Genomic DNA, 72,089 nt, shown 5'->3' on the forward strand with positions numbered 1-72,089 from the left:
GAAAGCCTGTACAAAGATTTATAACAAAACACACATAAGATAATTTCGACGGCTCGGTAACTGGACCCTTAGCTCAGTTGGTAAAGGTGCTGAAGAAATGAACGGTGCAGCATAGATGTGGGTTCATGTCCCACCGGGTTGACGATATTTTTATGTGTGTTAGATCTTCCTATTCAACTTCCACGTTATTCACTTTTGTTTTGACAGTAATATATCAAATTTAACGTAAAGGGAAAAAAGCGTGATCATTACGTTTATAGCATAACAAGTCTTCAAGATTCTATGAAAAATCATTCGACGAAAAGTAATTGCACATAAAGGGAACAATTAATTTTAGTAGTGAGCACGTCTAGGAGCTATGAGGTCAGCGGCGTACGGTAAGACACATTAAATTTACCATGTACATTGTATACTGACCTTGGAGTACAAAGATCTAAGGGGCACTGCGCCCGTCACCCTGAGACATAAGTGACAAGTCACATGTGCCTGTAATTTCACCAGAACCCTTGCCCTTCGAAACCGGAACGCTGTAATGTTGACGTTAATGCTTGGCGGCAGAAATAGGTAAACTGGCAGTACTTCCTTATCATGTCTTCTACTTTCCTATCTACCGGTTTGCACTGGCCCATATTGTGCAGCGTCTAATGTTGACATAGCGTCTATTTACGTTAAAGTAGTAAAACCGCACTGTATCCCAGAACTGGATAGGGACTCGAGCGTATCAGGCCCTGTTCTCTCGTTCTCCGTCTAACATCAACTAAGTCAAAGAAGTAATACTCAATACACGATATTAAGAGGGGGCAGAGGAAAAATTCCTAATCTTCGATTTGATTTTAGACGGGTATATCTACTTTAAAGTTAAAAATAAAATATTGTATGAGTAACTACACGATATATTCAAGCATAGACATTAATCAGAAACATAAAACAATAAAGTTTTCGTCGATGGATAAAAATCACGAAATGACGTCTAATTTTCACATTTTTTCGATTTATCCTCGAAATGCTACAGGTTATTAGGACAAAAATTAGATAATTAATTATATTTATGCATGATCGACAACTGTCACTTCAGATTTTTTAAATCCCTTTAGTTTTAGAGTTATTCCGCTAAAACGAATTTGGTACTTTTAATGCGCAAAATTCAACATCTCCTGTCGCATGTCACGAGAACTTCAAGCACATATTTGTTTCACAAATTTGGGCGGAGCCAACGTCAAAACTTTTTTGGCATAAGAGCTCTTAAAAATCGCTTGATGCGAATGAAGCTTCGTACTTGGCATTGTCTATTTCCTCGAGTATTATTTATTTGAAAGTAATTTTGTTTCGGATGTCGAACGAAGAACGAGAATAGACCCATGAGTCTGTAGTGGATGTAGTTAATAATGCAAATATAGGAAATATCACACTCCTAATAAAAATAAAAAACTTCGTCTACAAACTTCTAAATATTAGAAATATGTAAAATTTCAACTTCATTGAGAAGATCTATTGACAGCTGTTTACACCAAGTGTCACCTCAAATTGGCGGTATTAAATCGAGTAAACTTTATCTCCAACAAGATAAGGTTAAATTTCATTAAACAAAAAAAAAAGAAAGATCGCGTCGCTGCTCCAATTTTGAGGCAATTCATGGATGGCTTAGATCATCCATGGATGGCCACTTTTCGCAAGAAATACTTTTTCAGAATCGGAAGGTGATCTAATAATGTTAATGTTATGTTGTGTCTAAGATATTTTGATCAGATATCATTTATGAGAAATGGCCGGGAAAAGGTGTTTCCAATGAGTAGATAAATATCTACAAATAAAATATCTAAATATATTTTATAACCAATAAATATTAATTAATTCGACTCATCCGTAGAACAAAGACCTATGTGCAAGATGCTGCATATTCTCGGAACATTGTACATTTCGTTCGTTGTTTTTGACTGCGGATATCCACAGTCAAGATCGACTGTTGTTCGATTTTATATTTCCGAAACGAAATAAATAATAAATGCATAAAATCTGAAAACACCCTTAGATTGGCCTTTTGAATAACGAGATTATGTTTTAACCTCTTTTCGCTGTACAATCACATCGGACTTTGTTCTTCGGATGAGTCGAGTTAGTTTTTCAGATTTCGGATTTCCGGAAACACTTTTACTAGATCGTAAAATAAAATTACTCATTTAGGAAACTGAAGTTGGATTTTATACTAATTCTACTGGTGTCATGTAAAAAAAATGCATTATACAACTGGAGTTTCACCAAAGTAAATATTTTTTAATGACCTACAAGCAATAGCTTGTTTTATATAATAACCTCACATTTGGACTACCATTTTTCAAATACGATTTTACGATGCTATTATATATATATTACGATGAATATTTTTGGAAAAAATGATGAGGTATCAAGTCGCAATCTTGGAAATATACGTGAAAGTGTTACTTATTAGATGAATTGAGTGATTGCTTTAAAATTTAATCAGTTTTGTTTAATATTTGTTCAAAGTGGATTAGAACTAAGTATAGATACTTTACAGCAAATCGAAAAGTATTCGAAAAAATTAACATTTGGTAGTATTAACCATTCCATGTAACTACTTTTTGTGTCTCTTTTGCAACACCCTTTTAACCATTGTTTATGAGATAACTAAACGAGATATTTGGAAAACGAGTGACCACTGATAGAACGAGCATAAACAAGCGTGTTACATATTTTCAAATCGTCCGTCCTTGTCAAGCAAGAGTATGTTTGGATTTTCCTTCTCGAACTCCGTCGGCTTACGATCTCTTTGCTGGTCGGTCCACTCCCCCTCCCCCGCCCCCCACTCGCCGACCTTCTCCCCTATGACGTCGACTTCTTCTTTAGCTCGCTGCTTCTCCAACTGTAAGATAGCACGCACGTTAGTCATGGTGATGGGAGGAAAGGTATGAGATAAACAATGTAGAAAATGATAACAATGAATCCTAGTTAATTTGAAAAAGTACTTTTTTAATGATCTTTGTTTTTATCATATGACTTAACAGTGAAAGTTGTAACAACTGTTGAAACAACTGAGTAAATTTCTTGTATACCAATTATTACTTCTCTTTGCGACCGCTAGGGGTGCTGTACCATAGCATATTTTGTATAGTCTTCCTTTTTTAAAGATGGAGTAAATGACATTCTTCTCGTAAAATTTTAAAAAGTCATGTAGTTGTTATCGACAATAAATTGTGAATGTTACGGCGTTCTAATGATTACTAATTATAGCATCGGGAACAATAAGGGCGTTGGGCACCGCCCGGGCAAAGCCCGTTTTGATGTTATTGCATCAAAACATGTAAAACACTATCTGGTATCTTGTGACAAAAAGTCATTTCGATCTCCCTTCAAGATGGCGTAAAAAAAAGTCTGATACGAGCGACTTCATCCTCAACATGGAGCCTCTCGGAGGTCAGGGAGACCTGCTGAAGATGATACTCTCGATTCATTTTAATCCAGCGAATTTAATGAATGCTTAAAATTACGTTTAAATTTGTTTCAATGTAACTTTTAAATAAGACTGACTCACAATTTATTTCTTTAAAAACCAATGATAAAACGAACGCCCCATTCAATTACCGGTTTGGTGCAACAAGGGCGGATCTGACAACGAAAAAAAATTTTTCCAAATGTTTCTAATTGTTTTAAAATAATAATAATAACATCTGAATCTTTTAGCTAAATCATAGGACAGTTAGTAATAAAGTACTTAAGAGTCATGTTATAAATATACATATATATAATTTGAATTTTTGAATTTAAAATATCGGAGAAAACTTTTCCTTCGATGCTAACTATATTTTTATATAAAATATTATTTGGGAGAAAAATGCAAGGTGGCTCGAATTGTGTGTCCGGGTCTGTATTCACTCACTTTTTATTTTTATGGCTCCATCAATATGAGAACTGATGATTTTGCCAATGTCACAGTTGAAAGAAAAAAAAACGAAACAAAAAAAAATTTTCGCTAAGCTCTAATAGGACATTAACCGGTGTCGGTAAGTTGGACTACGGGAGTACTCAGTTGAGAATGTAAAACAAAACAGCAAAACAATATTTATAAAAAAAAGATATAAGACATTACAAATTTATTTTCAATTTTCTCGAATCTCACTTTTACGTGATACGCCCTTGTTACACCCAATGCTTCAACTGCGTTATTGTATTCTTTATTCTTAATTTGAAAGTTGGTCTAAGTATCAAATTCAATATTTAGTCATACACATTTTAATAACGACAAATGAATTTGATTATGCTAAATTAAAGCAACGTCATGAAATGAGACTTAGCAGGGTTCAGAGTGTGCACACGCGCACCTCTAATAAAGAATGCAATGAGTGGAGTACAGTAATGTACGCCGACCTGTTACCTCCGAGTCCTTCTTAGCGAACTTGTCGAACATGTTCGCGTACATAGCCTTCTCTTTCTGTTTTTGCTTCTGGATCGTAGTACGACATACTATAATCTGGTTCGCTGCTGCCTGTGGACATTGAAATCGTAACCTAAGGTCCAAATGCCATTTATAAATTTAGAATGTCACAAAAAAGGGTTCAAATTTAACTGATTAACGTTTACGTTATATAATAATATAATGTTAAAATTATAAAGTTACAGATGATAACATAAAAAACAAAAGCATATAAATTATTTATCTAGTTCTTACAATTGTTGCGATCTGAAACTATTGTTTTGGATCTAAATCGGTTTTTTTTTTCCAACATTCTCAACCGTAACTATGGAACATGTGGATCTACGCTCGTTCGACATTCCGTCAAAAAAAATACTGTTAAATAAATAATACGTGATAAATCAAAAGGCAATGTCAATTGTGAAGCTTCATTTGCATCATACGGCTTTTAATCAATTTGGTCGAGTATTACTTATTTGACAGTAATGGACGGACTTAGAACGGGTGTAGACCCCCTGTAAAGTCCGAAACGTACTATCAGAGAACAAAAAGTAAAGACAACGGACACTCTCCGTCCCTCCCTAGCTTTAGATACCGCACCACGCCCCACACATTGCCGGTCACATTGACTGAACGACAACAAGGCTGCCGGCGAGCCGTTTTCACGCGAAGACGGCTTTGATATTTGAATATAGTTTTCATTTATTCATTACGAAACTTGTACGTTAATATAAAACCATTTTACGTTACTATTTATAATGGTCGTGAATTGTGCTGGTCACGGCTGTTTATCATCATTTTCCGAAAGATGAAACGAAGTAGGCAAGTTAAAAAACTTTTGTTTGAGACTCATTCAGTTATTGTTTTCTTCATTTATTTACTGCAGAGTAATATATGTATGTACAGATTTTTTTTTTAAATTCAAATTCAAATTCAAAGTAATCTTTATTTCATAGGTAAGCATTATTACACTTGAAATCGTCACAATATTAAACTCTACCGCTCATTCGTAAGGCAGATTCCCCTGAGAAGAATGAGCAAGAAACTCTAGGGGTTGCTCTTTGTAAATAACATTTACAATATTTTTTTTTATTATTTGAAACATCAGAGATCGAGACTACCTCCATGAGCTAAACGGGTTACTACCACGGATTTTTGTCATCCAAGTACGCAGAAGTTGTATAATAACCTTTAGTATAAAGTTTTTGTTTCACTATAGTTTTAAACCTCGTGTAAGGCAAATTTTGTATATCAACCGGAATCTTGTTATAGAAGCGTATACATTGCCCCTTAAATGATTTTTTGACTTTGTGAAGACGACTATCAAGAAAAGCTAGTTTATTTCTATTCCTCGTATTAATAAAATAAATAACGCACACACTCTACATAGGCCCGCACTAGGCAAACCCTGTGTCGCGGGTGCCATGGACACACACATAGACAACCACAAATTACAGCCAAACTCACGAGAGATATAAATGTAGGCCATACAAACATTTCTCCCGGCCCGGGAATCGAACCTGGGACCTCTGCGTGGCAGTAACCGTTCGGCCACCGAGGCAGTTAAATCAATGTAATGAGGCGCCATGACTGAACAATTCCGAGTAGTCCCGGGATTTGTAGAAGGGAATGTCCACATTATTCTTTAGTTCAGCTAACTTAACTCTCTCGATTCCGATCACTGCTTATTACAAAATATAATAAATTATATAGATTTTAAGACTTTCGTGGTTATTCACTAAATGATTGTCACTAGTAACAGGTTTCTTACCACGGTATAACTTCTTTTTATTTTTATTTTCCCGATATTTCGGAACGGTTGCACGCTCCATGGTCACGGGTTGACTGGGTATAATAAATTTTCCAAAAATAAATTATGAGGTTTTTGTTGTACTCAAAGTCAAACAATCATTTATTCCTTAAGTAAAATAAATGTACACTTGAAAACTTCACATTTAAGCTATCTGCCACTTTTTAGATCTGTGTTTAATAGTAAGGTTGCAAATTTTATTCACGCTCCTGTGTTTTGCAACGAACCGCACAGAATTATGACTGTTTATAGTATAGTTTCCCAAAGTGCTCCCTACCGCATTTGAAAATTATTATAATTAAACTATACTACATATTTATTTTTATTGTGATTTTTTTGTGTTAAATTAATATAAAAATACGTATGTCAATTATTTTTCGTAGTGATGGTGGGCAGGTCAATGTGGTGGGCGAAGAAATTTTTTAAATTGCTATAAAGTTTGGGAACCCATTGGGAGCGATACATTTAAATATTGTTATTTAAAAAGTATTATTAAAAGTCATGGAACAAATTTTCTTGCTTATGTCAGTAATACAGTCCTGTTTCTTAGTGGTAACCTATCACAAAGTCGAATTTCTTTTTTCCGAAATAACGTATGTTCGAATTTTCATTACACCGAAAAACGAATTATAACGGAACCGTTGTCCTTTCAGGATATGTTGGATGTTTATTGCAATAACACGATTAAGTTCGCTTAGGTTAGCTGAAGTTAGGGTTAAAAGAAAAAAACATTTTCCTCTCAAAATTACTTTCGAAGTTATGAAAATTCGAGCAAATCTTATTTCTGGAAAATGTCATTTCGGACTTCCTAACCCTTCTTAGTATTTTATAAATAACCGCATATACGCGACTGAGATCCGAAATAGTAATTTCATTTCCGAAACTTATTTAGTAGAATATTTTGATTTCATATACACCCTATACATACGTATTCGCCATGGTCCTCACACTAAGCAAGCCTGCTTTGTTTGGTCCCAGACATGCAATTTGCATACAAAAGCTTTAGCCTGTTATTGTGAAGTGGGTTTTTGCTTAATATAACAATATCAATGAACTGTCTGACCATCACGATATTCAATTATTTTTGTAAAATTTCTCCACTATTTTATTATAATTATTAATACAAAGATCGAACAATAAGTAAAAATTCCTTCAATGCGGCTGGATTCGAACCAGCGTCTTCCAGCAAACCGTGCCAGACACTATGCCAACTAAGCCACAGAACGAACTAGCGGACCTTACGAATTTTTCTAAGTGCTTGTTGCACGTCCTTGTTTATGGTTTTAAACGACTTTTTGGTCCATGAATAAGAATAAACATTATACGAATCCAATTCATACCTTATTGCCAGGCTCGAGATCTACGATTTTCTGAAAGTCTTTGATAGCTTCATGTGCTTCTCCCAATCCTAAAAGCGCCTGTCCTCTTCTAAACAATCCTTTTACGTTATTATCATCGTGTTTAAGGGCTTTGTTTGCATGCTCTCTAGCTTCGAAGTGGTGGGGAGGTGTCACTTTTAAGTATACTAGAGCAAGATTCAAATGAGTGGATACAAGGTACTCCTTTGCTTGGTTTTTGTTCTCGTCGCTCTCACTGTTGTCTGCTGGCATATCTGGAACGTTATTTAGTCTTCAGGCTTTCCGATGTAAAACAAAACATTATGTATACAGGTCGTGATATTACCAGAAATGGGCAGTGGGTTAAAACCAAATTAAAACACGCGGGTTTTAGTCCATTTCTGTCCAAAATCGTGGGCGGAAACGGCGAATACGGCATTTGGTATAATTCCACACTTATTGCAAATTTCGATGTAAAAATAATTTTTTTAGACGAAAAAGAGGCAACTCCACTTTGCAATTCTGTGGATTGTCACTACTAAGAATGCTTATTACAATTTAATTTTTATGAAAATAGATCCAAGTGCATATGATCTAACGATTTTTTGTATCGATTTATTTCAATGCGATTTTCAATTTTCGCAAATCGACAGACGAATGTTACAAAGACATATAAGTGCGACTTGACAAGCAACGTCGTGCTACCGGCTCACGACATACCAATCTCGCTATTCTATATCGTTTTTCGCGCAAGTCGCGCCCTGTCGTGCTAACCTTATTGATGTACTGCACTTGCACTGCAGTTTTAAATCGCAAAAATCTATGGGGCACTGCCACTGCCCCTTTCGTCCTGAGATCTTAGTTTGATACATCGAGTATAATAAACCAGAAATAGAGAAATGTCATTTAATTTGTTTGAAAACTATTCTGCCAAATCATTACTGCGCTCCAATTGGCCAGCCCGACTTCGAAACAATTGACAGGGGTCATAATCGACTAGTTTAACTTCGAGCTTAGCTATAATGGACGAAAATTTAAAAATTACGTATTTAATATTTAATTACCTATGAAATGTGATTCAGTTTGTATTGTAATTAGATGTTTTTCTGTTTTACCCCACACCACCGACTGGAACAGCCCCCCATTGTTAGAGATATTATCTTCAATACAATAAATACAGAATATTTTTGGAATATATGGAGACGTACACATAGGTCAGTTGTTGGCGCTGTACTATTTCAGTTTTCTAATTTGTGATTTTAACGCAAACGAGAGTTGATATTTAAAAGTGATATAAGGCACATTTGCCTAATGAGTGGCCAGTGGTGGATGGCCCTTATTTCGTCTCTATTTCTGATTATATAAGGTCAAGCGTTGATTTATCGATTGGTAACAAGTCATATAATTGTAAAAAATCATTGTGCTATGTTATGCTATGTATGTATTCCGTTCCGCCGCAATATAAGTTGAGTCTGGTAGTACTGCCTTCGAAGAACTTTTTTACAAGGAGCTCTACTGCTGTTCTACTCAACTATCAAGTATTTGGTGTGGTTGTTGCATGGCGCCTTATTATCCTGATAATTATAAATGTAGACTTACCATCAACTAACGAAACGACCCGTTTGTACATTTTAATCGCCAGCTGGTTTTTACCACCTTTGAAGTAGTTTGTTCCTTTCTCCTTAAATAACTTCGCCTGTTCCAGTTTTTCTGAACCATCCATTGACCAGATTTCTTTTGCTTTCTCGAAGTTTTTGAGAGTTACAACATATTCAACCGCTGAATTTGGTGGCACTCCTAATTCAGCGTTACCTTCAGACTTGAAGGCGTATTTAGGTTGGATGGTTAGTCGACTTTTTTCACCTTTTTGGAACTTTTCTAAAGCGCGTTCAACGCCTTCGCAAATATTGTTTTCGCTACCTTCTCCAATGGTAAATGTTACTGTTCTTGTATCGAAGACTTTGCCGTCTGACAGAAGTTTTCCCTCAAGCTCCACTGCAAAAAAAAGTTAATTAGCATGGAAAAAATTTGAAATTCAGTGTAGCAGATAATCAAATTACCATGAATTACTCTGAATTCGCATAAACTCCGACCAAGTTATTTGCAGGGCTGGGCAAAATACATGCTATGTATTTATTCAAATATAAATTACAAAATACTTTCTTACATGTGTTTAAAATACGAAATACAAAATACTTTCATGAGGTGTATTTAAAATAAAAAATACAAAATACGTAATTTTGATTAGATTTAAAAAAAATACACATTACAAAATACTTTACACTTAAAATAATAGGGCAAGATCATTGACTTACAAATAAATGGACGACGGGTCTAATACAAAAACCACGAAAAAAATGTCCCAAGTCAACCTATTTAAACGTAGTGACATGTAAAGGAATATGAAAAAGCTAAAACGTTGAATTTAAATTGTAATGTCATCGCAGTACTGTCTAATTTTGCTTGCTTCGCTGTCAGAAGAAACAAACGAAGACTGAAGCGTGAATGACGCTCTGTATACGATTTTAACGCCCTATAAGTTCGGACACTTTTTAGCGCGGACCCGACGTCCATATAATTGTAAGTCAATGGGCAAGATAATAGGACGGGGCAGGGAAATTCGGTTCGATACGTCAATAGCGCTGTGCCGTCCGCGTAGTAGAATTGTCACATAACATAATACATGTCAGTACATTAAAAAAAACGTATTTTGTTGAAATGTATTTTACAACGAAAGTATTTAAAAAAGCCATGCATTTTTATGATGCTGATCCAAAGGGCCAATGATAAGTATTTAAATTAAAGGAATATTATGGAATTTTACAAACAATGCGTTTTACTGTCGACATTCGTACTTCTAGATATTTTTTATAATATCTAGTGACTGGACGAACAAACCGCACGCCTGATGGTAAGCCACACGCCTATCCATAACAGTTGCTGTGCCACTGCGCCCGTCACCCGCTTATTTTACCAAATAATAATTTTCGGCTTTCCCTTTTAAAGTGTTACCTGACCTACTCCGTAACATACCATAAGGAATATACTACTTTCACATTTCTCATATCCTATTACATCCCATTGTATTAATTCCATACAAACGCTACGATCGCGTAGCAGTGCTGCTACGTGAAAGTGCGGTTTCACATTACATTTATAACGTATTATTCTATCAGAACAGTGAATAAGGCTCTAAGAATTAAAACAGTATGAGTTGAAATTACAACAATTATAATATTGACAAGTTTGTAGGTCAGCGCATTATCTACCAAAAAGACTTAGAGAAAAGTTTTTAGTAGAAGTATGGAACAATAAATCAAGATAACTACTAACTAACAATATGTTTTCTACTTTTTAACACTGTTTTTGCCTTGTCCATAGTAAAGTTCATTTTTCCATTTCGGATGTAGAACCAAACAGAGAAGCAAGTATTGTTATAATTATTAATACAAAGATCGAACACTCAGAAAAATCACTCAGAAAAAATTCCTTCGATCCGGTCGGATTCTAACCGACGTCTTCTTGCATACCGTGCCAGACGCTATACCAACTAAGCCACGGAACGAACCAACGGACCTCACGAATTTCTCTATGTGCTTGCGTCGTGTCTTTGTACTTGGTCTTTCAACGACTTTTTAGTCGTAGCGCCATCTATGAGAAATCTATTACAGATTTATCACCCAGTTAGTACCTTTACAGCTACCAGTCCTTGTCCTTTCGTTACGTGGCTTAGTTGGTATAGCGTCTGGCACGGTATGCAAGAAGACGTCGGTTCGAATCCGACCGGATCGAGGGAATTTTTTCTGAGTGTTTTTTCTGAGTGTTCGATCTTTGTATTAATAATTATAACAAACTAGTGGAGTAATTTCACAAAAAATAATTGAATATCAATTCAATAAAAATTTAATTAACACAGAGAAGCAAGTAGCTGTTGAAAAAACTTCTCGAGAAGAAAGTATTTCATCTGTTGTCCTGGCACTTGTTCTTTCCTTTAGTCTATACTTTGTACTCTTGTCAACTATTTTTACTTCACACTGTTTTGCAGTATGTATCTAAAAAGTAGATTGGATACTTCTTAATGCAACCAACAAGATTTTTGTTATAAGAATGGTTCATAGCACAAGAATTATACAACTAAATAAACTTTACAAGTAATGTGCAAGTCGGAGACGTATGGACTACACAAACTCTCCATGTTTTCTTTTTTTGCTGTTATGCTGGTACTAGGTTGGAATAGCAGTTTTTGTAATTCACTGTCTTTTGATTCACTTGGATGCTGGAAACATATTATTAGCTTTATATAGTATAGAATAGGTAAATTTACAATTATACAAATCAAACTGTTGAATTCATACTTCATTTAATATACTGATATTGCGCAGCTTGACTGAGCGTTTGAGATTTGCTCATATTTCATAATTTTCACTTTGAAACAGTTCACCAAATCTCCGGTCGGCTACAAAACTAATAGAATAATATTACCTCGGAAATTTCACAGTAGTACTAACAGTGAAAAGAAAGACAGTGTTGTTTTATAGAGGTTTATCAACTTACTTCAAAGTAATCTTCACAACAATAAATAGTGAACTTTGAAGTATTGCAATTTTTCTCTAATATGAACAAAGGATCTTGTTTGGGTTATTTATTGAACCATTCTCGTAGGTATGAATAAACCACTTTCTGTATTCCATAGCTGTGTTATATTAGATATTTTGTTGTATTCCATGGCTGTGTTATATTTGATATTTTGTCTCCCGGCAGCGAAATTAAAAGTTCAACTTCAACTTTTGTATCTATGGCTCCGTCGTTTTGCGCGACGATTGCAAAGATAGTAAGGTTATGTTTACAAGCGTGAAGTGACATTAAAATTTTTTGCGTTTTTGCTTTGCATTACGCCCGGACAAAACATTATAGAGCCACTGACGACGTCATTGAAAGTCAAATAAAGATCAATACTATTTTTTTTTTAATATCAAAAATCTCAACGTAATATTAACAAATACATAGAAAATATTAATCAGCAACCTTATTCCTCGAAATGGATTTTCAAATAGAGAGTTTGAAAAAACAAAACAATGCCCATTAGCTCTTTCAACCTAGTTATGAATTAATACGAAACTTGTAGAGTGGACAAACGTCAAAACGGCCATCATAGCGTGCCGGTACTTTAAGAGTTTTAAATCGCAAAGATCCGAAAGGCATTGCCACTGCGCCCATCACCCTGAGACACAAGTTGACAAGTCCCATGTGCCTGTAATTTCACCAGCACCCTTACCCTTCTAACCGGAACGCAGTAATGCTCACATTACTACTTGGCGGCGGAAACGTTGAACGAACTCTTGCACAAGGAGCTCTACTGCTACAAATTATAAACTACTTCCACACTATTCAGATTCATTCTAGATCAGCACTATCTAGATTTAGCCGGAATTTTGACCTTTTTCAAAGTTACGATATAATAATTACAGAGATTAGCAGTCTTCTTGAGTTACTGGTTCATGGTATAAGTAATTTTATTTCGTACATAAAATAAAATACAGTGCAATTTCAGATAAGAAGAGATAAAGAAGTGAAATATATTATTTTAAATATTATAGCATATTACGTAAGTTGTGAACAGGCGGGAGTCAGTGTAACCAGTCCCAAAAAATGCTTAAAAGTACAGTCAAGAGCACGTCAAGCTTGACACTTTATACTTTGGACCGTTCTTATCATAAGCGGCAAAGAGTTGGATTCAAGTCTTAAGTGGCACGTCAAGTTTTACAACTTGACGTGCACTTGACCTTGTACATATACTTTTAAGCTTTTTTTGATACTGCTTAGGGCGCGTTCCCATTATGTCGTAACGACAAAATAGTCGTGCAGTTTAAATGTCGTGACTTGTATATTTAACTGAAGTTGTTCACACATAAAACAACACGATTAACTGTCGTTGTAACGTTTAACGACTTTTTTGACGCTACGACAGATTGTCGTGACAATGGGAAGAGCTAAAACGACAGTCGTTCGACGATAAATAAAACTTTACGTGTGTGTGATAATCGCAGCTTCAAACGATTCTGGCATGCAATCAACAGTCAGTTCATTATAGGTTCGTAACGACAAAAAAGCGGGATGATGATATACACTTCATATAGCGCTGTCTCACAACGATTTATTTTAGGTCCCAAACTTAATCGTAATAAGAGTACATGGTAAGGCCCAAGGCTACTGCCGTGAACCGACAAATTGTCGTCACGATCTAGTGGGAACAGCTAAACACGACAGTCGTTCAACAATAAAATAAACGTCTACGACAGTCACGACAGATAGTCGTGGTATGGGAACAGGCTAAGCGTGACAGTCGTCCAACGATAAATAAAACATTACGACATAATGGGAAGGCACACCGAATCCCGCCTGCTCGGCAAGTAAATACCTACACTTCGTTCGGAGTGTAGGGTTGTTACATTATTATTTTAGTTGTATCTATAGTTTGTATTTGAAAAAATTACGTTATTCATCACAGTATTCTCGTACTAAATCGAAATAACCTCTGTTATCGCGGGTTGGTATCTTCATGATGGAGTGTGATTATGAAAATAGAAATGGGATGTTGAACAATTCTGAATTTGAGGCACTCTTGGTCAAACTACCACAAAAAATACAATAAACTCGTCTCTTATTTCTTTAATTTATTGACGCTTCGGATGATCCGCGCTATGCAACCCTAGTGCACCGCGAGATTATGCGAATATGTGCGTCTGCGCGCGGTAGGCGTGTACACTTACAAGGCACGCTGTCATATTCGTCTTATTATAATAAGGTATAGAGGACTTTCATCCACTTCATGGCAGAATCTACAGTACCTATCTGCTCTCCTAAAATTGGACATGCGGTTGTTTAAACCACAAAAACCCGTGAGAACCTTGGATAGCAGTTAAAAAACTAACGTGAAAGGAAGAAGCAAAAAAGGTTCAGCAATTGTAGGTCTTCAATGAATAATAATAATAACGCACGCCCTCACAACCCTGTGTTAGGGAAACCCTGTGTCGCGGGTGCCATGGACACACACATAGAACACCACAAATTACACCCAAACTCACGAGAGATATAAACGTATAGTCTGTCTTTTTTGAAGATGGAGTAAAATGACAGTTTATTGCGCAAAAGTGTTGCCCGCTTGCAAGCAGCTAGTGATTTGACAGTCGATAAATATTATATCGACCTAACCTAACGACTGAATGTTGGTTACGCTTATGAATAAATCGCCGAACTTTTTAATAGCAGTAGAAAGAATTCGTCCAGAGAAGTACTGCCACCATACCTTTTTCTGCCGCTAAGCAGTAATGGGAACATTACTGCGTTTCGGTTTTGAAGGGTAAGGGTGTTGGTCAAATTACAGGCACATGGGACTTGTCAACTTATGTCTCCGGGTGACGAGCGCAGTGGCAGCGCCCCTCTAATCTTTGCGACTTAAAGCTCTGAGTGGCACTGCAACTGTTACGGACAGACGTGTCGCTTACCAACAGGTGCACGACTTGCCTTGCTTGCTTGCTTCGTCTCGCCACTTGGCATCACATAAAAAAAACGTTTCATCTGAATCATCATCGGCCTATTATTCATACAACTGCTGGGCACAGGTAAGAACCTCATTTCCGAAAATTCCTACATACATATAATATATAATAATAACGCACACACTCAACTTAGCCCCGCACTAGGGAAAGCCTGTGTCGCGGGTGCCACGGACACACACATGTCAATGGCACAGTCTACTTGTCAAAATAAGAATAAAGAATACAATAACGCAATTAGTAATCATTAGAACGCGTCGTAACATTCACAATTCAGATACTTTTGTCAAAATTTTACCTACTTTCACGTCTATCGATAAAATTGTCGACAACAACGTGACTATTTAAAATTTTACAAAAACTGGCAACCCTGCAAATGATTGAGACGAAATTAAACACTGATTGTATTGAGTTTGTCGAATATTTAAGATAAATCGTACCTGTAACAAGTGCACCATCGTTCGGACTGTCAAACCCGGATCCTTGCTCAATGATATGACGCAGAATACCTTTGTTTTTATTCGGGCTTAGGTCCTCCACTTTCCAGTCAATCATTTCAACCTGTGGTCAGATATATTTTGGTCATTATCTATATGGCATGGTTAGTGTATGTAAATTTGTACCACATCCTGTTAGTGATAACAAAGTTGTTTCGAAATTCAGTTTAAATCAGTGTTGATAATTTGGTGGTAAAAAACGATGTGACAGATGGCGAAGTATTGTTCATGCAGTGTTTAGGGATGTCATGGACATAATGAATAGTTTACCATGAATGAAAGTACCTTACAATATTGATTAAATCTCTCATGTTCTATATCACGTGGGACTTGTCAACTTATGTCTCCGGGTGACAGGCGCAGAGGGCAGTGCCTCTCAGATCTTTAAGATTTAAAGCTCTGAGTGGCACTGCAACCGTTACGGAAAAGCGTATGGCTTAGGAGCACGACTTGTTCGTCCCGTCACTTAATATTATTTTAAAAAATCTCTTCTAAGCTGTAAATTAAGTCTACTTGTTGTTGTAAACGTCGATTTATGCAATGCCTTATATTTGAATAACTTGAAATGCTTTTCTATTAAATCGTATAAATGTCCAAGACTCATCCATCACAATTTGCGCTCCAGAGGATGGGTGTCGGAAACGGATAAAATTTTATATTTCACTGCGAACTGAACATCAAGACTGACGATCGAGTTTTTATGTCCACTTGCACTAAACTGTATTTTGATTCAAACTTTCACGATTTTCACAAATTATTTGATTTTTTAATTAAAATATGTTTAATACACGATTAAGTGCCGAACTAAAAATCAAATAAACTTAGTATGTCTTAAACCAATGCTTGCACTGCAAAAGACACTCTTAATGCATTGTGTTAACTGTCTTATCAATTTAAGAATTGGTTTAAGACTTACTTAAATTTAGTGCAAGTGGGCGTTAGAGTTTCGCGAATATTACACATTGGAATATTTTTTTGGATCTAGTCGTCACTCGTGACGTGACCATGGGGCCAATAAAGAGCCCGTATCGATGGTTTGCTTCAAAAAACAAATATACGCGATCAAGACTTGACTTTCAAATGCTTTCAAATTACATGGTGGCCCTATTTCTTTAGGCAGTTGCCATTTTGCCGTATCGAAATTTCGACCAAAATTCAGCCAAGAGTGGCCGAGTGGTATTTTGCTCCTAAGATTGCCATATATATATTTATGCAGGCATACAATACAGACTACAGTCAATTATTTCATAGTATGTAAATTTACATGGGCAGTTCATACAGTAGTTCACAGACATGTATACAAAGTTAGTACTAATTAGTAAATGTTAACATCTAATACACGCTTTCAAATCTTTGAAATAATAATCGAAATTCGTAACACATGCAAATACTTAATATTAATATGACGGTACTAACTTCAAACTGCAGCGTGGAGTTGGGCGGGATTTTGGGTGGACTTCCAGCTGCTCCATATGCGTATTCAGGAGCGCAAGTAAGCACACACACCTCGCCTTTCTTCATTGTCGCCACGCCGATATCCCATGCTTTTATCACTTGCCCTATGGAATTAAAGATCTATGTGTTAGTGAAGCAGTTCAATATGTTTTATTGGTTTTAAGAGTCTTACTGAAAAGTTCTGACATGGCTGCCAAACTATATTACAAAATTTTAAGTTAAGTAACACAACCCAGTTTTGACTTTGGACTTAGTTCTGATCATCTTCGCGTAAATACCAAACTAACAAGTTTACAAGACGGATAAAGAAAACTAATTTATACGTTCTAGTTCATATTTTTCTTTTTTTAGCCAACTTCAAAAAAGGAGGAGGTTCTCAATTCGACTGCATGTTTTTTTTGTATGTTACGCGATAACTCCGGTATTTGTGAACCGATTTTCATGATTCTTTTTTGTTGGAAACAGGGTACCTCCATAGTGATCCCATTTAATTTTGAAGAAAATCATTCACCTCTAAGGGTGGCTGTGCACGCATGAAGATTCATTTTTATAAATAGCGCCTAAATGTAAACGAAGCAATTATTTTAATGGTTGATACTGCTATTCTCCAATTCAAGGCGTTTTTCTCTCGGAAGATACTTTAAACATCGGTATCGAGTTTGAGAACAGATTTTTATTATCTCCTGTGTCAAGTCCCGTATAGGCGAACTAGGGGATGAATCCGGGTTTGCACACTTTCCGGTAACCGATTTCCATAAAACTTGGTAATTATATGTAATTCCATATCAAGTAACGGGACGACCAAGTCGTGTACCTGGTGGTAAGCTACACGCCTATCCATACCAATGGCCATGCCACATGATCTGAGGAGCACTGCCACTGTGCCAGTCACCCTGAGACATAAGTTGGCAAGTCCCAAGTGCCTGTAATTTCACAAGTACCCTTACCCTTCAAAACAGGAATGCAGTAATGCTCACATTGCTGCTTGGCAGCAGAAATAGGTAAGGTGGCAGTGCTTCCCTGGACAAATCTTTCACAAGGAGCTCTACTGCTACCTTTTTGGCGAACAACTAAATTTTGCATGGATAGCCAGGAGGAGCATTTTCATAATTTTTCTTCCACGAAATATACATATTATAACAATTAATAAAAATAGCTACGACCATTTACAACCAAATTGGATTGACTTCATAAGATGGAATTAGACCATTAAGTAGTTAAGGACGTATGGCAGGTAGAGCTGTCAAATATTGTTATGAGAAACATGCTAAAATTCTGTAATCTCATTATGAGTCTGTCATCTCGAAAAGAAATTTTTTACACAGCCAGTCTTTACACGTGTTCCTGGCCTTAATACAAATTAATTTAAAAAATCACTTTAAATGAATCCATTAGAATAAAATTACCAATGACTATGTATGAATTCAAAAGTCAATACCACTACTTCCGGATACAAAATTTACCTATTTGTTTTTAACAGGTAGTGAGAACTTCATTAAACTTAAAATTTAACTTGACTGTAAAGACTGATTTACATTTTGACATACAGACTGCGTATTAAAGCAGTATGTGACCTCCAATACCGGTCAATATCCAATGAATTCCATTTGCATTTGATTTTATACATGCCGTGTGCATTTGCCTCCTATATGCTGTTATTTAAATAACTTCTGTGTCTATTGAAGAACTCGACTAGGCCTTAGCAGGGTTTTGTGGCTTGAACAAGCACATATCAAGTATTGGACAAAGAGAAAACAGAGAATGTAGATTCTGCTACAAGGCAGATGAAACTCCTGTGCATCTCCTCACCCAGTGCTGCCCTCTAATGGGCGTAACATATTTCCATATTGCGTAGGCACAGGCCGCACCCAGAGGACATAAAAACTGTCAGAGCCAGGAATGTCCTTCAGTTCCTTAATGCTGTTGGTCTTAGCTCCAAACTGTAATGAGTGGTGATCACAATAGATCATTTAATAACCATAGGCCCCAAAGGAAGCCACCCTAATAATAATTTTAAAAAAATGTGGGTGGTAAGCCAAAAATTTTTGGAAACCTTTGATTTAAATGAATGATGTTGGTTATTTACTTGGACATAATTATGTAAACAAGAACCAACCCACACCTTGAGTGAAATTGAGTTATTGTATTTAGGTAGAACTCCAAACATGTTTTTTACCCACTCACAAAAGATCCAGGCAATATACCAAGCTAAAACAGAGAAAATAAAAGTCCTTCAGAGTACCTACCCTAAATGAGAAACTTTTTAATAGTTAAAAAAAACCATGCTGCTTAACTTCATATAATGCATTTTTTTAAATATGCTAAATGGATCCATGTCACATGTACTGAAATACTTTTTTTTTAAGGATATTTTGCAGTTGTCCGCTGGTGGCCTTGACTGCGCCACTGGAGAAAAGAGCGAGCTGAAGGCTCATAAGCCCTAAAATAAACTTAAAGCTAAGTAGCGGGCCTGAGGGCGCTCAAGTGGGCATGGACCTCGGCTCAGGGCGCTACTGGAGACTTCCGCCAGAAGGGCGTGCAGTAGGAGAGAATCTACCAGCGTATGTGCTGAAATGAGGGGGCTCTACGACCTCGACGGTTGGTGCGTGAGGGACGGGACTGACTAGCGATCTGGTGGCCTTCAAAGTGGCGAGAGTGATAAGGTCGTCAGGGTCGTTGAGGACTTCCCTTGGCCGACGGGTCCTGTTTACGCGGTGGGGTTGTTCCCTGAGGAGGTCGTAAGAGGATGCAGCCACCACGACGGGGTTGGGGTGGTGAGGAGCAGAGTCGAAGTATTTCCTCGATGCCTGTTTCATGAACTGAAATACTGTAGATCTTTAGCATTTTCATTACAAAAACTAGAACATGTTTCTCGTTAACTAAATAAAAAGATACATAATGTTTTCTATTTATTGCTATATAATATAATAATTTCCCCATATCATTCGCAATGCTACACATAACTCAAGTTATTTGTCTCAAATAAGTTACCTATTTATTTCTTCACACTGTTTTTACAAAAATCTAATTATCTCGAATGTGACATTTTGTGGGTTGGTTCTAGTTTGCATAACTATGTCCGTTTAGTCTTCCTACCAAGCAAATAGACCCGAATCTACATGAAAATAATGTACCGGTAACATTTTAACGGCCCCGTAATTGGAGGTTACAAAAATTATTCCAATAGTTTTGACAACACCAACCTTTGCCAAGTGGGAATTCAAACGGCTCATCCCTGTCCTTACTGGAGTCGAACTTGGTGCCGTCCAGAAGGGTACCGGTGTAGTGCACCGTCACCTGGCATCCAGTGTTAGGAGTATCAGTGCCTTCGCCCTCCTTGATTATTCTCTTCAAAACACCGCGGTCCTGCTCCTTCGTGATATCAACACCTTCATCCACGGTCATTATGGCTCGAAAGTTAATTACTCCGCAAAATGGAACAGAAATTAGCGCTATAAGCACGTTGATTCGTACAGAAAGTATTTACTAGAAATCACGCGGGCTTGCATCGAGTTCACGAGCGAAATGAACTGACTAGTGTTGAGTTACTCATGCACGAGGTAACTCGTTTGTACCACTCGCTTGGTTAGTTTGTCACAACACCTCATGTCATAAAAATATCCCACCTCACACCTCACCTCATGTCGCACTGCTTCGAATTCAACAAATGCAACATTAATTGGTCTTGCACTGCCCGCTTTGTAGCTGATTTTACATCTATGATCATCAGTACTAAATAAAAGTAGTATTTAATTATACTATATCAAAACACTTAAGTTATCCAAATTATTGATATCATAAAGTTATGAAAATGTGCTTAAATATTAAACCTATCCCGTCTGTTGAGTCATTGCCGTAGGTGTAAACATTGTTGCCACTACCTCACCTCATGTGAAGCAGGACACTGTACCGCCTCATTTTTTCAAATGAGTTACTCCCTCAAACTCATTTTAATTTCATGTCCTCCCAACACTAGAATTGACGAACGACACTTAAAAAAAAACGAAACGTATTGCTGTCTCTTTCGTCATTATAGATATAGCGTGCTAGAGCGAAAAAGAAAATACCAGAGTAGAGTAGACCTGTTTCATAGATCATTCCGATAACCCGGGTCAATCATGATCCTGCGGAATGGAATCCTGGTCAAATGATTGAACATTCATGTGCGATCGTTTAGCGGTTTATCGGGTCAGTCGTCACTCACGATACTTCCCTGGCGTTTTAAAATTCTAATTATACAATTAGCTTTTATTCTTTCCTGCTGATGGGTAATGTTTACAAAGTTAAATCACAAGTAACAAACATAACTCCTACAAATCAAAAATACAGACCAAAAAAATTATGAGCATTCAAAATTACTAATCTATTATTAGTTAGTGCACTCTTAAATAATCACAACATACCGAAAAACAGATTAAAAACTTATAAAATTACTATGTAATGGACATTACGCCACGGAGCAATAAGGATCACAAACTATTATGAGATACTAAGATAAAAGGGAGCATTAATTATCCTGAATTGCAGTCTGCTTGCCGTCCGCCACGTAATGCAGGATTATGAATGTAGTCGCAGCGTCCTGCGAGACTCCGTACGAGGGCCATATGCAGAATAGTGTGTGACCAGTCTTTTGCCTGCACGGCGGACTGCCAAGCAGGTAGTGAATGGGCCGTTGATGCATTGATTGCTAAACTCATTGATCCGTTAATCCACTAACTCGTTAACTCGCTGATCGATTGCTTGACTTTTTAGTTCGAACTAACGAAAGGCAAACCGTATAAACGAGACAACAATAATATTGTCCGTTCCAGACTGAGTGTCAGGTGAATTGTTAAATAATCTCTAAAATTATAAGACTAAAGTCGAATATTGCGCCCATGACCCATGAAACTCTAAATGATCCAGGTTATCTAGACGCTCATATTAGACACTAATTGACAACACCAACAACAAGAAGAATAAAGAACTATTCATACACCTCAGTGGGGGTAATCTCGATCTCCGTCCGAAACAATTACTGTCAACTAAGTAATATTCGACAAAATCAAAAGACAAGTATCCAGTATGAAGCTTCATTCGCATCACGCGTCTTTTCATTTGGTCAAGTATTACTTATTAATTGTTTCGGACGGATGTCAGACGGAGATCGAGAGTAGACCCCATATAGACCCCAGGGCCGAGCCCGGGACGTGGACGGGGCGTGCTAGTTTGTATCGGCCCGGACAACGACATGTGTGAACGTGTTCATACAAAATATACGCAACGATATTTTTTTAAGCCCCTGACGAAGCACGGCCCGGGCACATCCCAGATATGTGTGGATAGACCTTAATTGAGTCACAGGTGCTGTTCGAATCATATTGATTCGATCGAGATGTGCTTATATACCAAACCAAGATCGTAAAATAACCGCTATGCTGACATATTGTGACAAGCAGGAACAAAATAATAGTAATTTCTATACAAATTTTTTCCATCTTATATGATACAAACGCAACAACAATGTATTTTTAGGACGTCGTCGCCGATTCCAAGAGTAGGTAATAGTCGCAGAAATTTTAAGCTTTGCGATCTATGATTATCCTCTAAATCTTTTGTAATATTCAATCATTCGATTGCTAGTTGTTCAGTTACATTCTATGGATCCTAAATGATTGTATTCCGTATAACGCAGAAGACGTTTTATAATATACATACCATAGATGAGTATAAGTACTAGCCCCTACGTAATATTCTATATTTGGCCCCTGAAGTGATTGTCATAAAGGTCAAGGCGAAAACGTGGTCAAAACGAAGCTAGAAAAAAAGTATTTCCGAATTTTCTTACCGATTTGATTCTCTTCAATGGGGTCCGGAAATTGACAGTTCAAAAGTTTTACAACAATTTTATTTGATAAATTCAAAATATTCAAAACAACTTCAACTCTTTTTTTATATATAAAACTCGCTAAGTATACCTTCAAAAAGTCGTAATTAAATATTGAAGTAAACATAATACTTACACTTATATGATAAAAGAAATATCTTTTATATCTTCTAATACCTAATAAGGTAAAAGAATTTTCAAGTTATATTTAACCAACACAAAAGAGGAGGAAGTTCTCAATTCCACTGTTTTTTTTATGTATGTTACGCGATAAAATTTGTGAAACCGATTTTGATGATTCTTTTTTTGTTGGAAAGAAGGTACCTCAGTTGTGATCCCATTTAAATTTGAATAAAATATTCCACCTATAAGGGTGGCAAACTAGGGGATGAATGACTTTTTTTACACTTTGTACTGAGATTATAGCATTATGTTTCCGAGAAATGTAGGTTACATACCTCGTTAACAGAATTTTAAAATTATTTACCACCTACTGAACTGAACGACTATCAATCGACAATCGACAATCGCTTCTCCCCTTCAGTTCATTCCCTTAATAGTTAAAGTACCATAGTCTTATTATGTAAAGAATTAACTTAAAAGTTCATTTTCGAAATGTAGTTAATTTTTTTTATATCCTTTGAAAAGTGCTGACTCATTTTATGACAAGGCGCATTCCTCACAAATATGATGTAAAGAGGACTTTAAAAAAAACAAATAGTTGCCAGATCCCAATGAAGAGTCAAATCAATCAGAAATATTTCTTCCAAAAATTTTGATTTGAAATCTCTTCTAAGCTAGCCTGTATGTTTTAAGGAATGTCACCATCAAAAAAGGCACATTAATAGAAAATTGTACAATACATCGATTCTGTGACGATAGTTATTCGGCAGGATCAAGATAAGAATAAAAAACAAAATGTTTTTTATCTTCAATCTTATCAAGGCAAAACTACCTGACATTGAAAAGAGACAAAGTACTTATTCACCATAATTTTATTACATTGCTTATTTTTACGATAACTAATACAATAAAATCAGTCTTCATAAAATATTATTTAAGCATAATTTACAGCACTAAAATTATACAATCATAATAATGATATTAATAACTATGATTTGAATGGCCAAGTTCATCGTAATCCAAAAGCATATGTAAAGTATAAATAGGCTCCTTCAAAAAAAACATAATTTTCACAAAAAAGTTCAAACATGATATATCAAGATGTAATAGAAAAAATAAACATAAGCATTATATACAAACAAAGCTACACAACTATGGATTGTACATCTTACAAATAATTATAAACGTAACTTTAGACATATAAAAAAACTTGACTGAAAAGTATTGAATGCATACTGAATCAAATCAAAATCAAAGTAGAGTTCTGGAATACGCCCCTAAATATCAATATACTTAATGTTTCAGACAATCACACAAATTTTCTGGTCTCAAACTAAAGAATAGACCTATGAGTACCAGAGCAAACAAGTGAATTCTGGGGCACTACTCCAAAGACCCAGATCAGAAGTGATTCAGAAAAGTTAGTTTTCCAAATGCCTTCTACCAGAAATAGAACATGAGACCTCCTCATTTAGCGCTCACAGAGGTCTTCAAATTATAATGACTATGTAAAAAATCATTTACTACAACACTAGTATATGAAAAACAATGATGTTTATTATATAATGTAGATCCATTAACTCCACAACACCTAAGTAAACACTGTCACATAGATATGCCTTGAAATAGCTACAATGAAAACTTCTTAATAATAAAACTATGGAATATAGGATAGGCTAGTACATGTGCTATACTGTGCAAAACTAGCTTATAGTGGATTTTTTTATAAAACGCTGGAATAAAAGTTCAAAAATTACCAGTTATTTTCAATTGAAACAAATATAATTAAACTTTTAAACATTAAAAAAAATAATGAAACAATAAGTAAACTTGTCCATGTACATTCTGAAAAGTCTTTTAAATAAACAATTTACAAAATATCACAACAAAACATGTAATAATTTTAAAAATGCTATATTCAGGACAATACTTTTGAAGCCAATAAAATATTAAAGTAATTTGATCCAGCTGGATTCAAAGCAGCGACCTTGCCATACAGTGGATCACAAGGGGTGTCTTAACAGAGCTATGGAACAATAGATGCAACAAGCATATAGAGAAGTTGGTGGGGCCTGCTTTTTTGTTCCATAGCTCAGTTGGGAGAGCATCAGTCACAGTATGGCAAGGACACTGGCTCAAATCCTGCCAGATAAGGAATTTTTCTTTAAGAACGATCTTTGTATTAGTAATTATTATAACAAACTAGTGGAGTAATTTCACAAAAATAATTTAATACCATGGTAGTAAAATATCATGATACTCAATAAATTTAAGACTACAATAAAATATTGTTCACAATAACGTAATAAATACTTTCTAACATGTATTAAGGCATGAATCTGCATAATGCCTAGAGTTTTTAACAGACTGTGTTAATATCGACTTGTATTGCCTGTCAAACTCATCAGATCCGTCACAGCAGTCACAGATACCATCATTGATTTTACCAGATGGTACCATATTCAATTGCACCGGCTTCTTAAAATACTGGAAATCGCAATAAAAAATGCTATTTGGGCAAGCACCAGTACTTGGTTCATCACTACCATCGTTACAGTCGCAATAATCATCATTTAACTGGCTGTATGGTATGGTCTGTTCCGAATTCAAACATTTAAAAAAGTCATTTTTTCCTGTTCTGTACAAGAATAAGTGCGAGAACAAAACTCCTCGAATAAATCCAAATTCGTTAATGTACTTATCGGCATCAGAATGTAATTGTACTACATCGTATATGTTCAGCTCATTGGGGTCTAGAACTGGTAACACTCTATTCCCGTTCACGTCGTAAGCGGCATAAAGTACCTTCTGGTGGGACACACCCTCGGCGCCGCCGCCGGTCTCCGCCGTAATAGTGAAAAAGAAATACAACTGATACAAAATGAAGCTGGAGATCGTACAAACTGTGATAACTATCATGTTTTTCTTTTTCTGTATACCCATTATAGCTGGTATAGAAGTGTTTATCGACACTTACTTAAAATTGGCTTTAAATTCATTAAAACAATATTTATTTCACCACCGTTCAGTGGAACAAAATATGGTTTCTCTTGTAATTTCTTTTTTCCAATTCCCAAAGAGTAAACCAATTCCTATAGTGACACTCGTGACACTAATGACAACTGTCAACAGGATTAGGTTAATTTTTTTTTAGTGTTAATGGCTTTGCCTTCACATTTGTCCAATGCAACGTGGGTAAGCAGAATTACAGATTATGGAAGAGGTATGAAATTTGCATGAAAAAGGATGGTAGGTTGGGTAGCACATTAAAGCTTGATGTTATTATTTTCGATAAATAAGGCCTGTACCTTAGAATAATAACGCATAGAAACCTAGCCCGCACACGCTAAGTGAGGCAAATTGAAGCGCGCCAAAAGGGCCTACACGAGCGGGCGGGCCTTCAGTGCTGAAGGTCAACTTCCACCGCGAGCAGCTCCAGAATTTTAGCTAATAATGACGAAATGTGCGGTAAATGAGTGTAACAATACGTCAGACAAACATAAAATAGATAACTAACATTACATTCCACAAGGAAGTAACGCGTTTCAACTTGTATTTTTATATAAATATTCACTAAAACCGAAAATTAACCTACTACTAAAACTAGCCTACATGAATTTGATTGTTGCCTCACTTGTGACAGTTCGTTTGATATGAAACTATCATTCTATGCGTTATTATTCTAAGCCAACACGTCTATTTTGGTAACGTGTACGGACTATAGCCTAAAATTGTTTCCTTAAACAAAAACATGTGCGGCCTGTACATATGTATATGCATACATTAAATATAAAAATATAGAATCAAAAGCACGGCAAACTATACACTTAAATTCGATTTTCTCCTGTTTGAGATAAAAACGGTTCAAAGTTTTAAGCTTGATGTGCACTTCCCTGAAGAAGAAAATTAGAATAATATTGATCTCAGATTACAAAACATGTTTTTTAATCTGAGATATTGATATTGATATCGACAATATTCAGTAAAATCAACTCTACATAATACGAACACAAATTACGCTTACTTTTGCTTTGTGCATGAGTTACATACGAGAAAATAATTGAAGAAGTTGTATAGCGTATAGCGCCTACTTACTTGTAATAAATAAATATCACGGAGATTGTACCCTAAAAGCGCAATTTGACAATTCTTGTGTGGATAAAATGTTAGTGGAATATTTTTTATTTATTTGGGGAATTAATTGAAAACAGTTTTTTCCGATGAAAGTTTTAGTAAATTGATTCACCATGAGTTACCTGACGGTGGACCGACAAGTGTCGGGCACGGACAAGTCTGGAGACGATGGGAACAGCGATGATCTTGAGGTACGATAACAGTAATATGCTAATATTTGTTATCAGCAATTATTTTCAGGTGATTTACCAAAGGGAAACCCTTTGCTCAGTCTATTTTTCAAATGAAAATAGTAACAGGTTTTGAAATCATTCATCCTTTATCCTGTTAAACTGTATGGATAAATTTTTAATGACGATATTTTGGTTTACATTTAATTTGTATTATTGCTTTGTCGTTTATGTTTTCATTGCTTCGCACGGTTCTCTTCTATATTACACTCCGTCTTTAGATCAAGGTTTAATAAGCCAGTTCTATATCTGGGGATTTGTAGGTTTTTTTTTTGTTTACATAATTTTGTAAACAGTCCAGTGTGTAGTTTTATGCAAAAGAATAAGCAATTAAGCTCTCTTTTTTGCTTTATAACGTTATTTGCATGAGCTAAACGAAGTAAGAATTAAGTCAACAACTAAGATGGAAAACTAAAGTGGCAGATACATTAAAACATGGCCTAAAATCAAAATGGAAGTGGGCCGGACACATCCTACAATACAGTGACAAGAGATGGACACAACTGGTAACAGCATGGGAAAGTTGTATAGTCAACTTCAACAACCAAAACTAGCCTAGATTTGATGTAGCTTGATGGTGGCCTATAACCAACTAAACTTTAAGGGTTAAGGGTTTTAAGTTTAGGGTTAAGAACCTTGTAGGAAGCTGTTAAGTTATATCTGATTTAATTAGTTATGTAAATTTCTCTTTTAAATTGTTCATCTAACTTGCAGGTAGACAACTCTAAAAGTGTGTTGCTGAAGATAGCTAATCTATATGCGGAGCAATTGATGAGTGACCTTACACTGGAAGTTGGGGGAGTTGGTTACCCTGCACACCGGCTTATACTGTGTGCTAGCAGTGAGGTGTTTCAGGTACGAAAATGAAATGGATTTGACTAATTTACTGCCCTTATACGTAATCTACAGTGGTTACCACTAATTACTAGAAGACTAGGCCTGTAGATTAGAAAAAGAAACTGTAGTATTTAGAAGATAACTCAATAATACTGCGGATGCAGTCATGTGCACTACATCTGCGTTGATGCATATTACTGATGACGTCTTGACTGTTGCTGACTATGGAAAGGGTACTATTCCGGTACTACTGGACTACACCCGAGCTTTGAATTGTGTCCCTACGAAGTTAGAATAGAGTAATAATAAAATTAAATCCATTGGTTTTTCGATCGCAGTATGTAAATGATTCATCAATTTCTTTACCAATTGTAGCCATATGGGTTTGTGTTCTGACAGTAGAGGCAGTCTTAGGAAATCTAGACCACTTAACTTGAGATGAGGTGTGATTCAGGGCTTCGTACTAGGACCTATACTCTTTTCCTTATTTACGAGTAACTTGCCATCTGCTATCACCCATTGCCATTACCATTTGTATGCTGATGATACCCAGTTGGACATGCACATTCCACCAGATCCTAATGACGTTATGGCAACTGTTACCAAAATATGTTCAGATTTGGATTCAGTGGCCGACTGGTCTGATTGTCATGGCCTCATTCTGAATCCAGGGAAGTGTTTTTATCGTTTTTGGTAGGTATAGACAAATCAAATTAATTAAGGATATGGATCCTGTGATAACTATTAAGGGTACTTTAATTCCAAGGCAGGATTGTGTTTGCACTCTCAGTCTTCTCATGGATGAAGAGCTTAGATTCTAACGACATGTTGTCCAGAAAATAGGTTGTTGTTTTGGCGTTCTTAGGTTCCTATATAATTTGGGACGTTGTTTAAGTCCAAAAATACAGTTGCAATTATGTAATGCACTGGCGTTACCTCATGTGCAGTACTGTGACGTCATTGTTGCCCTCGTCTGTATATTAAGACTGGTAAGGCTATTCAAAGAGTGCAAAATTCTTGTATGCATTACAGTTTTAGAACACATAAAAGGGAACATATTTCACCATATCTTGTTGATAACAAACAGCTTAATATGGCTAATTCTAACTGAAATTAGCCGATCCTTACATAAGTTTAAGGTTCCGATTTACCTCTTTGAAAAACTGATACCGAAAAGCAGTCTTTCTTTTTTGCGAGGTCGGGGTCGTATTTATAAGTTACCTGTCTATACTTTGATCGGGACTTCGGGTTGTTTTAAATACGCCGCTTCCAAGGTGTGGAATGGTCTTCCCCCGTCTGTGCAAGACTGTCATATTTAGTCATTACATAGTTTCCATAAGAAATGTTTTAATTGGTTATTGTCCAGGCAAACCATGGAGGTAGGCATTGTAGTGTAGTTGTGTGGGGATAGTGCTCTGTGTGTAATAGTAATGAAAAATGTATATAACAACTCATGTGTGTGGTAAATATCTAATAATCGGCTTGAAATCTTAGAACTAGAATGATAATGTGTGTTAGTTCTTTTTCTTTTCTTTTTATGAACATGGCAGGCTGCAGCAGAATATCAGCGGCGTTGTGAAACACTCCGCCATTGTGCTGAGCTACAGACCTTTTTACCTCACAACACTAGCTTTATATTTTTATATTTACTTATTGATGTGTAGAGATAAATAAACGATTTTATTATTATTTATTTACTCCAAAAATATAAATTAAACGTAACAACAGAAACCTACATCAACTACATGTACGATTTTCTGAATTGAAATTAGTTTGTTCTGGACAGTAAGTTATGGTAACTAAAATTTACAATCACATACCAATTTACATAAAAAATTCAAGAATTACATTTTTTTCCAAACATTTAAAAGAATTCCTCATCAATGAAAGTTATTATAATGTTAACATAAGTTTTTAATGACAAAATATAATTTATTATGTAATTAATTTTAGATATTTCCGATATTCTTCTCAGTTTATCTTATGCATGTATAATTGTAATGATTTATTTAATATGATCACAATTTTATTTTATTACTTTTATAATGAGTAAGTACCATATGGTCATTTCAAGGCACTGTACTTAATATAATATAAGTGTGACAATGCAATAAATGAATAAATATGTGTGCCATTAAATGCTTCAGGTGATGTTGATGAACCGTGAGTGGAGTGAATGGCGCGAGAGCCGCATCGTGCTGCAGGAGACGCCTACAGCTGCGTCTGTGTTCCCACACTTCTTGAAGTGAGTGTTACTCAGGACTTATATTTTATGCCCTGACTTTGAATTTGCTCATTTTCTTGAAAACTGGCCATTGTAATTTACAATTAATTATGGTAATATTTGGCGTTCTGCTAAAACCTAGTAGTTGTAAAGAAAGTTGAATTAATGAATATTCATTTAATAATTAACAATCGATGTTGCCTTACTAATTTTTATCTTGTTTAGTCAGCAACTTACTTTTCAAATTAAAAGTATTTTATAAGCATTAATACAAAGATCGAACACTTAGAAAAAATTCCTTCGATCCGGCCGGATTCGAACCGACGTCTTCTAGCATACGCTGTACCAACTAAGCCACGGAACGAACCAGTGGACTTCACGAATTTTTCTATGTGCTTATTGTCGTATCTTTGTTTTTGGTTTTTCAACGACTTTTTAGCCGTAGCGCTATCTATGAGAATACTATGAAAGTATTTCGTCACCCAGTTAGATACCTTTACAGCTACCAGCCCCGGCTAGAGATGTCACTATTTACTGTATTTAAATTTATATTGAATTGATATTCAATTATTTTATGTGAAATTACTCCACTAGATTGTTATAATTATTAAATATTATTATTATTATTATTGTTATTATTATTACAAAGCGGATAAGACTTCTGTTCATCTACTCACCCAATGCTACCTCTTGATGGGCGTACGAAGTTCCATACTGGGAAGGCACATGCCACAACCAGAGGACATTAAATCTGTCAGAGCCAGGAAAGTCCTTCATTTCTTTAATGCTGTCGGCCTTGGCTCTGCACTGTAATTAGTGGTGATTACAATAGATCAGTCAATGGTCGCAGTGACAAGGGGATGCATAGGCCCTGAATGAAGCAACCCTAATAATAATACAAGGTATATTTTTGTCAACTTAACAAGGACAGCTCCGACTGAGTTTTTCAAATCATTTAAGTTCAAAAGGAATCCACGTACTGCAGAGCATTCCCTTCAGTTCCATAAGTCGTTTTTCAACGTATCTCTAAATGTTTTCACTTCAGGTACTTCTACACAGGCCAGATTCGGATATCGCATCAGACAGTATTGCCAGTTCTATCGCTAGCTGACAAGTACAATGTTAGGGTAAGTTTCAAATTTGATCATATGTGAAATTGTTGAATTGAATTATCTTTAGAATATTTGAAGACAGTTATCGGGTTCTTTTTTTTTTTCATTTTGTTTTTGGCAGTTGCCATACATTGGATATGAAACTGGTTCCCGGCCCGGAGCGGCGTTTGTTTGAAAAAACAAATAAACGCGTTTTTTATCCGAAATAACAGTATCATTTCCTATGTGTAACAATCGCGAAAACTTAAGAACTCGATATCTATACAGGTTAGCGTGAAACACACGGAGACCGGGTGCGGGTGGGGCTTGGGCCGGGTCGGGACGGACGCACACTGAGCGCGGGCGCGTGCATCCGTCTCGCGTCCGCTATGGGTGTATATGTGTTGTCGTCCTATAAATACACGGAATTAGACCTGTCGCGGTCCCGACCCGAAACACGCCCGATCCGCACCCGCTCTCTGTGTGTTTCACGTTTAAGTTTTAAAAACTGAATTTAAAACAGGACGCAAATATTTTAAAACAGTCTTGAAAACCTGAATCGTACTTCTCTGAAAAATTTATCGGTAATCGCCCTTTCTATAAAACACCGACTATATACAGGGTGACTGGTTGAACGAAATAAATATTTAAAGTGGCGAATGAGTAGCTGATACACACCCCGAATATGTAAAAATATCGCCTCAAAACATTATAAAAAAAATATATCGTACCATTTTACAAATGCTAATACTCTGTTCGTTTGAGCTACTCTACGAACAGCTGATTGTTAGGAAAATGAACCGCCCGTCGCCGCGCCGCGCCCCGCGCTACGAGCGCGTGTCAAGCCTCTCTCGCTTAAAATGTTTTAAAAATAATTCCATTTTCCCTTCATACTTTGATTTTGGCTTAGGACAGGCAAAAATACCAATTAAACTACGATAAATTATTTTTTAAAGTACACAATATTTTAGGCAGTTGTAAAACACAAACTAAGCTAGTAGGTATGAGCATGGTTTGGTATTTTTGGCGTATTTAAAAAATGGAATCATACCTGTTTACAATAATTAATTTTGATTAAATTTACAAAGTTACAGCAATCTTAACAATGTACGGGTGAAGACCGTCTCTGTGTAAGAGTTTCCACACTGTCCATTGTGACACTCCGAATCGTCTTGCTGCATTTCGAGTACTCCGGCGTGGGTCATGCTCAAAGTATTCAAAAATCGCTTCTTGTAGGTCCACTGGATACGGATCCCTTCCTCGCCCTTGAGCATGCCAGGGCACAGTGAACTGCCCAAAAGTCCTCAAACGAAAATTGAGTCCTAACATTAAAGTGTAGGATGGAACTCGCCGATTAGGGAACATTTCACGGTACAGGTCCCTAGCACCACTAACTACATCATTTGCCATAACATAACACCGTATCATGTCCCAATACTCCTCATTTGTGTAGTGATAAGGCATCGTTATGTGTCACTGCACTCCACGGAATTACACAGTTGAATAGACCGATGTATCACGGAAAACAAAGATCGGCGCGGCGGCGGCGGCGCGTGCGTTTAATCGCAAAATCACAACGTCCTGACTTACAGAAGGGCGTAAACGAACTAACCCGGCGGACGGCGGGACGCGCGGGCGGGATTGGGGTACCCGGCGCAAGCGGCCTTCAACGAGTAGTGGCGGGGGTGTCTAATGCACATGCGCAGAAGATTTTGTTTTGACGAACGCGGTGTCACGCGCAGAGTAATACAAAATGTTAGAGCCAGTATTTTCTTTAAATAAAAATGTTTAATATTTTTTTTTTACATACTCGTGTTATTTTTACATATTCGGGATGGGTATCAGCTACTCATTCATCTCTTTAAATATTTATTTCGTTCAACCAGTCACCCTGTATAAACAAACATCTTTTTTATTTATTAAAAAAGCTATAATCAGTTATTTGAAATAATACATTCAGGCATTACTCTGAAACTAGAAATAAGAAATAATAATATTAATAGAAATAGAAGTGAATTACTTTGTAACTCCGCGAAGCCAGTGAAGGTTAAGTCGTGCGAAATAATTGCGCTTGTGTGTGCGCATGCAATTAATTGAGAGTAGCAAAGTTACCATCCATCTTTAGTAGTTCTTCGGAATTCCGAAAAAAGAATGTCTGAAAAGCTTTCTCCTTTAATAATGGCCAGAGAAAACCTTGACGTACTACAAAAACCTTTTGTTTACATATATGTCCTTTATTTCTAGGATTTAGTGACACTCTGCCTTAGCTATATGACACAGCATATCGCGCAAGCGGCGAAGCTTGGCCAGCTTATCGCCTGGATGCAGTACACCATGGCGTGTGGACATTACGAAGTCGCCAAAGTGAGTCATAGTTTATTTTCAATTATGTTCATTGACATAATACAATACAATCATTTATTTCATATGACAAATATATACTATTTAAAATACAATGTCAAGTTATAATAATGATCGCTACTAATATAAACAGCAATAATAAATATAAAACAAAATAATACAAGTACCACTTACGGAAAAAAACTTACTATCAGAACGGCTGTGGCCAAAAGTTACACTATCATAATTTTAAATACTATGTAATCTTGATAATTATTGGTCGTAGTTTCTAATTTAAAAAGAGGTGACAACCCTTACCCTGATGGTATATCGGTGAAAGTTCTATAGCTATTATTTGCAAGTAGTAGTAACAGTAGAGCTCCCTGTGATAGAGTTCGTCCAGGGTAGTATGGCCACCTTACCTATTTCTGCCACCAAGCAGTAATGTCAGCATTACTGTGTTCCGGTTTTGAAGGGTAGGGGTACTGGTAAAATTACAGGCACATGGGGCTTGTCAATTTATGTCTCAGGGTGACGGGCGCGGTGGTAGTGCCCCTAAGATCTTTGCAATTTAAAGCTCTGAGTGGCACTGTAACTGTTATGGACAGGCGTGTAGCTTACCATCACGCGCACGACTTGTTCGTCCCGTCACTTGATGTTCTAAAAAAATACTTCCGTTTTGATTTCATATTGAAGTTTTGATCAATGTGCTGTCATCTAGCGGTCAATAGTTGAATGACGACGAATTCAAGATGTCTAGTTAGTTCTCCAAAAAAGATTCGACGTTTCGTAAGGATTACTTTTGTTTCTTATAACAAAAAAATTATTATGATAAACAGAAAAATGAAAATGTATTAAAATGAAATAAAATAACACTTAAATATGGTAGGAAACACCACACTTGGATAATATATATACATATATATCCAAGTGTGTGACTATCATTTTTGCACTCCAAAGTAGCAAAACAAGTAAAAAAACAAAGTATTTTCGAAATACAACGACGGCGACGTCAAATAAATAGTAGATTATTGCAGAAGCCGGGAAGTACGGGTTTGCTGGACGAGTATGAGTTATTTTATTAATACGAGTCAATCAATTCCCTTTCCCGCCAAGGCATATTATAGTGTTTTTCCCAAACAGTGTGAGGAAATAATAAAAGATTAAAAAGAGAAAGATTTATAATAGAAAAAGTAAAAATAATTAAATAATTAAATACTAAAGTATTTTTGTTAGAGCTCTTCTCACTAGAACTCATTTTGACGATGAAAATAAAAAAGAAATGAAAAAATAGGAAAAATTATTTACCGTTTTTTTTTTCTTTTTTGTTTCATTTTTAGTAGTCATAATTATATTAATTAATTTATTAAAATAATAAATTAATTAGTAACGCTGGGCAGTTGGCTAGATATGAGTTTTTGTTTTGTCTGTTTACATAGTTTATTGTTAATAGGCAGATTTAAAAGTTTATAGCAGCGGACGGTAATGGATCTTCATACTTACTTTTCTGGACTTGGACGGGAAGAATTCGCACGGTCCGTAAATGACAAACTTCCGTTTCGTTTTGTGAAAATAATACAAACATTTCCGACCATGTTTGAGAAAAATAAAAACACAATTTCTTCTAATAAAATTCCTCTATAACGTGAAACAAAAAATCCAACAAAACTCGTTCAGTCGGGTATAAAATGTTTCATCACTTAGACCACTCTTTAGATTTGTGGGTATGTGTTCGTAGAATCAGAGACCTTTAACTCGCTGGTTTCTATTTGTGTTGTTGTCGAGAATCCAGCATCAACGTCACCAGGCCACCGAAGAGTGAGGCATCGCCGCCGCGGGAGACGGGCGTCCAATGAGCGCCCCACCACTTTTTATTCAAGTTTAGAAATTCGCTTCAACGATCGCCGATAGTGCGCACACGCATTGCTTTATAATATGTTAAATAATTAAATCTTAGTCAAATATCGTGTTACGTCCTTCATTTTCATCCATCATCCAAGTTCATAACGTCATAGTATTCAGTTGTACTATATCGTAATATTCGCGTTTTATAGCTCTTAATAAATAAATAATTATGATAATCCCACTTAGTGCAAGATGTGTTTTATCTGTTGCTATTTGTACGTCTTGTAAAAATACACTCACCAATGTAAATTTAACTTGTTATTGAAGAATCTTAAATTGAATCTAGTGAATTTTAAAAGGAAATAAGAAATTCGACTAACTTATCTTACAGGCAAGCGTCCTGCCGTTTCTCTATACAGCGAACACACATGTTAGCGTAACGAATACAAATTAGAACTTGTATCGATTATTGTCATACCTTAAGCACGTAATCGATTCGAATTTATTATTATAATTGAAAGGTTTTTCATATTAATTATATTTCTTTAAAAAAGTACGTCTAAATTAATGCCTGCCTGATATCATTTCTTAACTTAGTTTAGCTATAATAACTTTTAAAAGTATCTAAATTCCTTTCTAAAAGAAATGCCAATCAATCAAGCATCGGTCTATCAAAAGCGTTAACCAACGAAATCACAGTCTATTAACCCACCAAAACGGTGGTAGGGCGAAGCTTGGTGGTATGGTCACAATAGAAAATTTATGCAGTCTGTGTTCGAATTTCCTAGCCAGAGGTAATATTGTGGATACTATGGGTGCCGTATATAAAGGTAGTTCATTTATACAGGTATGTACTAACTGTCTTCTTTTATTATGTAATTTAGTAACGAACTATCATGTATATTATTTGATTAAAAGGAAATAAATGATTGAAAGTGAATTGTATTAAGCTGTTTCATTTTATGCCTTAAATGCTACCTTACTTACCCAAGTCTTCACTTGAGAATTTGCTAACACACAGAACAATAAAGTACAACAAAGTACAGTAGAAGTGGATAGTTAGCGTTTAACGCGTGCCAACTATAGGTCTCGAAAGACATATCTCAGCTCAGTTCGCCATTTTCGCTTTGTATGGTATGGTTGTGCCATTCTTGCGTGCAAATTCTCTAAAATCCTAGAAAAATGCCTTATTGTGCTGTTTTGGATTGTGAAAATGATAGCCCCATCAAAAATATTATCCGTGTTGGTATTTCATATCATCAGAAAGCCTTATTTAAAAAAAAATCAATTTTCTGTTTATCGAAATATTTTGTATGTACAAGAAACGAAAGTAAAGCTTATACCCCTGCAATATGGTTGCCTCTTGTTTGGAGAACTAAATTAATAACTCCTATCCGTCGTCGTTCAGCAATTAATCGCTAGATGGCAACACATTGATTGAAATTTCTAAATAGGTATTGATGATATTTATTTATTTATTTATTTATTTATTTATTTATTTATTTATTTATTTATTTATTTATTTATTTATTTATTTATTTATTTATTTATAACTTTACATCTACCCTTACAGCTATGCATAGCCAATGTGATAGAGTACAACTCAAGTGACTTATATACTACTAACTAAGAAAAATGTAATATGTATACAGGAAGATTTTTTAAACACTATCCAAAATTTCATATTATGATCTGCAATGAAAATAATTATATACGTATTTTTTCTTTTAGTATCATTCAGTACTAAAATATTGAGATAAGGCATTACAAAATTATCCAAAAAAATCCTGACGTAAATGGTCACCGCGCATTGCGCTTCCGCCCCCCGCCCCGCCATTTGATTGATAACAAATAATAACATCCATAAGTTGCAAATTTTTCCTTCATACTTTAACGGGCTTAGGACTGTCAGATCGCAAAAGGCATTATTGTACCTACCTAAATTTCATAGTGATAAGGTAGTTTAGGTTACTCGTTAACGTTTAAATTAGCTAGGTAGTAGGTAGGTTTAAATTACTCAGAAGGCAATTTTACAAAGTAGGTAGGTAGGCAGCACCTTTTGCAATAAGGCGTGTTTAAAAAATTTGAATCAACTTAGAATGTACAATAATTAAAATCAATGAAATTCAACTTGCCTACAATAAAACAAAAAAAAAAGATTAAAATCCTAATAACTAAGTGTATTTTAGCAATTGTTCAAAATGCAAACCATTTCTCTCTAAACAGAGTCTAGCACGTTTCTGCACATTGTCTAGGCTTCGTCTAGGCTTTGGGCCTCTTCCACATACACACGTCTTTTAATTTCACCCCACAAAAAAAAGTCACATGGAGTCAGGTCCGGTGAGCGCGCTGGCCACGGGACGGGGCCTCCGCGGCCGATCCAGCGGTCGCCGTGCTCAGCGCCGAGGTATTCGCGCACCGCGGCGGCGTAGTGAGGCGGGGCACCGTCTTGTTGGAAATAAAAGTCGCGCAGGTGCACGAGGGGCACCTCGTCCACAAAGTCCGTGATCACCGTACGCAACATATCCAGATACGTGCCACCGGTCAAGCGTCCCTCGATAAAATACGGCCCAAGTACTTTATTGCCTACGATACCGGCCCACACGTTGGCACTAAAACGCACTTGATGATAGGTTTCCCTTATCATGTGTGGGTTTCGGAATGACCACCAGTGTTCGTTGTGCTGATTGTATAATCCGACACGCGTAAACAAAGCCTCATCGGTCCACATTATAACGGCCGTCGGGTGCGCAATTAGCCACTCGCAGAAGGCTCAGCGGGGCGCAGCATCTGCATCACTTAATGCTTGCACCTTTTGGAAGTGGTAAGGGTGCAACCCTGCGGTGTTGAGCAGCTTCCAGACGGCGTACTGGCTGACCTCGAAGCGTCTCGCTTGCATCTCGAGTACTTGCACGAGGGTTTCTTTCGAAAAAATCGAAGATTTCTTCCTCGATCTCTACTGGCAGTCTTTGCCTTCCACGCCCTTGTGCATGTGAAGGAGAAGTGAACTGGCCATGATCTAACAGCCTTTGATTGGCAGCGAGAATCGTGGCACGGTTCGGTATCGAAGGATTCACTACACCTTGGTTGCGAAGGCGAGGGAGGCTTTCCGCTTCGTACAGTCTTTGAGCTCCGTTCAAACTTTCGCCACTTAATAAATAACATCGCACCATTTCATAATATTCGCGGTTTGAGTACATCGCGGGGGCTGCGCTATGTATCGCAATTCGCACGAGATAACACGCTTTCGCCGGGCGGAAATGCGCGGGCGACTGCGTGACCTTTGTGCGTGACTTGTCGCCGCTCCCGGTACCCCTCCGCCCTCCCCCGCAACTAGCCCTTCCCGTCTCCGCGCCGCGCGCGCAGGTGTGTTCATTGATGTTGCCGCCTTGCGTACTAGAGAAATTTACGCTAGAAATGGTTACCACGCTTTATTGATTATTGGATCGGGAAAATTATTTTATTGTGAAAATATGACCTACATATTTTATTTCAGAAATGGGTTCTATTAACGATACCTAATGCCCAAAAAAAATTTGGATAGTGATAAAAAAATCTTCCTGTATATACATGTAGGTGCTAACCATAAATTCTATAAATTATCCTATATTTACAAATTATATAATATTTGAACATAACAAACAATAAAAAGAGTCATTCTTGTGAATTCACACAGTGTACATGAAAACAAATCAATTCTGTCCGCCACCTCGTTTAAAATTCGTAACGCTCGTGTGAATGGGGCCTTTTGGTTAAGATTAGTCCGAGAGCATGGCACTGCCAATAACTGCGGTTTTCGTCGCCTTCCCACGTAGTCATTGGGTACGCACAAAGACACCCTTTCGAGTATACTAGGATTAAAAATTCTACCTCTAATTATTTTAAAAATCATCAGTGCCAGTGAACAGTCTCGACGTACTTCCAGTCTGTTATACCCAACCATACCAAGAATAAATAGGCTAGGATATCTAAGCGGATAGGCAGGATAAATCCCGTACAACCTCATATATAAATATCTTGTGAATTTGTTTTGTATTCGCTCTAACATAAGATTATATTTAATTTCACTTGGAGCCCAGATGAGTGCATTACATTCAAGTTGGCTTCGAACTAAAGCATTGTACAAAGCTTTTATTGTTTGTGTATTTGTAAAATTATGAACCATACGAAGAACGAACCCCAAATTTCTAAACGCTTTTTTACAAATAGTAATTATGTGGCCCTGGAACTTTAACTCAGACGTAAACCGAACCCCTAAGTCTTTAACTTAATTTACCCGCTGTAATGTTGCAGAGTTTATTTTATAATCGTAACTAACGGGAATATGTTTACGAGTATACGAAATCGTAACGCATTTCGACGTATTAAACTGTAATTTATTTTGCTCACTCCATGAAACTACGTTATTAATATCGTTTTGTAATAATGCACAGTCCGCTGCACTACCGATCGGAAGAAAAATTTTTAGGTCATCTGCAAATAATAAGCATTTTGAATTTCGAATGACCCTCGGCAGGTCATTAACCATTATTACAAACTGGAGAGGACCCAGATTACTGCCCTGGCTTACCCCTGACCTCACAAAATAAGGTTCGGACTGGTGCCCACCATACTCAACGTACTGCTGTCTGTCATTCATGTAACTCGCAAAAAAATGCAATAGATGAGGCGTAAATCCAATGCCAGCTAACTTCCTAAGCAAGATATCATTGTCTACGACATCAAACGCTTTTCGGAAATCAAAATATGCGGCATCTACTTGGCCTCCACTGTCAATTGCTGGTATGAGTTCGGTCATATAGTTCATGAGATTGCTGGTGGTGCTCATACCTGGCCGAAATCCATGTTGCGCCTCAGATAATTGTGAACTAACCTGTTGTAAAATACAGTACTGCAAGGCCGATTCGAACACCTTGGCAGGAGTCGATAAAACTGCTACTGGACGATATCCGTCTACTCTATCTCCAGAGCCCCCCTTCGGAACTGGAATCACCCGAGTTATTTTCCAAATTTCCGGAAAAAGTGTTGATTTTAAACACATGTTATAAATGTGTGCAAGTGGCTCTGCCAGCACAAACCTGCAGTCCCTAAATACAAATGCCGGGATGCCGTCAGGACCAGCTGATCTCTTCGGCTTAAGTTTAGCGAGCGCCCTCAGAACGTCACTCGATGTCAGCTGTTGCACATGCACTCGCGCCGACACATTCGAACCCCCCGCCTGAGCTACAGCAGCGGCAACATTTAGTTGTGCTCGGTCCGCACCGTACACCGAATGATAATATTTTGCAAACTCATTAACACTTTGTTCCCCCGTTAAAACCATCCCATCTTTCAATATTTTTCTTGAACCGTCATGATTCAGTTTTTTAGATTTTACATAGTTCCAAAAGGATCTGGGGTCCTCTGTTAAGTGGGTTTGCACCCTGTCCCTGTACTGCTCATAGGCATGTTTAATCATAACTTTTACTCTTGCCCTGCACTGAGCGAACGTCTCGTAATCTGTCTGTAGCTTACTAGCTTTATATCGCTTGTGAAGCATAGCTTTATATTTTATTTCACTAATCAAGATAGAATTGTACCACTGCGGGTAAACATACCGTGTTTGCCGACCAATTTGAATGTTTTTTAACGGAACACAGTTATCAAAAATTTCTCTAAGACTATTATAAAAAAAATTCAAAATAGATTCCACATTACTTAGATTATATAATTGCCCCCAGTCTATATCGCTAATCGACGAATATAATAATGGGTAGTTACCTTTATTAAAGTTCCACTGTGGCTTTGTGGGACGAGAAACCGGCTCGACATGGGTACGCGGAGCGCCAGCATCACGACCCGACACTAGCACTGATATTTCAAGTGGGGGATGGTACCCGTCCACCAGCGGCACCAGCGACTCGGAGGCTGCCCTCACTTCAACACTTAATCTTTCACCAACCGAACATAAAACCAAATCCAACTGACGATTGTTACAATTGGCTACATTGTTACACTGCGTGAATTCACAATATGTTAAAAAACATTCAAAATAGTTCCGAATATTAACATTACACGAATACAAGTTAAAATCACCCATTACTATGATATTATTATACTTAGTACACAACTGTTCTATTATTCTAAAAAGTATCATATATTCCTCGTCTTCACTTCGCGGCGGAATGTAAACAATACATGATAAAAACAAAAAACGCTCGCGCAGGTATATTGCAGCACACGCGAGTTCAAACTTTCGTTCATTCAAAGTGACGTCAACCGGTATTGGCACATTTCGCAGTTCAAAACGCGGTGTGGCCACGAAACACGCGCCGCCTTGTTTTCGTCCGTCCGCTCGATCGCAACGTAAGATCTGGTACCCCACCGGTGCTAATTCTGCGTCCATTATAGATTCATAACAACCGGTTTCAGTAACTGCGAATAAGTCCGCACTTGAAGACGACAGACTCGTACAAAACTCTTCTAATTTTGTCCTAAGACCTCTTACGTTCTGATAAAAAATTTCAATTGGTTTTCTAATATTACTTCGGTTTGTCGTACGGTTTTCGAAACCACTGCCACTCACTGAATTCGACATTTAGTGGCCACTCTTCCGGATTGCACAATTTTTGATACTCGCTCTCTGGTACTCCTATCATAAATGAAGAATAATCTCTTTCGGTTTTGGGATTCAATTTTTCAATTTTAACTGTAATATCTTTCCCACACACCTTTTTTACGTGACTTTCTAAATTTTGAATGGTGGTATCTTTTTTTAAACGCCAAACATGTAGAAATTTATTTTTTTCTATACCCTGAATTTCCATGCCCGTACTTCCACCTTTGTGTACTTCATTTCTTACGTATCTATTTTTCTTCATCTTAACTTCAGTCCAATCATTTCCATTACCTTTTTCTTTGTCTTTATTTTCATTGGTATCATTTGTATTTGAAGATGGGTTCTTATAATGTACTCTTCCTTCACTGGTTACATCCCGTGTATTCCGAACTTCCTCCACTGGCCGAACCACTGGTTTTGTGGCCCCACCTTGATGCGCAGAAATAACTACCTCCTTTTGATTTTGTGACAGTACTTTCGCGTATGATATTTGTGGTGTGTTATCAGCCCACTTAACGTTCTTCTTTTTCATGTCACGTAACGACTCTTCCAGTTCTACATTCTTTAATTTAAGAACTTGTACCTGGTGTTTCAACAATTTTATTTCCTCCGATTCGTGTTCTACCCTCATGCACTTTTTTAATTCAGTTAATTCATGTTCTGTATTCTGGAATCGATCCTGTAGTTGCTCATACGCTCTAGTTTGATTATCTAGACGATCCATGATTTCGGCCCGAAATAACTGCATTTCTTGTAACAATGTACTCATATCGTTGTCGTTCGTCTTAGGCGACTCCGTCGTTTTGTGACGACTACCGCGTACATTGTTGACAAAGTTATTAGGCGTAAATGTTTTGTTCATTACGCTGCCTCTCACTGGTGTATTATTGTCATTCCTTTTTGGGTTAGTGCACACACATTCAGGACATACCCATTTGTTCTTTGATTCTTCTGTAAAGGTTTCAAATACTTCCGGTGTTATTGCCAGACAGTTCAGGTGATACAATTTCTTGCACTTGTCATTACCACACTTCATAAACGATATATCATATATCGCGGCATCACAAGCATTACATTTAGTCCCCATTTAACCGGGGAACTAAATCTTTAACACTCAATAACTATTTAAAAATGAATTTATTTTATCCGCTCAACGTTAACGCGTCTATTCGATTCGGTAGCGCACTACCCTCTGATATTGAACTTTCAACTATGTGCCATCAGGGTAAAGTTATAATATTGTATAATTATAGGGTGAAATTATAATAACAATCCAGTGCTGATAGTTGTAAAGGTATTTAACTGGGTGACGAAATACTTAGATTTCTCATAGATGGCGCTACGGCTAAAAACTCGCCGAAAAACCAAATACATGACAACAAGTACATAGCAAAATTCGTGAGGTCCACTGGTTCGTTCCGTGGCTTAGTTGGTATAGCGTCTGCCACGGTATGTTAGAAGACGTCGCATCGGCTCGAATGAAGTGAAGGATTTTTTTCTGAGTGTTCGAACTTTGTATTATGACAAAAAAAGTATTATAACAAACTAGTGTAGTAATTTCACACAAAAAATAATTGAATATCAATTGAATAAAAAAAATTAAAATCCAAAATTTATTTCTTTTTAAATTTCAAACTGCGGCCAGTCAATATCAAGATTTTGTGGTGTTTCAAATTAAGTATGTGTGAGTTTTGGCGACATCGATTCTCATAGTAATCGAGGCTTATGGCGCTTCCATTGTTTTTTTTCTTCCGTGCAGCGAACACTTTCGCAGCGCCCTCTATACTTCGCTTTCTCCTAGACTCCCTAGATACAGTCTCTATTCCTTCCTATTATTTTATCAAATCTCTGTAGCTTTTCCACTGTTTTCTCCCTGTCGGTTTTTTTTATAATTCATGAAAGAGTGGAACAAATGCAGCGCGCCCTGATAACGGTACTCTTAGGTAACAGTCTAAGATAGCAGTCTGCAGTCGAATGGAAAGTTTCATAAAGGCTGCTAATAAATGATTTTTTAATTTTTTTTTGTTTTATATTATCAAGTGACGGGACGAACAAGTCGTGCGCCTGATAATAAGCTGCCTGTTCGTAACGGTTGCAGTGCCACTCAGAGCTTTTAATTGCAAAGAACTGAGGGGCACTGCCACTGCGCCCGTCACCCTGAGACATAAGTTTACAAGTCCCATGTGCCTCTAATTTCAACAGCACCTTTACCTTTTTAAACCGGTAAGCAGTAATGCTAACATTACTGCTTGGCGGCAGAAATAGGTAAGGTGGCAGTATTTCCCTGGACGAACTCTTTGACAAAAAGCCATACTGGTACTATAGAGATCCTCAGATCTTTGCGACATAAAGCTCAGAGTGCACTGAACCTGTTATGGACAGACGTGTTTACCGCCAGGTTCACGACGCACAATACAATTTGCTTTTGTATATTTACTACGTATAATATAAAAATACAAAATTTTGATACAGGCGTGTCAGAACTTTGTTAAGTGGAATCTGGAGTGGGTATGGGCGGAGGGCGGAAGTGGGGAGGGCGTGGACGCAGAGCTGGCGGAACTGGAAGGGGAGACTCTGGTGCAGCTGTTGCAGCAGTCTGACGTGGTGCTTCACAACGAGATGACGCTATACCAGTCAGTATATAGTGTTTTTTATTAATCCACTTTGCAGACAGATACGGTCTTACTTATAGTATGCCTTTTTTTTAAAAATGGAGTAAAATGACAGTTCAAAGCGTAAAAGTGTTGCCCGCTTGCGAGCAGCCAATGATTGCAGTCGATAAATATTCTATCGACAATCGACTGAATGTTGGTAACGCTTTTGGAATAAATAGCCGAACTTGTTTCATTTGAATCATCCACGACCTATTTATTATTCATCCAATTATTAAGCATAAGTTCATTTATAATGTTAATTTTTGTGAGTTCATACATACAATACACTGTATTTAGAACTATGTTCATGAAAAATACAAAGAGGAGACATATCGATGCCTTACACTGTTTCAGGAGATTGCAAAACTTTCTATTTATTTTAAATTTTTTATCAAGAGTGTTAATTTGGATGCTTTACTTTTAGAATAAGTTAAAACCAGTATTTGATTATGAAGGAAATATGATGTGAAATCCGCATGCAAAATTGTATACACAATCCGTTTTTTGCATTTCAGTAACTTTGTACTCTAAGATACGAGTTTGAGAAAGTAAAGCTACGATATTTTAAAATTTTTCATTTTAATTCAATATTTCTTGTTAATTAAAATGTATATGATTAAAAATTTATCTCGATACTAGTAGGCCAACTGTCAAAATAAAAATAAAGAAGGTAATAACATAGTAATCATTAGAACGTTCCAACATTGACAATGCAATCATTTTTGGCAAAATGTTATCTTCTATCACAATCTATATATAAAACTATCGACAACAACTACATAACTATTTAAAATTTATAAATTGTTATAATTTTTCTAAGTTTGAAAAGTACTTTTTATTGAAAACTCATATTACAAAATTTGTTTAGATTTTTAAAAGTTAATAATAATAATAATAATATTTATTTCATTCATATACACATACAGCAAAATTAAAAACAATGGGTATGTTACATAAAAAAAAACTTATTTCACTGATTCTAAGTAGGTGCTAATTATATAAAATGTTTAAACTCCCGAATCCCAAACTAAGCAAAAGCTTGCATTTTGGGATTAATTGTTCCTCCACTCACTGGCAATCATTAAAGAAAGAAAGAAAGAAAGAAAAACGTTTATTCATTAAATTGAGTCACTATACGCACTTAAATCTAATACTTAACACTAAAACAACAAATGGCTGCGTGATTTTAAATTAGCAAGTGTGTATAGTGGCGCAAAAGAAGAAAAGGATACGACTCAGCAATATGTCTCTGTATTTATCTCGGGCGAGACAGACGCTGATTTTCAGTCGTTCCTGTTTCAGCGTCGGCTGAGACCTAAGGAACATGCTCTGTGTATCCTGTGCTTTATGCCACACTACACATTTACAATACACGTGTGATACATGTATACATAAAAAACTACAAGTAAATATACATAAATATAAATAAGTTAGAAGACAAGAGTTAGGAACATCAGAGCATACGCTGGTTTTCTATCAATAGATTTTTCATACTTTTTCTAAATGCGAATTTTCATTAGGTAAATACAGTGGAACTAAGAGGTAAAAATCAACATTATGAAAAAGACAATTGCTATAGTATGTAATTATAAAAACTACGACAATAATAAAATTTAAAAAACGGCTAATAATGTTCGAAATAATAAACGGAGAACTTTAAAAGGCTCCCCTGTAAACTTGGTAATTTCGACTTACGATACTTTACGTAGGAGGTGTCGTAATATTTTTTGACTGTGACTTTATTTATATTTGCAGCTTTGTGGTACGGTGGCTGAACAAACAACGCGAGAGATTAGACACAAGTGATCTTAACGAAGCCGAGAAGAAAACGCATTGGGAATCGCTTGTCGCTGCTGTCTTTTCACATGTCAGGTAGGTATTGTCTTGTCTGTTGTAAACAAGAGTATATATATTATTGTTATTAAAACCTCACGTCTGGCACGGTACGCTAGAAGAGGTCGGTTCGAATCCGGCCGGATCGAAGGAATTTTTTCTGAGTGTTCGCTCTTTGTATTAATAATTATAACAAACTAGTGGAGTAATTTAGTATACTTCCTTTTCTTTCCAGGTTTCCGATGATGTGTCCAAACCAGCTCGCGAAACTATTGCTTTGCCCGTTGACACAGGAACACAAAGATTTCTTCATGGAACGAATGGCGATTGCTATGAGCTATCAATCAGGTACTTCTTACTTTTAATATTTTAAAAATTACTTAATTACTTAATATTATACTTAATATTTAATTATAACTGCCTCCGTGGCCGAACGGTTACCATGCCGGACTGCCACGCAGAGGTCCCAGGTTCGATTCCCGGGCAGGGAGAAATTTTTGTATGGCCTACATTTATTTCTCTCGTGAGTTTGGGTGTAATTTGTGGTTGTCTATGTGTGTGTCCATAGCACCCGCGACACAGGGTCTCCCTAGTGCGGGGCTATGTTGAGTGTGAGCGTTATTATTATTATTATTATTTTAAAAATTAAACGGAATGTACTAAAGGTAGTACAGTCTGTATTTTTAAAGATGGAGTAAAATGACAGTTCATTGCCCAAAAGTGTTGCCCTCGTGCAAGCAACTAGTGATTGCAGTGGATAAATATTCTATCAACTATCGACTGAATAATGGTCGCGCTTATGTAATAAATAGTAGAACTTGTGTCATTTGAATCATCCTCGGCCCATTATTCGTCCAACTGCTGAACACAGGTTCATTTTAAGTGTCAATATTTATAAGTTCATACGAACTATGTCAATTAAAAATGCAAATAAGAAACATATTTTAAAGTAATTTAATTCAATGTAGATAATCGAATTCGCCTGTTCTTGTTAAAATGTATATGAATAAAAGTCGATTTTGATACTAGTAGGCCAACTGTCAAAATAAGACTGAAGAAGGCACTTGTGCAATTGGTAATCATTAGGACGTCGTAACACTCACAATTCCGGCAATTTGGCTAAATTTTACTTTCTTTCACAATATATCGATAAAACTGTCGACAATATCTACATGGCTACAGAAAACTCGCAATCCTGCAAATGTTATTTTACTCCGTCTTCAAACAAGACAGACTGTAGTTAGGCTCAATTTACGTTGCGGAATGGAAGCTAATCTTTGTAACACCAAGAACACCAAGAAGAATTCCTTTGATCGGACAACCAGCGTCTGTTGCTACACCGGGGCCACCGCTCTTACTTACTGACTACAGATAGAGTCAGCATATCCGCCGCCCACTAACCAAAACGCGGCTAAGTGACAAATGGTCATGTATTCGTTTTAAATAGCAAAAGACAGCATTCAGAAAATTCCCTTTTAAAACAAGTAAAATTAGTTAACGTGTTGGACTTATCGGTAATTATATTATTTTTAATTAAGCGACACGCCTGTTCGTACCAGTTGCAGTGCCACGGAGAGCCGTCAAGCCGTCACCCTGAGACATAAGTTGTCAAGTCCCATGTTTCTAGAGTTGGGTCATTGAAAAAATCATGTTTTTCAGAAAAAATCCTGTTTTCCATATTTGACGTTGACACCTTTCAAAAGTTGAAGTTACTGAACGGAAACTATGGAGCCACTAAAACGGTTTTTTTCGCTGTTGTGAAATCATGCTAAGAGTCGTATTCCAGAACTCTACTCAATGCTCAAGTCAGGACTTGAGTATGATTTAAAGCACTAGAAATCATACTCAAGTCGTTGCCATTAGGGTCGTATTGCCAGTGCTTGAAATCATACTCAAGTCCTGACTTGAGCATTGAGTAGAGTTCTGGAATACGACCCTTAATCTCATTTTTCTTTATGTGGTTTTTATATATACAAATGTATTTAATCTACACATATATCATAAACTCTCTATAATGTGTTCAAAAACCGCAAATTACGACCAGCATAACGGTAAACTGTTTTGTTGGAACAAATTTCTTATCTGTGAAAATGTTATGATTGCTTCATAATAACATCTTTGACGTTATTGTTACATTCCAATTTCGAACATCTCTGAAAAACAAAACAATTTGATTGGACCTCGAATCTAATATCAGTCGAGATGAAGTTTTATTCGAAATGAAATGTCAATAACAAACAATTTTGACAATTTCGCACGTTACTTGATATCGAACGATATGATAGTTGGGGCAGATTCTAGTTTGTCTATGAATTAAAAATAAAAACTACGATTGTGTGACATGCGTGAGAAAAGTTTTTATTTGCCGCCATTTCGCCAGTCGTAACATGCGGTTCCCGAAACACATCACAGAGAGCTTATAATATGTGTGTAGATAAAGCAGTGTTATGTAATTGTACAATAATTAGGCGTTAAAACACTCGTCACATAAACTACTATTGTAATTCACGCTAAATAAAACTTCAAAAGATATTACTATACGTAGAACATAATATGAGCCTTCGACATTTTTCTTTTACAATTTTTCGGTATTTTTTCCGGAAAATTTTCGGAAAATTACGCAACAGTAGTGTGCCGGCAATTTTACTAAAAGCGTCAACAAAGTGTTAAATCTCGTTCGCAGGTCAATTCGAACGCGTAGCTGAAATCCAAAAGACGGAAGCAGGACGAATGCTGTTCACACCGCGACTGTACACGGAAGACACGTGGGGTTCGGTACTGGCCGTGGACAACTTCCACTCGCTACCGTGTTACCACACGAGGACGTTCATTTTCTCGACTCGCAGCTCTTTGGCGGACTCAGCGTCGCAAGACAGGCACTCGGAATGGACTATTGATTTGTACCCAAAAGGAGTTTGGTTTAGAAAAAGTTTACTTATTGTTTGGGCTGGTACTTATGATGTAAGTAAAATCACACACCGGACACTCCATACAACATTAGAAACTTATTTACCTACTACTACTACGTACAGCAAGGCGCTGCCTGCACACACGGAAATGCACTGCGTCAATTTATTAGAAGTAGAAATTGAACGGAAGATAAAAGGGAAAGGCTGTAACAAAAATAACACAATAATATAAAAGCTTATAAAGTTCCTTACCTCTTAAGTTTGACGGTCTCCGTGGTCGAGTGGCTTACACACCGGTTTTCATGGTGTCGACATCTCAGGTCCCGGGTTCGATCCCCGGCCGGGTCAGTGTAGAAACTAACTTTTCTATATTGTCTCGGGACACCCAGAGGTGTTTGTGGCACCGTCACCGTAATGATTCGGCAGAATAGTTTTCAATCAAATTAAATGACACTTCGTCTCTATTTCTGGTTATATACTCGACGCATTCAGATGATGGACGGAGAACGAGAATACAGGCCATATCTTACGATCAAAGTATAGGCGTTGAGTTGCAAACATCAGCCCGTTACACCATACCATACTGCATATTAGATGCATTCTTTTCTGTCCAGGTACCAGAAGTAGTATTACGCACTGTGCGGATATCGATCACCTGCCAGAACTGCCCGGAGTCCACCGTCAACCAGTACGGCGAGTGCGAACAGCCAGAACCTGACGTCAGAGTTAAGGTCAGACGAAGTCAAATAATCTTTATTTCATACGTAAGCTATTACACTTGCAATCGTTTTTTTTCTTTTATTTTTATAATATCAATTGACGGGATGAACAAGTCGTGCGCCTGACGGTAAGTTACACGCCTGTCCGTAACAGTTGCACTGCCACACAGAGCTTTAAATCGCAAAGATCTGAGGGGCACTGCCATTGCACCCGTCGCCCTGAGACATAACAACAACATCAACAAGTTGACAAGTCTCATGTGCCTGTAAATCACCACCACCCTTACCCTTCAATACCGGAACACGGTAATGCTAACATTATTGCTTGGTGGTAGAAAAAGGTAAGGTGGCTGTACTTCCCTGGACGAACTCTTTCACAAGGAGCTCTACTGCCACTTGACATCGTCATATAGATTAAACTCTGTTGTTCATTCGTAAGGCCGATTCCCCTGAGAAGAATGAGCAAGAAACTTTAGGGGTAGGTCTTTGTATATAAACATTCGCACACATTTACCATTTACAATATTTATTTCAAATATCATATACATCGAAACCTGCTATAACTAAACGGGTCAACCACAGATTTTTGTCGTCCAAGTCCAAGTCGTTGAAGCTGTATAATTTAAATTTAAACCTTTGGTATAAAGTTTTTGTTTCACTATAGTTTTAAATTTCGTGAATGGCAAACATTGACTTACAAATAAATGGACGACGGGTCTAATACAAAAACCACGAAAAAAATGTCCCAAGTCAACCTATTTAAACGTAGTGACATGTCAAGGAATACGAAAAAGCTAAAACGTTGAATTTAAATTGTAATGTCATCGCAGTACTGTCTAATTTTGCTTGCATCGCTGTCAGTCGAACAAACGAAGACTAAAGCGTGAATGACGCTCTGTATACGATTTTAACGCCCCATAAGTTCGGACACTTTTTAGCGCGGACCCGACGTCCATATAATTGTAAGTCAATGATGGCAAAATTTGAATATTATCAACTGGAATCTTATTATAGAAGCGTGTACATTGTCCCATAATTGAATGTGTGATTTTGTGAAGACGATTGTCAACAACAGCCAGTTTGTTTTGTTTCTCGTATTAATGTTACGTCGGTTACTATTTTTCATAAAAAAATTACTATTCTTCTTAACATAAATTCATTTTCATAAATGTACTGTGACGCTAGTGTAAGAATGTTAGTCTCTTTAAACTTATCTGTCAAAGACATTCGGGGACACAGATTGTAAATTGCTTTAACCGCACGTTTTTGCCGGACAAAGATTCTATTAATATCGGCGGCATTACCACAAAGCAAAATGTATGTTGTCAAAATGTGAAAGTAGCTGAAGTAGATTTTCAAATGTTGTTTAACAATTTACTACTAAACTAATATGGGGACTAGACGTAGGCTGGAATTTCGCTGTTATGTTGTAGATATTTCAAAGATATGCAAGACAATATTTGGCTACAGACCGAGTCCCTAGCTCAGTTGGTAAGAGCGGAAGCGCCGGTGTCGCTACAGACGCTGGTTCTAGTCCACTCAAATGGAAGGAGTTTTTCTTTGTTCGATCTTTGGATCAATAATTATAAAGTCTCATGTGCCTGTGGTACAGATTACTTAATAGTAACAGATACATCACTCACATACAAAATCGAAAAGACCTACGCTATAATACTACTACGAGGAAAAAGAAACCTAAGCACCCGCTCCGAGAGGTGAAAATGACGTTACCCGCTGTGTGCAGTCGTGCGGAACCGAATGCTGAGGTTGTATAAGGATTGTAATGTATATGAAAGACTTGTTTGAGCGCTTGCACTGTCGGCGGTACACTCAGCGGTAGGCACTTATCGCGTAACCTCGAGCAAGTGTCGGAGCCCTTCTTGTAGTTTCACCATCACCCACACTTGCTGGCCGAAACAGTTATGGTGGCAGTACTTTCCTGGACTAACTTTCACAATGACCTCTACTGCTACTTACTTTAAATAACTGCTTTATGTAATTATAATTAATTATATGGTAGTGGAACGTAGATTAACAAATATTTAAAGTTTATTTCGTTACAGATTGGTATTCTGGTGTGGGGTGTGCAAAAGGGTGTGGAACATGTATCATCAGTCGTTGAAAGAGTGCATCGGTTTTCCTCACAGAATCGGTGAGTTTACCTACACCCCATTTTTCAACAACAACGATATCATGAACTAATTTTTATATCCCACTACGTACGGGTCTGTAGTCTATACAGGGCGTCACGTCTGTGAGACACGGAGGGCAAGTAATTTCAATATTGTAAATAGGGTATTTTGCTTCATAGAAATATTATTTTATCTTTAAAAGTAAGTAACACAGCGTTCAAAGAATTTTAAAAAGTTGCTTACCTCATCTGGGAATCTATGCGACTCCTAAGTTGTCGAGTGGCTTGCACATCGATTGTCATGGTGTCGCCATCTCTGAGGTCCCGGGTTCGATCTCCGGCCGGGTCAGTATACAATACTAAGTTTTCTACATTGTCTCGGGTCTGGATGTTTGTGATACCGTCGTTGTTTCCGATTTCCATAACACAAGTCCTTTAGCTATTTAGCCAAACTAAGTTGCTAAAGGACTCGGGGCAACGTATGTGATATTGTCTAATATTTATGTATTTATTATGTCGGAACGTTTTATTTATCTTTAGACGACTGTCGCTTCTAGCCTGTTCCCACACGTCGACTGTTTGTCGTGACTGTGTCGTGCATTTTTTATCGTTGAACGATTGTCGTCTCTAGCTGTTCCCACTTGGACCGTGACGACAATTTATCGGTTCACGGCAGCCACCTTGTTTCATGACGTCGTTTGCGAGACAGAATCGTTTGATGCATTGATGAAAACTTCCGGTGATATATTAGCCATCGCCATTTTAAATGTCCACCTTGCGCATGAGTCTGACTATTACTACGAAGCGGTAACTTATCACAAATTCGATTTGTTTTTCGAAATAACGTTTGTTAAAATTTTCATTACACGAATTATAATAAAACCGTTGTTCTTTCAGGATATGTTGTATGTTTATCGCAAAGACACGATTAAGTTCGGTTAGGTTAAGATAGTTTTAAAACATTTTCCTCTCAAAATTACTTTCGAGGTTATGAAAATCCGGGCAAATTTTTCTGGAAAATGTACGAAATGAAAGTTTTTGTGGAAATTTTTCTGAGAAAAAAAAACAAAAAAAATGTTTCTGGAAAATGTAATTTCGGACAACTAATAAGTACCCCTTACGAAGCGACACGAGGGCACGGGGGACGAGAGGGGAGAGTAGGGAGCGGAACACGTGGAGACAACGATAAATAAAACGCGACGACAATAGTAGATAGAAAGAAACAATAGAAAGAAACTCCACATTTTATAATAAAATTAAACTATTACTAAACCAAAAATGCTATTACTCAATTAATGAATATTTTGAAGATGACTCCCATAAATGATATTGCTATCGTTATGTAACTATTTACTTGTATTTAAATTTATTGTATTGAATTAATTGTATTGAAATTGTATTGAAATTGTATTAATAAAGTTATATGTAGATCATAAGAATTACCATATTTGTTATACCCTTACTGGGTGCATGTAACATTTTGAATGTAACGTGTATATGCAAATAAATAAATTAAATTAAATTAAATTAGATGCGATTGTTTATCGTCACATTTTTATCGTGACGTTTTATTTATCGTTAGACGACTGTCGTTCTAGCTCTTCTTGTTGTCGTCTTGACAGTCTGTCGTCGTAACGTCGATAAGTGGTGAACGACAGTTAATCGTGTTGTACGATATGTAATCAATTTCATTTAAATATGTGACGTGCAGTTTAAAGTTACGGTACTTTAAACTGCACGACTATCAGTGGTCACGATAAATGTGATAAAAAAAATTCTGAATTTTTAACCGACTTCAAAAAAATAAGGTGGAGGTTCTCAAAAAAAGCCTCAGTATTGGTCCCATTTAATTTGAAGAAAATATTCCACCTCTAAGGGTGGCAAACTAGGGGAAAATCCGGTTTCGGCACTTGCCGGTAACCGAATTCAATAAAACTTGGCTAATAAATGTAATTCCACAAACTTTTGAGGTCGTTTGTTTAGTACTTTGTACTAAGATTATTAGATGGCGATCGAAAGGGTTAATTTCTTTTAAGTATAAGTGCGCCCTAGATTGGCAAAACAAACACAGGTTTGAGTCCTGACACATCTAGTCATTGCCGATCTGTATAGACACCACAGACCAAATCATAGACACCGCGTGCGCGAACGCGCAATACTCTTGTCCAGTATGTTATCGACCTCTCCGACGTAAAGTATCGTATGTCGAAATTGCCAGGTTTACAGAGGAGCGTTTTAAATATTCTGAATTCACTGAAATAAGCACAACACGTGACTTTAGCATTTCTCAGTTTTATTCGACAAAGCTTGCTCACATAGAGTATTATAAAATCCTAGATATCGGTTAGAGGATGTATTAGATGATCACTCTATTTGAGTAACGAGCTTTGCCGAATAAAACGGAGAACTTTAAAACGCTTCCCTGTAAACTTGGCAATTTCGACGTACGATACTTTAAGTCTGAGGGGTCGTTATGATGGTTGAAGCAAAACTTCCTACTTTATGCATTTGGCGCTTGTTATGTATCCAGTTATGCACATAATACACATACCTAAAACGTCAGGTCAATGAACTTGCATTCGCGCACCCCGGAACGCGCGCCCCGTGCATTGCAACGTGACCGATGCAAAACTCATCATTTTAATTATAATTATCAAGACACTTTTAGACATAACGTACCCAATATTAGACATAACTGGTTGAAGACTGTACCACCTCAGTCAACCGTGACCCTGGGACCTGTAAAAGGTCCGAAACGTCGGTTTGTTTGAAAAAACAAATATACGCGATTTAAATCCGGAAAAATAGTTTCATTTCCTAACGTACCTAACTTCGGACGTTCTCAAAATTATTTAGTTTATGTTTAAGAAATACCTTTGTCGAAATTTACTATAGTTTATTCATCATATTTTCTGTCTTTACTTAATCTCCACTGCGGCCACCCTATATAATTGGCGCAGTCTTGGAGTTGTAGAGTCAGTAGTAGTTGATTCATCTTAATCTCGCTGCTGTTTTTCGTATCGAATGGAAAAATCTACAATTACGTGAAGAGGATCCCTGTATTGTGATGTAATATTTATGTTTATTGCTTACTGATATTAATATTAATATTTTTTAAGTTTCTCATTTGTTGACATTGATTGATTCCTATACCTATATAACTATATACCTAGATAACTGCCTCCGTGGCCGAACGGTTACCATACCGAACTGCCACGCAGAGGTCCCCGGGTTCGATTCCCGTGCCGGGAGAAATATTTGTATGGCCTACATTTATTTCTCTCGTGAGTTTGGGTGTAATTTGTGGTTGTCTATGTGTGTGTCCATGGCACCCGCGACACAGGGTTTCCCTAGTGCGGGGCTATGTTGAGTGTGTGCGTTATTATTATTATTATTCCGCATGACAGTCGAAAGTGTCGAGTCAATCATTTTGGACAAAATACATAGTAAAATTGAGAATGTACACTTATTAGTATAATTTGGCGTGAAAATATGATTCTTAAAAATGTTACAAAGTAAAAAAATAAAAACTTACTTTTACTTCGAAATTTTACAAGAAAACTGCCGTATCCAATAGGTACTTTACATACACTAATGTTTTTTTTATATCAATTGAACTAAATTTAACACTTATAGTATACGATGTACATTTTTCAAATGGCTTTAGGATTGTTTAAAAAAAAAAAATTCTGAAACAAAGCCAAAGTGTCCCGACCGCTCGACCCAAGCAAAATGAACCGTGTTAGTACATGGCAACTTTGAATTCGAGCAGAGGTAGTATCGAGTCGAAGGGTCGTATGCTAGAACTCTACTCAATGCTCAAGTCAGGACTTGAGTATGAATCAAAGCTCTAGAAATCATACTCAAAACCTTGCCATTTAGGGTCATATTTCCAGTTCTTGAAATCATACTCAAGTCTGCTCAAATCCTGACTTGAGCATTGAGTACAGTTCTGGAATACGACCCTAAGTGAATGTATAATTATTACAATTTTTAAACGACAACTGAAATTGAACTCTTTCACAGAGTACTGAACATCGACGGCGCTTTGGACTTCGACGAGCTGAACACGCCGTTGTACACTCCGGCGTCGTCGTCGTGCACCAGTTCCGGCCAGCTGCGCGCTCGATCTCCGTCGCCAGCAGCGGCTGCTGCACCAGCCAAGAACAACGGGTTCGTATTATGCGTCGAGTATATAACCAGAAATAGAGACGAAATAAAGGCCATACATTTCTGGTAAGTCATCAGTGATACATCACTTATGAATATCAACTCTCGTTTACACTGAAATATAGGTAGCGCCAACAACTGACCTGTGCGTACGTCTCCGTATATTCCAAAAAATTCTGTATTAATTGTAACAAAGATAATATTTCTAACAATGGCGTGCTGTTCCATTCAGTGATGTGGAAAAAACAGCAAAACATCTAATTACAAAACAAACGGAATCAAATTTCATCGGTAATTAAATATTAAATATGTAATTTTGCAATTTTCGTCCATTATAGCAAAGCTTAAGTTAACTGGTCGATTTGAAGTGAAACAATTGACGACGCCCATTGACGACACCTGTCAATTGTTTCGCATTCGGGCTGGCCAATCGGAGCGCAGTTGTCGCAGTAATGATTTTGCAGAATAGTTTTCAAATAAATGAAATGACATCTTGTCTCTATTTCCGGTTATATACTCGATGGTATTATGAATCTATAGTAGCACTAGAGCTCCTTGGATAGAGTTCGTCCAGGGAAGTACTGCCACCTTACCTGTTTCTGTCCCCTAGCATTACTGTAAGCATTTGCTGTGTTCCGGTTTTGAAGGGTAAGCTTATGATATCAGCTGACGGAATGAACAAGTCGTGGGTCTGGCGGTAATATAGCAATTGCAGTGCCACTCAGAGCTTTAATTTGCAAAGATCTGAGGGGCACTGCCACTGCGCCCGTCACCCTGAGACATAAGTTGACAAGTCCCACGTGCCTGTAATTTCACCAGCACGCTTACCCTTCAAAACCGGAACACAGTAATGCTGACATTACTGCTTGGCAGCAGAAATAGATAATGTGGCAGTACTTCCCACGACGAACTCTTTCACAAGGAGCTCTACTGCTACTAATTGATCCACAAAAATTACAAATTAATATTAACTGCCTCCGTGGTCGAACGGTTACCATGCCGGACTGCCACGCAGAGGTCCCAGGTTCGATTCCCGGGCCGGGAGAAATGTTTGTGTGGCTTACATTTATTTCTCTCGTGAGTTTGGGTGTAATTTGTGGTTGTCTATGTGTGTGTCCATGGCACCCGCGACACAGGGTTTCCCTAGTGCGGGGCTATGTTGAATGTGTGCGTTATTTATTTATTTATTTATTTATTTAAAATGTCATTCGCAGACGATGTCCGAAGTGCACAGACAGCTGCGATGCTCCAGAGCCTCGTCATTTATTAGGACCTAATCGAGACCAACTTCGGGTAAGTTACACAAATTACTAGTATAATACTCACATCATCTTTCTAGCCGTTTTCAACTATGTCGGTGTAGGCCGTCTTCAGTTTCTGTCATTCTCGGTTCTGTGCCACCTGTATCAGATTCAACCCCGCCACTTTCTTTGTCATCCTTGCAACGCATCTGCGGTGTCTCTCTAGAGCGTTTTTCGCCCCGAGGTCGCCATTCGAGAACCGCTTTACATCAGGAGCCGTGCTTTCGAGGAACGTGTCCCGCCCGATTTAAGATTCGTTACGCGTTTGGTGATATCTGCGACACTGCTTTCCTTTCTGAGACACATATTTGTTTTCCGGTCTTTGAGAGTAATTCCCACCTCGCATCTATAACGGTAATAGTATCTATGTAATATCGTCTAACATTGTTGTTTTAGCCGAGTAACGATCCTACATTCTTCTCCATTCACCTTTGTATATTACTTTTCGATGCGTAGCGAGCTAAGCTTGCGAAAAGGTAGAGAAAACTCAAAAGTAAAAAAAATAAAATGCAAATTTTATTTAAAAAATCTCCTTTTTTTTAGTGTCATAACTGTTTTATAATATCAAGTGATGGGATGAACAAGTCGTGCGCCTCATGGCAAGTTATACGCCTGTCCATAACAATTGCAGTGCCACTCAGAGCTTTAAATCGCAAAGATCCGAGGGGCACTGCCACTGCGCCCGTCACCCAGAGACATAAGTTGACAAGCCCCATGTGCCAAATCACCAGCACCCTTCAAAACCGGAACACAGTAATGTTAAGCGTTACTGTTTTGCGGCAGAAATAGTTAAGGATACTAAGGGCAGTACTTCCCTGGACGATCTCTTTCACAAGGAACTCTACTGCTACTAAACTACTCGCAATGGTCCGACCCGATGTCACGAGGACCATCCATTTCCGAGTATCATAATTAATTAGTCTTTCTGAATGTAGTTGGCGCTTTTCACCATCTACCCTATTTTGCAAAAATATCTAATCATCCGAAGTGATAATATAGCGAAAAGAGAATAAGTACATTACGAGAACAATTTCGTTATTCAAACTAAGGCCTAATGTAAACCGTTAATGGAAACTTGTAAAAAGTTGCCAGTTGCGTCAACTAAAGTTGCTCCATCTGCGGAGCGCCTTATTTAGTAGACGGCAGCATAGTGTTGATCCCACTTATTTATTTCATTTAGCCTGGTCAAAGGCTCTATTTTTACACCTTCCGTATTACCTTTGATATTAAATTGATTTTTGTTTCAGATACAAGTTGTGATTATACCACTAACAGACTACAGTCACGTGGGTGCTCCGGATGGCACGCACGTATGACCGCCACCACTCCGCAATGTTCATGCGGAGAACGGTGAACGCTCCGTCCAAACGGGGAACAACGGAGCGACACAGTTGGAATAGAGTTAATAGACTTATACCTTGTGTTATTAGCACTAAGGTAGTGCAGGGGCTGACGCCAACAGAGTATAAGAATTTGTATGAATAATTCCTTAAAAAAAATGTTAATGGAACGGTAAATTAATAAAAATTGTGAGTACAATTAGGAGAATAGATAATCATATTGAAATTTATAGAATGTAAATGGGGCTTTGGGATTGGTCGTCCGCACGAATAAGGCTCAATTTTTCTTTGAAACCATGGCACTTTTCGTGAATTGTGTAACGTACAAATTATACTCCTTCTTTAGCATTACTCAGAACCATGGATCAATAATTCCAGAGGACTGTCAATCTCCGTTCAACAGATCGTAACTTCGAAAAAGGTCAACATTCCGTCTTATATATATATTTAATATTAGATAACATTACATACGTTGCTCTGATCCCAAAGTAAGTAGCTAAGGCACCTGTGTTATGGAAATCGGAAGCAACGACGGTACCACAAACACCCAGGACCAGAGACAATATAGAGAAATTAGTTTCTACGCTGACCCGGCCGGGGATCGAATCCGGGACCTCAGAGATGGCGACACCATGAAAACCGGTGTGTCACGCGACCACGGAGGCCCTTATAAAAGGCTCATTGAAACCCGGCGCCACAATCAATTATGGCTGTGGCTTATCCAGAATGAAGTCCTTTTGCGTACGCTACAACGTCAGTTTTGTCTTATTTTATGTTGTTTTTATTTTATTTTTTATTTTGTTTATTAATTCTTTTTATTTTGTTTTGCTTGTCTGTGTTATAATTTTTTTTGTATCTATGTGTTGTGGCGTTGCAATCAGTGGCGGATTTGCCCTAAGGATTTGTCCAGTAGGCCCGGGGCTAGGGCGGCCAGATTTTGGGAGCGTACCTAAATATTCTAAAGGCTCACGTATGCAGGTTCATTCTGGCGGGCCGCACTGCACCGCATCGTATGACAGTAATCTTCCTAAATCACTTTCGTACATTTTATGTATAAAATATAGATATGTTAAATATCTATAATGTAATGTATAATCACTACGTCTGTCTGTCTGATCGCGATAAACTCAAAAACTACTTAACGGATGCTGGTACTGACCGAATCCGCCACTGGTTGCAATAAATGTCTATTATATTCTATTCTATTCAATAGCCTGGTAGTGGTTTATATTATGTAAATGGGCGTGGATATTAATTAATTCCTCTTTAATATAAAATAAGAAGTTTCCTTTCCTTGTAATATTATTAAAATATCGATCCTGAGCTGAAATTATTTTCTGAACTTTGACAAATATGTGTGTCAATAGATGGCATTGCGTTACAAACTAATTTATTAATTAACGTTTCCTTATATGAGTAGATGGCGCTAATCTTAAACAAAATAAAAGAATAGCCGACACTATCCATAGAAATCCGTGCAATAAGCGCCATCTAGTTGATATGTTTGTTATCACTAGAATTAGAGTAACTTTGATAAATTGCGGCTTGTCAACAAATTGGTTAAAAAAGTGGTAATTTGGTACTCGTAGCGTAATCTGGCGTACTAATAGGTGTACTAAAACTGACTACGCTGCCTTGTATCGCGATTAGTCATTTCGTAAGCAAAGGATTTTAATAAATACCGTGAAACAAAATTCTCAAATATGTTTACTACTTTATAGGAGTATACTATAAGTTTTTATAGGCTTTTTGGTCGTGATACTTGCCTATTGAAAATTTAATTAAAATATCTTTACACTCTTAATCTATTTCAAAGACTTGCACCATAAAAAGCTTCAAAAAATTGACCGGAAACTTAAAAAAAAAAGGATTTTATCGTGTCATTTGTAAACGTCATTTATCATCAATTCTGACAACGTTTTCTTAAACCGTTAGTCGTCGGAAAAAAAGGTTTACGACCACTGCTTCTTTGTTTACGTTTTTTCTAATTCTAAAAAAAAAAGACATAAATAGATACGACCCAAAGAAAAGGTACCGAAACTTCCGGAGAATTCTTGTGCAATCTCGAGAATTCCTTCAGCAACGAATGAAGCTTCATACTTGACAATTGATAATGTTTCGGACGGATGAAGAATGAGAGCTACCCCCTGATTTGTACGGTGATAAAGTTAATTATGCAATAAATAAAAAAAGAAGTACAATTCGATTTCATACTGTTCCGTTAAATTGAGCCTAAGAAGTAACCGTTTGGCCATCTTGGCCACTTCATGATTTACATAGAAAGTGACTTTATGGCCAAAAGGATATTTTAATTCGTGCGCTCACAGGAACCGCAAGACTCAGCCTGGTGCGGCCAAGTAGAGACCAACCCATATAGACCCCATGTCTGGTGACCTTAATAACTGTAAATGTTGTATTCGTGTCTCATTATTTCCTAACTCTGTTTTGGCGAGTGACGTTTATTACATATTTTACCCTTGGTTTAATAAAGTCGCATGTGACCATAGGTAAAAAGAGTTTTATCACATGGAATACATACATAAAACAATTTTTTCTGTATATGGTTATAAAATTACTATTAATTAAGCATGCAAAAAAGAACGACAATTTTTTTTGTCCATAACGTCTTTTTTGAAGAGGGAGTAAAATGACGTTTTTTTTTATAAAATATAAGTGCGCATTTTACCTCTATCTCACCTGATGGAAAGTGACGGTGAGGTCGACGATGGTGCATGCCCACCTAAATAATGCCTATTCATTCTCGCTTTGAAAAGGTCCAAGTTATAACGTTCAGGGAATAAGTCTGCAGGCAGGGAATTCCAGTCCATAGCCGTTCGCACAACACACTGCGTAGTGTTGTCTGCTTGCAAGCAGTTAGTCATTGCAGTCGATAAATATTACATCGACTATCGACTGAATGTTGGTTACGCTTATGAAATAAATAGTCGAACTCGTTTCATTTGAATCATCAACGGCTAATTATTCGTCAAATGCTGTACACAAAGGTCATTTGAATTGTTAATTTTTGAAAATTCATACATACACTTAATTTCACAGTATGTGTAGAAAAAATACAAATAGGAGATATATTTTAAAGTTTTTCATTTGACTTTAATATGAATATTATGTATAAGTGTGTATAACTAAAAATTGATTTCGGTACTAATAGACCAACTGTCAAATTAAGAGTAAAGAATACAATAACACAATTAGTAATCACTATAACTTCGTAACATTCATAATTCTAGGAACTTTTCAATTTAGTTCCACCCTTACCGTTCCTCCTTCGGCCGACTAGAAGGTCCGGAGCACTTCATTCTTATAAAGTTTATATTCCACCTATTCGCACTAAGCGCTTTGCTTCCACCTTTCTGATGCGTAAGGCAAAGGAATGGAATGCTCTACCGTATTTGCATATGTATCTCCCGAAAAGTGCATTTTGGGGCTGTTCAAGGCTACAGTGAATAGGCATTTTTTAGGCAAACACGCCCCATCGTCGGTCACATCGTCATCAGGTGAGATTGTGGTCAAGCGTCTGTCTTTTAGACATTTTTGGCAATTTTTTTCCTATTTTCACAATTTATCGATAAAAATGTCGACAACAACCACATGACTATTTAAAATTTTACGAAAACTGGCAACCCTGCAAATGTCATTTTACTTCATCTTCAAAAATAATCTTTGGACCTCTCTTTTTTATATTACTAAGTGACGGGGTGAAGTCGTGCACCTGGTGCTAAGCGACACGCTTCCCATGGGCCAGTAATGCTTACATTACTGCTTGGTTGTAGGAATGAGTAAGGTGGCAGTATCTCCCTGGACGAAAAGTTGTCATTTGCAGCACTCTCTCCTGAAAAAATTGTGATTTTGCAGATGTGGTTTTATTACACTAAGGCGATATTTCGGCGCCGCAAGTTGCTGTTGTTGATTTTTTTTGACGCCGACTTTTTGTCTATCTGGCCGGCTGACAGACGCGGACTGATAGTGTGTTCGTGTCTTTTGTTTAACTGATTAAGGAAGTCCGATAAAGAAAGCCTTGACACCTTTGTCCCTCTGCATTTCCTTTTCTTGCTTATATGTGTTCCGTGCAATATATTGTTTTGTTTTATTCCTTATAAATGGATATTTATTATGTTCAATGATCGGAATTGAGAGAGTGAATTCACCTAAAGTTTGAACGTTTTCTTAGTATGGTACACCCATTTAATGATAAAACAAAAAATCGCTTCGAGTGTTTTATTATTCCGAAATGGACCTCCATTTCGTTTCTTTTAAATGGTCCTCACATTTATTTTAAATGGCCAAAGTATTTAAATACGTTAGTACCTATAGAATCACAAGTGCAATATTATTTTTGGGACAATAATTTATAGCTCAATACTTAATAGGAAATAATGATTTGTCGCCAGTGTACTCAAATTTTAATAAATAATAATCAGTCCCGAGAAGTTCCCGGATTTGTAGAAGGAAATGTCCACATTATTCTTTACGCTAGTCTATGGTTAGATAAATTCACTGCCGCAATTGCGATCACTGGTATGTTATCACAAATGGTTTACTACTTATGGTGTTTGAATATTAATATTTTGATAAAATAAATAATATTATTTAAAATTTAGGTCTTTACTAATGAAAATAATTTTTGTTATTGTTATTAAAGCGACGCGATATTTTTAATTTGAAAATGGCCGACGTTGGCTTCAACGCCAGTTCCCGAGTGGTTTTTGAAAATATTATTGTGATGTATGGCTAGAGTGTGGGTACTTTATTACCTTGTCGTTTGACAAAATAGCCAAAATTGGGTAGCTTGAGAATTGTAGCAGTGTCACTTTTGTTACCTAATATTACACATTTCGGGTTCAAACCTGTGTTTTATTTGTTTTCCCGATATTTAACTTAGACGGTCCCGGTACCTGCGCGGTGTCAGAGATGACAATTTACGTAAGGCTAATAACACACGGCGCCGCAACAACAGCGGTACCGTCGCCGCTGCGACGCGCCCTTGCATTTGTATACACACTTTCATATGGGTTGCAGTTGAATCCCTGTTGCTGCGGTATGACCTTGCAACTTCTGTTGTAATGTGTAATTAGCCTATCAGCAAGTCGCGCTGCACATGAGATAGTGCCAACAATATGTTTCTGATAATATACTCGTAATACAAGTTCTTCCCAAAGCCAGATTACATCTTACTTAAATAAAAATCATTATGAATATTAAATTAACAATAACTGACGATCAATTTTTTTGTGAAATGACTCCGTTTGGTTTGTTATTCAAAAATCGCTCACTAGACGTCACTAGCGGCGACGAATGCTGACAGTCCGTACAAAGGAAATTTCGTCGACTCGGTACTGGACCTGTGGTTAAGACGGTTAGAGCAACGCTACGGTGCAGCATGGACGGACCGCATCGACGAAAAACTGCCTCTACTCCGAGCGTACATGTTAACTTTCTGGTTGTCACGCATGCCACTAGAGGCCGCGAGTTGTTCCTTTCGGAATTTTGATCACATTCATTCTACTACAATAAGATTATTTTTTCGCTGCGAATTCGGGCACAAATTGTCAAAGCGAATAATAATATATCTTGCTATTCGTTTTTCCCGTGTGACAGACCGCGTGTGTCATGATCATTTTGCCGCCTTTTTCACTCTATTCTCATACAATCCACATCGTCCACTTCATTTTGTTCATCATCATTAACCCATTTATACGTCCCATTGTTGGGTACGGGTCTCTGTGTGAGAGGCTGTAGGTCAAACCATTAAGTCATGGCTTCATTTTGTTAGAGTAGTCTAAATGCCGTGTGCATTTCACTCAAAGAGACGTCACGCAACGCCCAGCAAGTGGCTAGCAAAGCGGACGCCTGACCGAGCTCTCACGTCGCGTTGTCGCGTCCCCTGCACCGCACATCTACGTCATGAACTGACTCCGTGTTAAGCGGTAGGCTTGTAGTAATATTAAACAAATATAAGTACCTACTCGAGATGTTTCATTAAAATATTATTATTATCTATACAAGATATCTCCCATGGCTTATATAAAAAATATTCTTTAATGTTGTTTGCTTCGTAACAACATTCTCCTCTAGTAAAGGGGTCGGTCACCGTGTCACACATATAAGGAAGAATAATAAAAACAACATCGTATGCAAATAAAAAATATTTTATTGTTCATAAATTGAATTTTAATTTCGATGGTATAACAACTTTAAGTGCCATAATTAACTAGTGCGTCCGTGTAAGAGTGATATACAATACAGATGGGTTTAAAATATAATTATTTTTCGAAGGAAATGTGAGATCCAATTGACTTCAGACGGTTTCCAGTTAAGTGCTCAACAGATGGCGCCACTTGAACGTGAGATCGAGCCGTTGCGATATGATATTTTTAGATTTATTCCAAGAAATTTGTACTCTTATAATTGCAGCATTACCATGTCAATGTTTAATTACTTGATTTTGCTGCTAACTCGTATTTGAAAGTCAAGCCAAGGAAATTCGTTATATGTACACTTTTGTACATGTTTATATGTCATATTTAACACATTTATGCGTTTCACTGTTGAGCTAGGGACTCCTCTCAGAAGAGGGTTTATTTAATTATTGAAAGATACACCATCAACATACAACAATTTCGGGAAATTATTCATCATACAAGGTGCCAAGTTGCTACAGGGGTATATAGCACTAAAAATTTAGGTTAACCAATTAAGAAGTTAATCAATGTTTATCAAGGATTGTGAAACTTTTTAGACAATCAGATTTCAGACGATGTTTTTCTTCATATCGTTAGCGAGAGGTATAATGACCAAACATTCACAAACGTACGTAATTTACAAATTGAAGTCACAGGTAACATATCATCACAGGGATTCGAATTGCCATTGTCATTAAAATTTTTCCCGTACAATACTGTTCGAGCGGCTGGAACACAGGCTTTATTTCAGAATTTATTGTTTTTACAAACGAAATTAAAATCATTTGAAAAATGTATATCGTCTACGCATTGACTTACAATAATATGGACGTCGGGTCCGCGCTAAAAAGTGTCCGAACTTATAGGGCGTTAAAATCGTATACAGAGCGTCATTCACGCTTTAGGCTTCATTTGTTCGACTGACAGCGAAGCAAGCAAAATTAGACAGTACTGCGATGACATTACAATTTAAATTCAACATTTTAGTTTTTTCATATTCCTTTACATGTCACTACGTTTAAATAGGTTGACTTGGGATATTTTTTTCGTGGTTTTTGTATTAGACCCGTCGTCCATTTATTTGTAAGTCAATGCGTCTACGTGTTCTATTTACTTCAGTTAATATTAAAAACATTGGTATATGTAAAGTATCTTGAATACAGCGGTTTTCTCGTAAAATTACGAGGTACATTTGCGGTTTTTTTCTGTCGTGAAAATTTTTAGGCATCGTGTTTTCACACCGTATACTTACTAATCAGTGTACATCCTCAATGTTATTATATATTTTTTTCAAAGTGTTCAACACTGACTGTTATGCAGAATCAACCAAAGCTATTTGAGGTTGTATTGAATCTTAAAGGTTACCTAAGTTACCTTTCCTCCATTGGGCTACCACCTCTCTTTTGCTATACACATTAACATAATACAATTCAAAATAAATATTGCATACTGTTAGTGGAGCAGCAAAGTCTGTTTTGACCTCTTGCCTACGTGGCGCCCTCTGTTAACGCAAATGGTTTTAGAGACAGTAATTCACACAATTTATTACAGAACACTTAAGTGAACAATCAACGGCTGAAGCGACTAGCCTTTATTTCACCCACCCATTTGAATTTAATATACTACTGATAATGGTATTGAAAGAATGTAGGAAGCGTAGTCGGATTTCTAATTAGAGATACTGTTAACACTGCTCAAGAACCAGTTCTGAAGGGGTGTTTGGGAGTAGGCAAGCGCAGTGGACGCCTCAGTAACCGTCCACCACGCCGTGCTTACTTATTTATTTTTAACACATTTTTATATTGTATCAAAACTACCTCCTTACACAGTATGGGGAAATCCGAAGCCATGGAAGATCCAAGGAAACTGTCTTAGGAACTATTAAGTATTTTTTGTGAAAACAATTTTGGCAAGGTAAATTTTTTGGTCAAGCTTAAGTTGTCCATAAAAATGAATTAAATTGATTAAAATTTTTTTTAGTGTTCATCGATTCAGTTTTATGTAAAGATCATTTTATTGTATGGAACGAAAAAAATCGGGACGTTGGTCTAAGTTAATAAAATGTTATTCATTTTGTATGATTTTTAAAATTAAATTTGACCAACTTCTGATGTCCCGATTTTTTCGTCCCATACTATGTAATGATCCCTTCAAGAAACAGAGTCGTTCATTTTCGTTGACTGCCAAAATTGTTTCACGAAAAAATAGTAGTTTCGGATTTCCGTATACTGTCCCGTTTAAAAAAAAAACACGTATACATGAAGCAGGAGTTTTACTTGAAAGCATCAGAAACCTAAAGCTGAGCTGTTCGTCAATAACAGCCCGGACAGAATAAACTGATTGTTGACGGGTTGCTGTTGTCAACAAGGTAAATCATTTTAATAAATCACGCATTTCACAACTGAAAAACTGATCAAAGTCGACTAGTATTATGTTAATGCATTATTGTTTAGCAGATTAATAACAAAATCTTTAAGGCTCCTTCTTCCCTAATTCTGTTTCTTCGCTTCTGCAGCTACAGCACGGTACAATTTTAGATTATTATTCAACCACAGACACTCGAGCACAGACTTGTACAATTAAGTCATCTTAAAGTAAGCATATAAAATAATTTCAAATTACCTAGGAAGCTCGCATCGTGTATATTGCAAAATCTAAGCCAAACAACGACTATTGTAAATTGGTATTTCTTATAACTAGGTATACAACTTAAGGATTTTGCACGACATGCCACACGCTCATTCTAACACAATCAAGACTAAAATGTGATTCTACTAAGAGTTACGGCGATAGTTATCTGGCTTGTCGTACTAAAATCTAATAATCTAAATACGAAACCTTGTTTCAGTAGCAAGGCTATAAGACCAGATGAACTATGACTTTTTAAGCATTCTACACTCGCCGTTACGTAAAAAATAATATGCTTCTAAAACGTTTGAAAGGAAATTAATACTTAATAACTTTTAATGGCGCATTTACACCGAGTCGTCTGCCGCCTTTGGCAAACTACTTCGGCAACCGAAGGCGACGCAGTAGACTCGCGTTTACACCGCTTTGGCAGACTGCTTCGCTTTGTCGGCTGCGAACTACGGTCGTCTGACGACTCACTATTTACACCGGGTAGTTTGCCGCCTACGGGGGGTAAGCGACAATCGCCTGTAGACCTGGCATAAAGGTGCTATAAGTACTGTTCAAACTGAACTAATTTCTCATTGGTTCGAATTGTAATTACAAGTGATGCAACAGACCTCCGTTTCTGCTTCCGCAACTTTTATCGGAAGTTTATAAAGTTTGCTATGGATCAGGCGCGCGCGTCTATTTTTTTGTGGTGGGGCGCGTTGGGAATGTTAGCAGTTTTGTGTTGTGTTAAGTGCATTTATGAAATCAAATAACCCTGTCCTGTTGTGAACTATTTCGTTGAGATATTTATAATATTTACGCTTTCGCATATGCTTCCGTTTCCGCTGAGACTTACTTTTCACATCTGTTTCCGTTATGTATGACACTTTCGTTGCATCACTAGTAATTACCTCGATATGGAGTTCTGTACATGAGTCGCATCAGCGTGGAGAACTTACAATAATTTACATTGCCGAGGAATGTTATGAAAGCGAATTTTCGTAACGTAATTGTAACGTACAAACTGTAGTAAGATTATTTACTCGCTGCAGACTCGGCCATAAGTTATAGAAGCGGGACTGCGATATTACGCTCTCTTTCCACTTGCTTAGTGTTGAGCATACGACACATGCACAAGCCCGTTATCGATAAAAACCATTTCAGTTTCAATATCGCAACCTTTTTTATTTTAATACTATTTGTTATCAATCAAGCGTTGCAATTTTTATCGGAAAGTAAAGATCCTCAGAATAGAAGTATTAATTACTCACGCCTTTAGGACTTTACAGGTTTTAGGTTCTTAATATTGTAAATTTATATACTTAATTTGTATTTTTTTTATTTTTTTTTATTTCAGTTCCTACTTTTCATTATTACAACAAAATTAAACGCCATCTATATCAACGGCATTTATCAACTGCAGTATTGTATTGCCCTGCGCTTGCATTGGCGCAATATCGCTGTCTCGCTCTTATGGCCGAGTCTGCAGCGAGAAAATACTCTTACTATAGATACGATACAGTAGCTATAAGAATGCCCCAAATTGCGCGAAAATTCTTCGGAAAAGATGCGACCTGTTTGTTTACAAAATTCGGTTTTACATCATTACGCGGAAATGTAAATTGAGCTGTATTGTTTAGCGATTCATTGATGGACACTTTAAATGCGCAAATCCGTTTAAACTTCAATTCTTCAGATTATTCTCGTATTATAGAATTTCTAATAGTAAAATAAAAAAATTACAGTCATCAATGTTTAAACAAAAGGAATACAAACATACTTTAAGTACATACAGCATGTTCAAAAAATGCTTTTAAAGAATATTTTTCTTAGATTTTAAGACTTATTTACTAAATGATTATCACTTATTACAATAGCAATATTAAAAACAAAAATGTTGAAATTTTTAAAGAAAAGCCAAGTCAAAAGTGACCTAAAGTAAAGTGTATGTATGTATTACGTCCAACTTCAGTTTCACGTGTAGATACAATAAGTGTATTTTATCGGAAAACAAGTGAGTGACAATGGTAACTCCGCACATTGGGGCTACATCAATCCATCCAATCCATACAAGGTAGTGCTCAAAACTTAAATTTCAAAATGTCGGTATTTAAATATATATATACGCGTAGTCATAATAAAATATCACATCGCTCGTAAAAATATTGAGACGCTAACTGTACTGTGTCAGTTGTGAAGCTCAAAGTTTCGTCTTTATGCTAAATAATAATTTATTTAAGCCTTTTACAAATAATTGTGTATAACTAAATAAGTGCTAGTTTACGATGTATGGCTTGTTAGTACTTGACATAGATTGAAAGTCAGTGGTTCGGATATTTAATAAGAGTACAAGCATATTTATGGTATGGTATAGGCACTATTACAGAAAGAAAAAACAAACAAAAGACTCATGGTTAGTATTTATACATAATGGATGTAATAAGGTGAAGGTGAGAGAGTAAAAGTGCGTGTGTGCGTGCGTTGGAAGTGTGTGTATGTGAGCGTTACCTATGTAGAGTTTTAATTGGATACGAGTGACGTAAAACGAGCTACACTAATATTTGTAGTTTCATCGTAATCAACTGGTAATAATAAATAATAATTATTCCGTGAGCTTTATGTGCAATCTTTAGACATTTATTTCTTACGTTTCATATTATAATCGATTTAAGTGCATTATGTCAGTGACTAAGAAAGGAATGTTGAGTCTCCTAACACTATTGTTATTTCATTAAGTTTATCGGTATCTGATACACGACTAATAATTTCTTAACTTTGAGCTGGTGCACTTCACAACTGACAGTAGTTAACGACTCAATATTATTACGACTACACTAATATATATTTATTGAAATACATTTTGAAAATTGAATTTTGAGCGTTACCTTGTATGGGCGGGTCCCAGCGAAAGATGGCGGATAGACATGTTTGTTCTTACATACATCGTGGACTAAAGGCTCCTTAGAACACTTATTATTTAACTGCCCCCAAATAAGCGTCCCACTTTATGACCTCCATCCCAAAACACATTCCAATGAATATCAATTATTTTCTCGGCAACGTCCACTCCCCAGTAATATTCATTATATTTCAAGGTGACGCGTTACTTCCCACGGGACAGTTGCTTCAGCTGCACCAAGCACAAGTGTATGGAGTACTACTGCCACTTATGGGATGGCTCTGCTAAATACGACCTGGCCACCTTGGATTCAATCGACAAGAGTGCCAAGAAGATAGGTGGCTCGGAATTAGTCGAGGCTAAACTGCAGAGCCTTGAACACCGCCGTAAAGTTGCCAGCGTATCGGTGTTCTACAGGATATATCACGGAGAGTGTGCGATGGAATTGCATAATTTGATTCCGCCTTCCCCTTTCCATCATTGGGGGACTAGAATTGGGCTGGGGTTCCACCCCTATGTTGTGGATATTCCTAGGGTTCGCACGAAGCGCTTCGCTTCCACATTTATATGGCGAGCGGCTAGAAAGTGGAATTCACTGCCAGCAGACTTATTCTTCGAACACTATAATTTGGACCTTTTCAATATGAGAGTGAAAAGGCGATATTTAGGTGTGCATCTCACATATATAATAATAAGTCATGGTAAGAAAATTGTATCCAGTGCTAATCATTTACTGTTGTACTTACTTATAATAATAATAATATAAAATGTAATTATTTTTATTTCCATATTATTTCAATTCCCTTCGTTTGTCAAAAAGCTACAACTTTCGAGTTATAAAAATTTTGTTAAAAATAATTTATTATTATTATATTGCTATTTGGTATTTACAATAATCTGTTCTAACGCCCTTTATTTGTGTTGCATATATTAAATGTGCTTTTC

At 37.0% G+C, this 72,089-nt stretch overlaps 2 protein-coding genes across 4 annotated transcripts; one reads left to right on the forward strand and one right to left on the reverse strand.

Annotated features, from left to right (window-relative positions):
* Positions 1-1,207: 1,207 nt before the first annotated feature.
* On the reverse strand, positions 1,208-20,581 carry LOC113237760 (FK506-binding protein 59). 3 transcript variants are annotated; one of them, XM_026474398.1, is made up of 7 exons: positions 20,285-20,581; positions 17,043-17,185; positions 15,570-15,690; positions 9,173-9,568; positions 7,577-7,848; positions 4,388-4,498; positions 1,208-2,878 (listed from the first exon to the last, which is right to left on the reverse strand). In XM_026474398.1, exons 1-7 carry the CDS (start codon positions 20,484-20,486, stop codon positions 2,702-2,704), a joined length of 1,422 nt encoding a protein of 473 aa, XP_026330183.1. In that variant the 5' UTR covers positions 20,487-20,581; the 3' UTR covers positions 1,208-2,701. The 3 variants fall into 3 exon arrangements, with proteins under 3 accessions (XP_026330183.1, XP_026330185.1, XP_026330184.1); XM_026474400.1 differs by lacking the exon at positions 20,285-20,581 and adding an exon at positions 18,891-18,914; XM_026474399.1 differs by having other exon boundaries at positions 2,767-2,878; positions 4,381-4,498.
* A 6,736-nt stretch (positions 20,582-27,317) lies between these two features.
* Positions 27,318-60,715, forward strand: LOC113237846 (BTB/POZ domain-containing protein 17). The gene is made up of 14 exons (XM_026474539.1): positions 27,318-27,395; positions 28,149-28,289; positions 30,419-30,516; positions 31,541-31,622; positions 33,831-33,950; positions 44,842-45,002; positions 46,779-46,895; positions 47,092-47,204; positions 49,540-49,817; positions 50,380-50,496; positions 52,548-52,636; positions 56,642-56,788; positions 58,000-58,078; positions 59,334-60,715. The coding sequence occupies exons 1-14, from the start codon at positions 27,318-27,320 to the stop codon at positions 59,400-59,402; spliced, it is 1,689 nt and encodes a 562-aa protein (XP_026330324.1). The 3' UTR covers positions 59,403-60,715.
* Positions 60,716-72,089: the final 11,374 nt, after the last annotated feature.

This window comes from Hyposmocoma kahamanoa, unplaced genomic scaffold, assembly GCF_003589595.1.
Source record: "Hyposmocoma kahamanoa isolate Upper Pololo Valley unplaced genomic scaffold, ASM358959v1 94, whole genome shotgun sequence".
Lineage (NCBI taxonomy): Eukaryota > Metazoa > Arthropoda > Insecta > Lepidoptera > Cosmopterigidae > Hyposmocoma > Hyposmocoma kahamanoa.

Excerpts from the sequence above, each read along its gene's own strand:
- LOC113237760 (XM_026474398.1), bottom strand. The coding sequence starts at position 20,486 with ATGACCGTGGATGAAGGTGTTGATATCACGAAGGAGCAGGACCGCGGT. Across the intron at positions 17,186-20,284 it reads TGAATTCCCACTTGGCAAAG|GGCAAGTGATAAAAGCATGG; the intron begins GTTGGTGTTGTC and ends TTAATTCCATAG. Across the intron at positions 9,569-15,569 it reads CGATGGTGCACTTGTTACAG|TGGAGCTTGAGGGAAAACTT; the intron begins GTACGATTTATC and ends TTTTTTTTGCAG.
- LOC113237846 (XM_026474539.1), top strand. The coding sequence starts at position 27,318 with ATGAGTTACCTGACGGTGGACCGACAAGTGTCGGGCACGGACAAGTCT. Across the intron at positions 30,517-31,540 it reads GTGTTCCCACACTTCTTGAA|GTACTTCTACACAGGCCAGA; the intron begins GTGAGTGTTACT and ends TTTTCACTTCAG. Across the intron at positions 58,079-59,333 it reads CTAATCGAGACCAACTTCGG|ATACAAGTTGTGATTATACC; the intron begins GTAAGTTACACA and ends TTTTTGTTTCAG.